The following is a 72,089-nucleotide window of genomic DNA, read 5'->3' on the forward strand; positions in this document are numbered from 1 at the left end:
AGCCCTCACCACCTTTAGCACCACCACCTTCACCAAAATCGTGGCAACTGCAGTCAGCAGACAACTCTCCTTCCTCCGGCGTTTCCTCCGACATTTCTGCTATCACCTCCGCCTCGGCAGCAGGGCCCCCAGCGGCTCCACGACGTCCGGGGAGAAGACAACGGATCCTACGTCCTCGTCGGAGCTCCAGGGCGGCAAGACTCCAAACCGGCAAGCCCAGCGCCTGCAGTGGCAAAAACACAGGTGAGCTCCGGCTCTGATTCAAGCCCTTCGACTGCGATGCAGAGCCAGCATCTACAGCGGCAGGAGACTCCGCCGAGGAACACGCCCCTTCCAAACACATGGGGTCTGATGGAGACGGGAAACGCCAATATCTCCGCAATGAGAATTTTTTTTCAAAATGTTCAAAAATGGATTAGGGAGTCAGAAGCACAACACAATACTAGGTGTCAGCTTCACAGGAGGCACATCGCGCAGTATTCACCCCGGAACCATCAAGAGATATCACGGACGGGAACCCAGGAACGGAGCACTGGCGCAGCTCACCCGGCTGCCGCCATGTTCCCCCCTCCCACCTATACTGATTTACAGAGTTTTCTAGCCTACATTTCTCAAAACCCCCAGAATGGATTTGAACCAACTCACAATAAAGCACCCTTTTTGAACCATGATCTAGCTTTCTGCCAAATTTGATGCAATGCCATTCAGCTGTTTTCGCTGTAGTGCTTTTCAAAATCCCCTATGAAAATTACATGGGAAAACTGTATTTTAAGACAGAGAGACAAATAGACATAAGGAGATAAAGAGAAACACATACAGGTAAAAAGTGAGACACTGCTTCCTGTGGCAGACAGAAAGACATTACCAAGTGACTGACACACAGATTTCTAGAGGCAGAGAGTGAATGAGAGAGAAATAGCTCATTGGTCAGGATCTCAACAAGTAGAAATCCTGAAGCCATCTGCCATCTCCTGCAGCGGGGCAGTAGAGGAGACAACTTTTAGTTCCAGATGGGGCAAAATGCCACCAAAAAGGACCATACCGTGCTGCTGCCTAGGAGCAGTGGAGTAATGGTCTCTCCTCCCTGACCCAAATTTGATTTAAAAAATACTTCCCTTCCATGCCTAACCAACCCAATTATCTCTCTTGACTTCCTTCCCTCTCCTGATCTGTGCTATCTTCTTTCAGTCAAAGCAGACAAACAGCACTGCATGGAGAGTCTCTCTGGGAGCCCTACCAGTGTGGACTGGAAGGCCTTTATGATGTAGCAACAATGGACAACAAGTTTTGTTACAACTGTTGCTACATTATAGCAGTGAGTATCAGACTTAGAATCAGGTGTAAACAACATAGGCTTCCTACCGAAGCCATGCATCACAAATAGATTTATAGATGGGTAACACTGAATAACATTAACTGAGGTCTGTGGAGACCTGGGCGAAGTGGTGGAACAACGTGGAAGTGAATGCTTCCCCTGTGTGGGATCACAACAGTGCTCAACCTTTTTGGTTTACACCTGTTATGACATCACAATAGTGAATAACTGGATTCCTACCTCGTCATTCGCATTAAAGGTTTCCAATAGAAGCCTTATACAACAATAGAAATGGGCTAGCTAGGGCTGGATCCTTTGAACTCTAGATCATTTGTGTTTGATGCAATTCAAGTTTGTGTACCTTTTAAAAGACTCACAATCTAGAGTGTTTGACCCACATAATATGCAGTGTAATTAAAAATAGCACATTGACACCTGTTATCCATAAGACCTTTTCTTGCCAACTGAGAGGTAAAGGGAGTTAATATTTATTCAATCACTTTATTTACCAGTGCAACTTGTTTGGCTACACAATAAGGACCAGGAATAAGTGACTATAGTTAAGAAGGTTTATTGCAAGTTATTAGTCAGGTTAAGATAAACACATCTTAATATCATGCTATAAAGGTACAAAATAACAACAGGGTAATCCAACCTCTCAAAGAAGTTCAGGTGTACCAGATTAAGGCAGACAAGGAGTTCAGTCACAGCAATACAAACAAGCATTGGCATAGCCAATATGTCTCACCTTTGGTACCGTATATGTATTTAGTTATGAAGTACAATTTCCTTGGTGCAACAACATCAACTGTTGCATGGCTAAACACTTATAAGGTCCCAAAGGCAAGACCTATTGGCTATGCCAATGCTTCTTAGAGTAAGCCTTGACTGCTCGCCCTCGATACCTCTGCGTAGTCAAGTGAACAGAAGGAGCAAATTTGTATCGATTGGAATGCAATTGGACATTGGGCTGAGCCACGCATGTGGTGAATGGAAATACTCACTACACAAACTGGCCACTAAACACACCCAGGACCCACGGAAAATGCCTCATAAACCCCAAGTCTAATCTATGTTACAAGGGAAAAAACTTACAATTCCTCACAGGAGTTTAGTTTTTAGTTTTAAATTATTTTTAAAAGCGCACGTACACCTGGCGGTTTCATGGCGCTACAGTATACCGAGTCCTTAAGAAACAGAGCGGGGAGTGACAAGAGGGAGCTTATTGAGGGAAAGCTTTAGAAAATAGAAAGGTTTTTAACCCCTTTCTGAAGAGAGAGTATTGGGGAGAGCATCTGAGATGGGGTGGGAGAGAGTTCCAGAGAGTGGGTGCCAGTGTGGAAAATTTAGAGCCCCCCCCCATTTTTTCCGGCGAAAGCGGGGAACTATCAAAAGATGGAAATTAATGGAGTCAGCAGCGCCCCCTCCCCCTACCCTATCTAAGCCACATCTTTGTCTCTTAAGATTCAAAAAATATCCTGGCAACACCTCCAGGTGCATCAATCCCACAGCTGTCCTAATAAGCATGTTTTGTGATACACGCTGATTACATCTGTCGCATGCATGTGACAAACTTTAAACATGAAGTCATTATATACTGCCATTGCACTGTAGTTGGATTAGCAGCATAAACGACTGCTTACGCAGTGCCTGTGTCATTGTTGAAAACCACTGACTTCAAATCTGTCTCTCACACTTCTTCATCCATCACACTGCTAAGCGCTGCATCCCATAACATGATACCCGCACCTTAGTGGTCATCAGGTACGACATAAACACGTCCCACATAGGACGCTAAAAAAACACCACGCTTCCAACAAAAAACACAATATGCTGTGGTGCGCCACCCATACAGGAAAGCGCTTCAGCACTCTACACGGGGTTAGTAAGCTCTATATAAATGTTGCAATACAATACAACAGTGACTGAAAATTCAGGATATTCAGATGAAGTTTTATTGCCAATCAAGCTGCAGATACCATCTCCCATAGCATACTAAAACATCGACTGTGGGAGGTGGCAATCAGAGGGAAAGCCCTCGACTGGTTCAAGAGCTATCTGGCAGACAGATCTACCACGGTTCAGTGGATACCATCTGTGCATGCAAGCTCCCAGTGACCGTTGGGGTCCCACAAGGTTCAATACTGAGCCCCATGTTGTTTAATCTCTATCTAACCCCATTAGCTGCCATCATTAGATCACACGGTTATGAAACCGCGCCTTACGCCGACGACACTCAGTTACTTGTTGTTAGACGGACCTGGAGGGTCGGCCGAGGACAAGGGGAGAGGTCTCCGGGGAGAGCCGTCTCCAGCGATCGTACAGACGAGTAACTTCCCCCCCACAGATGTACACCACACAAAGATAAGGTTTAACGTTCTTTATAAGCAATCTTGAAGTACGATAGAATGGTACAAGGAGGTCAGGACTCAGGGGTCCCCTCGATTCTAGTCTCTTGGATGGGAAAGGGGGTAGCGGGACAGTCTTGTTACCAATCTGGTAGATGCGATGATATGATGGATAGCTCACAATCCTCGAGCTCGGCGTTCTAGGTGGACGGGCCGCGGCAGCGCCGGCAGGTCCCGAGATGATCGTAGGTAGCGACGGTCCGCGGCAGCGCCAGCAGGTCCCGGTGAAGGTGGTAGTTACAACGGTCTGCGGCAGCGCCAGCAGGTCCCGACGAGGATGAAGGATGCAGAAGGTTGCGGCAGCGCCAGCAGGCAGGACGATAGTTCACAAGGCAGGGCTACGGCAGCGCCAGTAGTCCGTCAAGGATGAGTTCTTCACGGTGTTTCTCGACTCCAGGATACAACTGCCTTCCTACTCTGGAGCTGCCCCAGTTATAGGTCTGGCGCCCTTTGATGTCCGGACCCTCGCACTTGGAGGTCGGGAGGTCCGGGATGAGGGAGTCCAGACACCCAGCAGGGGGGTGGAGCCAGTACCCGGGGGAGCTGGGGGCGATCGGCACCTGGCGGGGGAGAGCCATCGACACTTCTTTCTCCCATTGACCTGCCAAGTGGTCCGCTCACCTCCTGGGAGGATGGTGGTGCCGGGATGGCGGGGCCTGGCCAGGCCCAGGGTTAGGGTCGAGTCGAGGCCACGCGGCCTCGTGGTGCAGGGTCCAAGATGGCGGCCGGGCCGGGCGATGGAGCTGGTAGTGGCTCGGCCCCATGATACAGAGATGTCCGGGGGCAGGAGTCCCGTAGGGGACGGGGTGCGGGTTGCTTCTGTGGGAACACCTGGAGGGCCGGGGCTCGGGCCCTGTCATGCGGGGAGGGAGCGAGCCCTTCATGTGGCCTGTCCAACACTTGTCACCTGTGAATCCGATCTTGTCGGCACCCGGCTTCGCTTTAGGAGTTGTATGACCCAAATAAATGAATGGATGAGTGCAAACAAGTTACAACTGAACAGCAACAAGTCCAAGATCATCCTGTTTGGAAGAGTCGAGGAGGTCTGGTCACATGACTGGTGGCCTGCGGAATTAGGATTATGCCCCCCTCCCAAATCATCTGTCAGAAACCTCGGCATTACCATAGACGCCCCCTTGTCCATGAGGCCCCACATAGATCAGGTTCTTGGGGTCTGCTACGGCATCATGCGCAGTCTCCGTAAGATTTTTAAGTGGCTCTCTAACGAGGCTAGGAAACCACTGGTGCAGGGCCTTATCGTTAGCCGTTTGGACTACGGAAATGCCCTGTTCACTGCCCTGAATGCTAATTTCCTCTCCAAGCTTCAGATCCTTCAGAACACGGCAGCTAGGCTTGTCCTTAATCCCCCCAGTAGATCCTCATCTATCTCGAACTTACGGACTCTTCACTGGCATCCAATCCGCCAGAGATGCCACATTAAAATTCTAGAGTGGTGAGTTACAACGGGGTAGACCCTGAGAACTCCTTGACCTAGGTCAATTAAAGTAGGTACATATATGAAGGGTCGGAGTCTAATATCAAAAAAATAGGAAAGGAATCTCAAAGTAGTACTTGTTTTCTCAGTAAAAATGCTTTCATTCTTATCAAAGGCATCAATGTAGCTCAACAAACAGAGAAAAGATTCAGTACATTCGGTGCATGTTTATTTAGCACATCTTGTATTTATAAACTGCATGAATTTCAACCCAGAGGGTAGGTGATATTGCAATTAATGCATTGGCAATATAAATTTAGAATCAACACATTTCTAAGTTCTTAAATACACTCAAAAACATGTCAACGCGCTCAAGGTGCATAGAGGAAAAGGGTTAATTAGAAGGGATGGGTAAGTGGGGGTGAAGGTGGGGACCGGGTAAAGGTGGTGTGACTGAGTAGAAATCACAGTGAAAGATGAGAAGCCTTTACAGCCTATATCGATCAGAAGGTTCCAAAAAACATTCTCAAACATAGGTTACGTAATCATCCATTATTTTGTCCTATGTTCGGAAACATGAGGAGTAATGCTAGTCGACGTTTCGACCCCTGAAAGGTGCGGGTGATTCAGAACCTCAGGATGGGGTCTTCATCAGGACGTTGGGTTAGAACAGGAGCGCCTATAAGTAATGTAAAGGCCATGAATGTATATTGTACTCCTATGTATTAATTAGAGCACTCGAAAGTAGACAAAAAAGTTACCTACTTCGCATGCGGCCCGTGTGGGCCTGCAGCCTGGGGACCTTCAAAGGTTCCTTAGTGATGCGTAAAATCTGTAATTAAGTGAAGGTGGTATCAGTAAAAATGCAGTTGATCCACCTGGGATGAAGCGGACTTACGCTACATCCACAATGAGAAAGGATAGTAGGGGAAGAAACTTACTGGTAGCTTGTCTCAACGTTGTTCAAACTTGTGGGGTTCCGTCGTTCACTGGACCGGCCGGTCCGTGGTGGAACACCTTGTGTCTCTGGAAATAGAGTATCAAACTAAGTTGTGGTGGTTAATCTGTAGTACCGCTAAAATGTCACAGGGTACACTAAGAGCGCATTATGTTAAAAGCGGGGGCCACCTGTCTACGTATGGATCTGCGTTAACATGCTCAAAGTTCTAGGGAAAGGGTGTCTGAGTAAGCGGTAGCGCACCCGAGGCACTCGGGAAAAACTTGCATGATTTCGAGCGTAAATCGGGACAAGAGTCCCACTGAAGAGAAGCGGGAGAGAATCTCCATCAATTAGGCAAAGTCTTTTATTCGCGCTACACTGAGGTAAAAGCCTGGGTAATGGCTCACCTGTCCGTAGCGCTAGTCTGTCTCCTGGCTCTCCTCTGGCGCCGGCACCTCGCGGTTCATTTCACTGCTGACAGCTCTTAGTGTACCCTGTGACATTTTAGCGGTACTACAGATTAACCACCACAACTTAGTTTGATACTCTATTTCCAGAGACACAAGGTGTTCCACCACGGACCGGCCGGTCCAGTGAACGACGGAACCCCACAAGTTTGAACAACGTTGAGACAAGCTACCAGTAAGTTTCTTCCCCTACTATCCTTTCTCATTGTGGATGTAGCGTAAGTCCGCTTCATCCCAGGTGGATCAACTGCATTTTTACTGATACCACCTTCACTTAATTACAGATTTTACGCATCACTAAGGAACCTTTGAAGGTCCCCAGGCTGCAGGCCCACACGGGCCGCATGCGAAGTAGGTAACTTTTTTGTCTACTTTCGAGTGCTCTAATTAATACATAGGAGTACAATATACATTCATGGCCTTTACATTACTTATAGGCGCTCCTGTTCTAACCCAACGTCCTGATGAAGACCCCATCCTGAGGTTCTGAATCACCCGCACCTTTCAGGGGTCGAAACGTCGACTAGCATTACTCCTCATGTTTCCGAACATAGGACAAAATAATGGATGATTACGTAACCTATGTTTGAGAATGTTTTTTGGAACCTTCTGATCGATATAGGCTGTAAAGGCTTCTCATCTTTCACTGTGATTTCTACTCAGTCACACCACCTTTACCCGGTCCCCACCTTCACCCCCACTTACCCATCCCTTCTAATTAACCCTTTTCCTCTATGCACCTTGAGCGCGTTGACATGTTTTTGAGTGTATTTAAGAACTTAGAAATGTGTTGATTCTAAATTTATATTGCCAATGCATTAATTGCAATATCACCTACCCTCTGGGTTGAAATTCATGCAGTTTATAAATACAAGATGTGCTAAATAAACATGCACCGAATGTACTGAATCTTTTCTCTGTTTGTTGAGCTACATTGATGCCTTTGATAAGAATGAAAGCATTTTTACTGAGAAAACAAGTACTACTTTGAGATTCCTTTCCTATTTTTTTGATATTAGACTCCGACCCTTCATATATGTACCTACATTAAAATTCTAAGCCTGGTCCATAAAACAATGCATGACGCCGGCCCTAACTACCTAAAAACAAGCTCCTTAGGTACGTTCCTGGTAGATCTCTAAGGTCCAGCTCTAAATTCCTTCTTGCTCAGCCCCCAGTTTCGGACTCGCGCAATGGGCCGTTCTTTTTCCTATCTTGCCCCAATGTTGTGGAACAAACTACCGGTCCATATCTCCTCCATAACCAATCACAAATGTTTCCGTAAAAAACAGAAAACCTGTTTTTTCCCCCCTCCCACCAACTAGCCGCAGTGCACCGTCCCTGTCCTCCATTCTTCAGCTGCTAGCGCCTTGAGACCTTGCGGTGAACTGTGCGCAATATAAGAGTGCATGACTATGACTATATAAAAAGAGAGTATATCAGAAATTAATGCCACAGAAGAAAGTGTCACCTTGAAGTTCTTGTCAACAAGAGAAAACTAAATTGAAGACAACAAACTGAACAAAAGTTGAACAGAATCCAAATACTGTAATTACTATGCATTCCCTGCTGCATCGGAGGCACTTTCATTTTCTCAAACAATTACATTTATCCAGGCTTATCGAATACTATATTGCCCAAAGCAAATACCGAATAAGCAGGCCTAGAATCCAGACAACTGAAAAACATCACAGGCTTTGAATGTATGGCGTGAGAACTTTGAGGGGAAACGAGTTCTTAAGAGCAAAAATAATGTCTTATTACTTACCGGTAATCTTCATTACCCCGATTAGGGTCCTCCCCGTCCCAGTCCTAACAACGTGAGGCAGTCCTGCCTCCACCCAGCCAATCACAACGCCAGTATTCAAAAGTTACATAAGCCCCTCCCACCTACCGCCATGCCTGTTATCAACAAGACTCCGACACAAACACAGCGGGAGGGCGGGAGGGTACAGGACTGGGACGGGGAGGACCCTAATCGGGGTAATGAAGATTACCGGTAAGTAATAAGACATTACCCCCTCATGGGTCCTCCCCGTCCCAGTCCTAACAACGTGAGGAACTCACAAGCAGAGAACCAATAAAAAACGCAGGACACCAGGGATCCATGCAGAGTACAAATCAGTAAAGATCAATGAACAGCAATGTCCAAGACGCCAACAGAAAAACAGCCAGCAGAGGCATGCAAAACAACAAGCCAAGAAGGTAGCACAAATACGAGACGGGACAGCGGGTGGCCGCCCAACAAAATCCCGGACAGAAAACTCCTGCCGCCCCAGCCCAGGAAGCAGGCACAGAACATGTCTAACGACCCAGCACCAGAGACGGAGGAGGCAGACCCAAAGGACCGAAAAGGCAGGCAGACCGCCAAACGCACCCACTGACCAAACTCAGAACCGGAAAACCATATCCCCCAAGCCACACCTCCACAGGAGACAAACAGGGCAGGAGAAAATGGAAAAACACCAGGGAACGAAGGTGGGAAAAAAACGGAGAGTCCAGCGAACCACCAAGGAAGGGGGAACAAGGGACCCCCCAGCAGCTAAAACAGGAAAAACACCTCCAGCTGCCAAAGGAAATGGGAAGAACCCCCAGGCAGAAAGACCGGAACAAGCCACAAACCAACCCAATCCGGCAGGAACTCCCAACAGGGAAAAGAAACGAGCAGAGCACCCAAAGCACCCAACCGACGAGCAGAGGTGATGGCCAGCAAAAAAGCCACAGTAGCTGACAACCAGAACAAGACAGCCACCAGCAAGAGCTCAAAAGGGGGCAACAGCAGACCCCCCCAAACAGCAGGCAAAAACCCAAGAAGGCACGAGTACAGGAGAGACCGGCCGACGAAGCCGAAAGCCTAGAAGAAACCGACTCCCCAAAGGGGCAAAAACCACCAAGGAGGCTCCAGGACCCCGACAAGCACGAACTGCCGCCCACTGAGAAGACAAAGCGGAAGGGGCAAGGCCCCGTAAAAAAAATAGTCCTGAGAAAATCCAACACAGAGGTAGGATCCCCCAGCACAGGAACGACCCAATGGGAAGAACACAAAGAGAAAAAAGAACCCCAAAGACGACCACAGCACCCAAGGGCCGAAGGCCGACGTGACAACGGGATGCCACGAGCCACCACAGAGGAACAGCCCGAAGACGCCAACCACAGCCGCACAAGAGCCAGGCCGTCAGAAGCAAGTGACATCAGGGCAAAAACCAGCTGTGGACCAAAAAGCGGAGCCGGAGTCAATGAAGTCCGGCCAAACCCGACCCCCGCCAGCAGCAGCAGGAGCAGAAATCAAAGACAGAGAGGTTAACGATACAGACACCTACACACACCCCCTTACATCCCCAGACTATGCAGGAGGAGAAATAGGAGGGAAGGCACACAGAAAGCCCTAAGGCCAAGGAAATGTGCAGGGGCCATGCAAATCCACACCAAATTGAACCAAACAAAGAAAATGCGCCGCTGAAGCGAGCACAGAGGGCACAAAACAGAGGACAGGAGGAAACGGCCCAAGCAGCGTCTACAAACGAAAACGCAGACAGTCCTGAACACAAACTCAAAGCCCACAGAGGAGACACGGCCCAGAGAGAGCTGCGGGAGCCCGAACCACCAGAGGCACAAGACACACCAATGAGCCATAGCGTCGTGGGAACAACACATGGAAGCCAGCAGGAACAGAGACATGCAACCGGTCCCCCCAAGAAGGCCCAAGCAGCAAATAGCCACGGGAAGGCCAGCTCGAATCAAAAAACTCGGCCGCCACCAAGGACCCCATTGTGGCACCCAACCCCAAGGACAGGCGTCCCAGGACAACAAGAGGAGAGAAGGGAGCTGAAAACGCACCCCAAACACCAGGTCGGGAGAGCAAAGCGACCAGGCCAAAGTAGGAACCAGAACAGGGGAGAGAGGAACCAGAGCCATGTAACCTGCACGGAAAAGGACCCAAAGAGCCAATCAGAAGAAACACCAAGGACAGGAGGAACAGGCAAACCCAAGTAACCACAGCCGTGGAGGCAGCCACCACCTCCTGGAACCGCAACCAACCCCAAAGGGCAGAAGGGCGACCCAGCAGGACCCACAAAAGAGCCAACAGGGAAGAGAACCGAGCCGGAGGGTGAAAACAACCCCCTGCAAAGTGACGAACAGGCCCCGAGAAACTGAAGGCCCCGAACAGGAACCAGAAGAAAAATGGCCAGAACCACAACGAACCCCAGAAACCGGAGCAAGGCCACATCGCCACCATCGCCAGAACAGTCACAAGGAGGGTGGAAGCATAAACCGGACAAAAGCCACATAGGGAACAGCCAACAGCCCCCCCCCAGGCGGTCACCCACCCAGGTATGGACCAGACCTGACCCTGCATAACATAGAACAACAGGTGCAAGCAGAGCAGAACCGCCAACCAGCAAAAAACCTGCACAGCAGGAGCCAGCACCGCGGAAAAAACCTGGGGAACAGGAGAGAGGCCGAAAGGCAACACCCGAAACCGAGAAAGGAACCCATCCACAGCAAACCGCAGGAACCGCGGACCAGCCAGACGGATGGAACGTGAAAAACAGACAATACCCAAATCCAGGGAAGCCCAAAAAAAATAAAAAATAAAAAACACCCACCAGGAAGAGGAGAATGACAGACCGCAAGGGGAACAACCGACCAGCGGCACCAAATGGTATAAAGCCCCGGGACACAGAACCGTGCAGAAAGGAACCAACGGGCGCCAGGACCAAGAACAAAGAGGAAGAGGAACCTTGGCCCGCTCCGCCACCGGAATCAGCACAACAGTGCCCAGAGACAAAAAGAGACCGACGCCCAAAGAAGAAGGTAAATGCAACACGGGTCAAAGGACAACCGAGCAACCGTGAAAAAAGCCCAAAAAGGGGGACAGCCCGGAAAGGAAGCCAGAAACCAAGAGCGAAGACCGACAGGACCCACCAGTCGGAAAGCAGACCGGACCAACAAGCCAGGAACAACAGATCCGAGCCCCCAAAACCGTAACAAAAACAGCAACGGAGACAGGGAACCCACCACCAGATGAACACCAGGAGTGGGACACAGACCCAAAGAAAAAGAGAAGCAACCGCAACCACCAGGTCACAGAGACCCCCCTCCCAGGGCACAACAATACCCAAAACCCTGGACGACCAACACCCAGGGGCAGCCGTAGGCGCAACAGAGGCCGGGAACCAAACGGAACACAGCCTCCCCCACCCCCGACCACGAAAGCGCCGAGAGGAAGACAGAGCACCACCACACAGACTGTCTGTAGAGGGAGCCAAAAAGCCAAGGAGCCACAGAAAAACAGACAGTGGACCAAGACGCCAGGACCAGGTCAGCCGAGAAGAAGACTCAACCCATCAAGCCAAGACAGGAAGGAAGGCCCGCAAACAGCCAAACTCCACACAACCCATGAGAAGGAACAGTGAAGCACAGGCCGAACAAGAGCCAGCACGCACCCCAAAAGAAGAAGCAACACATGGAAATGCAGGAAAGTGAGAGACAAAGTCCGCCAGGCGAAACCCCCATCCCAGAAAATGAGAAAACCCTGCGTAACTGCCGCAAGCCATGCAACAGACAGGATATCCAACAGGACAACATGGAAGGAAAAGGTCAACCACCACAGAGTAAACAAACTGTGCGGAAAACCCCACAGCATCCAGGGATCTAGGGCCACAACCCAGCATCACCCTAATAAAGACCTATCCTCAGGACAACGCAAAGTAGGCCCTGGCAGCGCATACCGGGCAGCCAATACCAACAACTGTGGAAAAGCACAGATTGAAACTATATCAACCCAGGTAATTGGACAGCATAGGCAGGAAGATCCCGTGAACACCAGTAGCCCTTCACAGTATTCAGCGCAGCCCCAGAATCTGCAAAAATTACATCCACCTGCAGAACCTGGAAACTATGCTGCATGGAAACAGCCCAGGCAGGCACAGGTGAAGACGACCCTTCACACATGGTGAGTGAACCCGAGCAATCGAACCAAACAGGAACTCACCACACAACAAAGGAAGTGCCCAGCAACCTCCAAGCAACACTGCCCCCAACCACCAAATCACACAACGTGAGACCGGTGAAAATTACAATGGGCAGCCCTGTAGTCTCCACCCACAGCCCCAGGTCAAAAGACCAAGACCGAGGGGGCCGGACGCTGCACCAGAACCACAGCGCCGGAACGACCCGGGGCCAGGACACCACAAAAACTCCCCGCCCCAGCCCAGCACATGAACGGGGAGAGTCCCTGACCCCAGAACAGGAGCGCAGCTGACCGGGGGACCGGAGCAGCCGCGCAGAGAGAAAAACCCACAGGAAACAATGCAGAAGTAAAAAACTGCAAATGAAATAATCCCGTGAAATTCACACAGTAAAATAACGCAAAAGCATAAAACTGCAAATGAAACACTCACGGCACCGTCCTGAAGAAAGCCAGAAACAGAAACAGGAACCGGGAGCACCAGCGTTCCGACAGCCGTCGGAGCAGAAAAAAAACAGGCATGGCGGTAGGTGGGAGGGGCTTATGTAACTTTTGAATACTGGCGTTGTGATTGGCTGGGTGGAGGCAGGACTGCCTCACGTTGTTAGGACTGGGACGGGGAGGACCCATGAGGGGGTAATGCACGAGGCTACGAGCCAGGAAGGAAAAATTTCAAGGCAAATGGTCAGAATTGGGGTGGTGTTACACTTCCTTTCTCATAGTATAAAGGCCATTAAAGACCAAATATACATTTAGATGTCGCTACAGCGTTTGCTCCCTGACCGATCATTTGCAAACAATTCTTTAAAATGTACACAAAGTTGCTTTGTGTTCATTAACGGAAGTATTACTCTAATCCATGGCTGTTTCATGCATCATTTAGACTCATATGGAGTGCTTGCATTGCAATGTATGAGATCCAATTTTAAACCCAAAAAGCATATTCGACCATCACCCTATTTTGTTACATTCAAGTTGTTGTTTCAAACCACCAATACAAACACCACTGACAGCAATATCATCACCAATACCACCATCAATACGAATACCACAACAAACACAAAAGTCAGCAGCACCACTGCAATCAACACTACAGTGAAAACCAAACACCACAAGCAAAACCACGAATATCAGCACCACCAATACCACCATGAAAATGTCACTCCCTACTACACCACCACCACCAATAAAACTCCCAATATCAACATGAACACCACCACCAATACACATGCAACCACCAACACAAATGCCAGCAGCACCACTGCTGTCACCTTTACCGTGAAAGCCATATACCACAAGCAACACCACGAATATTAGCACTGCAGATGTCACTGCATACCACACCACCACCAATAAAACCACCAATATCAGTATCAATAACACCACCACCAATAACAATGTAACCACCACCACCACCGATACCACTACTCCCCACTCGAGCAGTGGCAGTCAGTAGGTCTGGATGTCATGTTAAACAGCAACTTCACTTTAAGTGCAGGATGTACAAATGACGAAAGGACTTAACATTTTTATTCCGATTTTTTAGCTGTTACTTTTCCTCCTATAACTATTGCTCATTGTAACACAGAAATGAGGGACACGTCATTGTCACTCGTATGGTTATTATCTGCATGATCACACACACAGAAACAAAATAAGGGGGATAGGCCTGTTTCCAATAAGTGAACAGCTATATTTTAAAAACCACAGTAAAAACGTTTCTTTCTGCCCCATCTACACAAAATATTCTGAACTCACACAAAAGACTTGCCCTTTCCCGTCCCTGAAATTAGAAGGGAAAATTCCTTCTTTATGGGGATGGCTGTTCTTATAGGCAGCTAGAATACAGAATACTCTTAGTAACTTTTACTGCTCCCCCTACACACAGAGAAAGATGCTTCCTGCTGTGTAAACTACCTAGCTTGCAGCAAAGTTACCGATTTTTATGCACTGACAATAGACTAGAAGCATGCAGAATTAGCAGTGAATTCCACAGCAGAGTATCATATATTCAGACTGCGATGTGAAAATCGTGTGGCTCAAGCCCCTTGTAGTGGTAAAAGTAGGAGATGTAATAGTGATCTAAAAAAGTGGGCAGACAAGGAGGCTGAGGGGGTCTATAGATATGGGCAGACAATATACCCGGTATTGTTAAAAAAAAATGATACACGGAGGCACCTATATAAAAGTAGTCCAAAGTGAGGTCAGGAATGATGGCGGATTATTACAGCATCGTGTCATGCTAGAAGATAACCTCATTATCACCTTGGCTGCTAAGGCAATTCCCATCCTGCGCTGGAAATTGCTGTTTCCCTCTATTCATGACGAGCTCAGCTCCTCATGAGCAGGGAAGGGGTTAAAGAGCACAAAATGTTCTCTGCCTGTGTCAAGGGAAAAACGTCACTGAAGAATCTGTCAGATTGGATTTACAATGCAGGGCACTCTTTGTACAAGAATCTGGGGCTCTAGCAGTCAAGTTCAGAAGTTGTATTCATTTGTTTGGTACTCTGGCAAACAGGCTGTTTCGGCAAACAATGAGAGGCATTTAATTATGTGTGCATTCTCACAAAGTTGGCTCAACGCAAGGTTGCTATGCATATAACATACTGAAGGCATGCTTCAATATTACATGGAACAAGACCCTCTAAAAAAGCTACAATAAACAGGACGAAAAGCATGAGATAAAAGGGTCAGTGTTGGAACAGGACAGCCAAACGATGTATTGGGGAAGTGACCGGGTGATAAATAAGTTCTGGAAGGCTCGAAGGAGCAGCAAAGAAAGGAGATGCAGTTGAGTTGTCGCTTACAAAGTAGGAGGTAGGAGTGGTCAAGTAAGAAACACAGTGAAGGTAAAGCAGTTAAAGGAACATAGGGGCATATTATCAACGATTAGCGATATTTATCGCTAACTAGGCTTAGCAACGATTTTTTTTATCGCTAAGCATCGCCGGAAATTATCGCTGAGATAACGTGCTATTAGCAACGTTTATCTCTAAAGCGATACATTTTCCGGCGATAGCGTGAATATCGCTGAGAATACAGCGATATTCACGCATTAGCGACGAAATGCTCTTAGCCATGTCATCCACCTCCCATTGGATAACATGGCTAAGAACTGGTCAGGCAGGCATCAGTTTTTGGCGATAGCGGGAATATTTCCAACGCTACGCCTGCCTTGCTAATAGGCGATAGCGACGTTAGCGACTGCTTTCAGTCGCTAACAGGTGGGGTATGCCCACTTTGCATGTCATTAGCGATAAATATCGCTGACATGCAAAGCCGCACCCAAACCGCTCGCTATTGCCTAAAATCTGTCGCTAACTGCTGTTAGCGACAGCTTGCTAATAAAGCGATAGAATTATCGACGCTTAGCGGCCGAAAACGGCCGCTAAAGCTGCGATAATTGCCCTTTGCCCTGCTTGGTAATATGACCCATAGATTGCTAACTCAATAGTACCAGGGATAAGAGGTAGATGTTAAAACAGTGAGGTGGGAGAGATTGCAGGCATCAGGTAAAGAGAAGTTGTTTGGTAAAAGATTGCAAAATTCTAGCACCTAAATGCAGAGGAGAATATAACAAAATTGGTGCAAGAAATGTAAAACAACAAGGCCCTCTTCAGAGTCACAAAGCCTCCGTTGTGCTTTTTGACACAGGGATACATAGTTTATCACCCAATCAGGACAATTGGGAAAACAGGTGTCTGATCGTAAAATGGATATGTCTGTGTATGTTGTTTGTTGCCAACCAGAAAGTTGTCTTGTTTACCAGTATTACCAAATGTTTTATTTTCGCAGATCAATTATGTATCGCAAAAACGCGAGTTCAACACTATACAAAGACTACTGAATGGCAAAAGTAAATTTCAAATCTGGGACGCCATTTTATGGTAAATTTACAAAACGTCGACCGTGTCAAAGAAAAGGCAACCTACCACGTGTTAAATCTATTTCCCCTCTCAGTTTGCGATGTGGAAATAAGAAACGTACATCACATAACCCTAAATGCTCTTTACTGGACTGGAAAAAAAAAACAGACATGTTTATAGTGCTGTGGTAACCTGCCTGGACATGATTCTTTTGCACCACCAGCCCATTTGTTCAGCCTGGGTTTACGTTGCACAGAGTTAATCCCTTGAAACATCGGGTGAATGTTTTTTTTTATTTAAGTCGGAACATCACTCTGAATGTCAGTAAGGGAAATGGAGGAGTATGGCGCTTGCACTTTGCATTTCCATCATACAAAGGACTGGCACAAACAAGTATCAATAAAGGTATGCTCATAATACCCAGCTGAAGCCACGTTTGCTTCCACACAAAATGACCGAGTCCCCGGAACCATATAAGTCTTCCAGCATACTAACTCCCCCATCCGATTTTACTTACTATAGAGGAAAAAGAGGGGAGCAGAATTTTAAAGAGGTTGCAGAGAAAGACCGAGCTGAGCACCAGCAGCCAGGCGCAGCTCTCTGCCATGTTGTCGGCTGCCATCACAGCAAACACTCTCAGTGGCTGTCAGTAAACCCCACCCCTCCAGACGACGGCATCCAGAACTCCATTCCAACTACACGCCAGGTTCCGCGAAAAACACCACAACGAACATAAAGCTCTGCTCTCACCAGCTGCGACATTAATTTTATTGTTATTAACTACAAGTACGCCAGATGCGCTAACAAGCTGGTGAGGGAGCCAGCTAAGGCTCAGTACTGCCGTGAGGCGTGCAGACAACAATACTGGTCACATAACAATGCAGGGCCCAACAAGGGAACAGAGGCTTTATTTACCACTGATTCCAAAAACTAACAAGAGAAAAACAAGCGTGCGCCGCCTTCGATGGCAGCAGGGGGGAGGGGAGAGAGGAGGGGGCTGGCGTGATTCCTTCTACGGATGGCTAAAGGTCTCTTTCCTCTGCAGCACATACATGCTGCGGAGCCGAGACCTAATAATTAATATCAGAATATAATGCTATGAGAAGAGTTTCTGATTCTCTCTTTTACACATGAGTAAATTCTAAAATCATCTACGTTAAGTCCAAACTACAGAGGATGGTTTAAAACCCTAAAAGATCTAAAAAAATCAGTGAAATGCATGAAAATAGAAAAAGCGGGGACTTGCAGTAAAGTGTTGGCATTTCAGAAGCTCAGTAAAGAGCCTTCTTGGGTCAGGTAAATAAGTATTAGCCTAATCCATACTCAGTAAAGAATCAAAGGTAATAATCATTGAGCTCTAAACCTCTCAAAGTCAAAATTAAAGTGACATAACCTCAGACAGTGTGAACACCAGTTGTTTTCACCAGAATTTCCAGAGTAACACCCCTCTGTTCTCAATATAAAGGGCTCCATTGTACTTTCCATTCTCAAGTTGTAAGCTGAAACAGTAATGATTTCTCCGAAGCCAGACATGAGAACGGTATTGTCCTTTGTTGCCTGAGATTTTTTGCAACAGTGCTCAATAAACACTTTCAGTTAACCCTCTGGCTTTCCTTGTTCCTTATCAAGGTCTTCTTCTCAGGCTCTCTGTCACTAGTACAGTGTTGTCTCTATTCTCAAACTAACAAACCATGTGAATTACACCTGCAAGGAAAAGACATGCAAGCAGAAAAGGTCAAACATAATTTAATGTAGAAGAAAATACGGGCCTTCTAAAGGCAAGTTAGTGCAATAAACCAATAGTGCACATTTAATATGCATGCGCACATTCAAGTTACAAATAAATGGAAAATGTCAGTGTATTGGATTCATGATACAAGTGCATATAGATTAAATCTTCGGTACGTAGGTATAAGTATGACTAAGAACTACATATACATGTAAATAAGAAGTTTAGAGCACACATTACATAAATCCTTTTTCATGTTTAGAGTAAATTCATTTGAATAGTGAAAGGATGTTTTATTCACTCACCTAAACAGTAAACATAATTTAATGATTTATGGCACACAATATATATATGAGTCTCTAATTCTACAGTGAATGCACTTCAATAGCGAAGTCAAGTTCAACACTTTACACTAATATTGTTAGAACACACAAAGTACATGTGCTAAGTGCACATATATATTGTATATTTGTGACGTCTAAGGGTGAAGCCAAAATTGGTTTTGCGCAAGACGCTACCTAACCACGTATCGCAATATTTTGAAGCCAAAATGATGCTGCTCCATACCAAAGAGCATCTTGGTAATAATAGCAGATGTTTATTGTATCCATGGATGAATTGACCATTCTGCCACTTCAGCGCTTCCCACTATGTAACAAGTTGGGTCTGTTCTCAGAGCAGGGTGGGCTGCTCTGATCAAACCATACCCCCTTGGTCACATTCTAGCTGTGCCTCCTGCAGAGCATGCTGGTTTGAAAATGTTGCCAGGATTGATTTTGGTTTCCAGTACGGCCATGATTGTTTTCCAACTCAGTTCTATGGTGTCAAACACAGATCTCTGCAAAGAATACATTAGTCCTTTTGCAAGCTGTCCATTCTTCAGCTTGTATGTGCACTTATTAATCGCTCCTAGAACTGCACCCCTCGCAACTGTCCCTTTTCTATTTTATATGTTTTCTGTACATACCATGCTTATCTTATAGATTCTATCCTTTTAGACTTTTTGACGAATAACATCTGGAATGCCAATAGGATGGGTCAGTGATGTTACTTCTTGCCACGGAGAAATGCATTGATGATCAGACAACACCTCACAACACCTCACAAGATGAAATCCCAGAAAGTGGGTGTCATCCTTCCTTTCTTAGGAGGCTAGTTGGCAGGGCATGCCCAGACGTGGGTCCCTTGTGTGAAACAACCTTTACAACACAGTCATTACATCACACTACATTTACAAAGCAGCCATTACAACAAAACATCCTTTACATCGCATGACATCGCATGACATTACAACACAGCCATTACATCGCATGTCACTACAACGCATGTCATTACAACCTATGTCACTACAACGCATGCCATTACTACGCAATATAAAGTAAGTAATGGGGAATAGTCATTTTTACCCCTCCCCTATCCAACACTTACCATACTGTTGCACTCACTGAAGTGGGAATAGTATTTTTTCCCCTACACTGTCCAACACTTACCCTCCTGTTGCACTCACTGGAGTGGGAATAGTAATTATTACCCCTACACTATCCAACCCTTACCCTACTGTTGCCCTAAAAGTAATATGCGTTGTAATCGCATACATAGTAATGGAATGCGTTGTAATGGAATGTGTTGTAAATGTAGTTTCTAAAAATCCGTTGTGATGGCATGCAATGTAAAATAATGCGTTGTAATGGATGTTGCGATGTAAAAACTGTGTTGTAAAGGCATGCTTTGTAAATGTGTGCGTTGTATCGTCATACATCTGTCCCTTGCTCACTTTGCCAGTGTATTCAAGTTAGTCTGGCTGATGAGGGGTGACAAAACTGTTCATAGGATGCTTGTTTCCGGTCCAGCTAACACTTGGCCTGGCAGTTCAGGCTGGACTTTTCCCATGAGGAACATGGTCAAGATTGATTTGCATATGCCTGGGTCTGAACTGTGGTGGCAAAGTGAGCTAAAGAACAATGATGGATTCACCCAGATCTAATAGTGACTGGGGTGAGTGTCTGCAAAGTTTCAGTGCTCTGTCCATCACCTCTTTGTGTTTTCACTGTACATACCATGCCTATATTTTAGATTCCATCCTTTTAGACTTCATGACCAATAACCTCTGGAATGTCAAAGGATGGGTCAGTGATGTGGGTGACTTCTTGCCACAGAGATATGCCTTGATTATCAGACGACACATCACAAGTTTAATTCCAAGAAAGTAGGTTTCTTCCTTCCATTCTTTAGATGTCAGTTATTTAAGAAAAAATATTAGGAAAATATTGCTATCTCTTATTTCTAACACATACCTTCACGATTTCCCCAAATGCAATATAATATAGCAATATAGTTATAACTTTCGTTAGCCCTCTTTCACAGTTATACATCTTATTCACAGACAGCTCTCTATAACAAGGGAGAGGGTCTTTACAGCTGGTGTAGCCTAAGGCAAAAGGGCTGCAATGCTATTAGAGCCTTCTTTTCACTGAGGGTAGTTTACAATAAAATAAACAGGGACAAACATTAAAGAAACCTATGAGCGCTGTAAGTGCAGGGGATGCTTCTGGTTAGACAAACAATTCCCTTTTGCCACGGTGCTCACTTAACCCCTTCTGAGACAGCTGGGTGACACCAGACTGTCAAGGCTCCTTCCTTAGATTATGCACAAAGGAAAGCTCTATAAGTTAGAAAAAGAAGGGAAAAAAGTAGAAAAAAAACCCACAGCACCTTGGAGAAACACTGAGAAATGTTAGGACATACTGCTCCCTTCAACAGGCCCGTAACAGTAGCACCAGTCCCCAAAGAGAGCATCCCGATTGGGGGGCAAGCTCCCAATATTCCATATAGGGTGGTATCATGAACTACTTTTTTAAAGCATACTATATTTCCACCATTCACTTCCTTTAATATTTGAATCAAATGGTTACTCAGAACAATGTGCTTAAATAAAATCCTTCTATTCTAGCCCATTAGTACCTTGAATTTAAATACACTGTATAAAAGCGTGTCATAAACTCAGCAGATAGACTCTGCATTGATGTTTATGATGTAATTGTAGCCACTCAAATAATATGCCTGTTTAAAGAACCCCAATGAGCTAATTAAAATGTGCCAATCTGTCTACGGTTTTCCCATTTTGTGTGGAGCCAAGGCTACTCCCCTATTTTAGTGCCCAGCAGTGTTCGAAGTGCATTAATAAGTATGGAAATAGAGATGCTGCGTGCAAAGGAGGCAGGTGAGTGAGCGTGGGGGCGGAGTCAAAGGCGTGTCTAAAAAGAACAAAATAACCTATAACTTGTTTCCGTCTTTCATGTTCAGGAAACTATATATATATATAATAAGCCACAACTTAAAAAAAATGCAAATTAAGTTAATCAGTAGGAAATGCACAATTGTACATCATGGAACTTCCATTAGTTAATGCCCTACAGAGGTCTGTGTGTATAACCAGAGAGCAACAGAAATGGATACTTGTTTGTGCAGTAGAGAATAGGGACGTGTGTATGTTCAGAGCAACGAGGTCCCAGTCTGTGACAGAAAGCACTGTGAATATGTAAGACATTATTTTAAACTTGGATTATACAAAGTATGAGGAAGGTTGCTACACAATTTGCAAAAAGGTTTAAGATAAAGTGCTTCCAAAATCTAGATTTTAGTGGTAAGTAGACATAATATCGAGTTTTTTATTTCGACTAGACATAATATCGAGTTTTTAATTTCGACTAAACATAATATCGACTAGACATAATATAGACTACAAAAATATTGACTAGAAAAATGTAATATCGACTAGAATAGCAATAATATCGGTTCAAAAATATAGAATGGACATACTATCGACTAGACAGAATATAGACAACAAAAAAATCGATTTTAAGGTAAGTTAATATTAATGTTTCATTTTTGCGTAATATAATTCAGTAGCGGGTTGTGGGTTTATAGGGGAATAGGGTGGGAAGTAATTTAAATATAATTAATTAAATATGTTATTTGAATATTTGGTATTTATTTAAAATTAATTGTTAATTATTTATTAATTGGTAATTAATTAAAATATAATTTGTAATAAATTTTAATTGATTAATTGATAAATATTTTATTTGTAGTCTTTTATTTTCTGTAGCGGGTTGTGGGTTTATAGGGGAATAGGGTGGGAAGTAATTTAATTATAATTAATAAAATATGGTATTTAATTAATTGATATTTATTTAGAAATAATTGTTAATTAATTATTAATTGGTAATTAATTACCATTTAATTGGTAATTAATTATAATTGATTAATTGATAAATATTTTATTTTTAGTAATTTATTTTCTGTAGCGGGTTGGGGTTTATAAAGGATTAGGGTGGGAAGTAATTTAATAATAATTAATTAAATATGTTATTAAGAATCCGGGTGCTATCAGGAAGGTGATCGCACCCCCGGCAAGAAAAAAAAATGGATCTAAAGGGGAAACCAGTTAGCGGTGATGAGAACGCTACATTGAATGTGCGATCCAAAGTGTCAGAAAAACTTGGGACTACGAAAGTAAGAAATAGAGGAACCCCCCTTAGGCAGCCCACCTTACCGGAGTCCTTTACCTCCCGTCCAGTCATAGTAGAATCGGCAGAATCGGCAGCGGGAGCCCCAGGTGATGCGGAAACCGGTATCAGAGGCGATCAGCGGAGCGTCTTCGAGGACGCAGCGGCAGCAGCAGGAACGGCAGTGGGAGACGTGCTGGACGCCGAAGCAGCTGTTACTAGGCAACCACCCTCGGTGAGTCCGGAGCAGAATGCTGACACGAGCGCTGGAGGGACTGCAGGGCAGAGGGCTGATCCGAGCGCTAGAGAGGAAGGAGAGATGAAGACTCTGCAGCAGACGGTGCCCCCAGCGGGGATTACTGAGGGCGATGTCACTGCCGGTAAGGGGGAGCCAAGGGGGCAAGGAAATGCAGATATGTTGGTGGCAATTATGCAGGTCGAAGCTGAGATATTAGCTAATACCCCTAAATCCACATGGGGAAGTTCTGTAAGCCTAGTGGCAGCAAGTACAGCAGGCGGACACCCTAGGGAAAAGGAGGATTTATGCTCGCTGGAGGGGGAACATTTCTTTTCACTGAACGAGGATTCGGACTCCATACAGCAGGAAGAGGAAATATCAGATGAGGAGGAGGTGGAAAAAGAGGAATATGAAGATGATGAGGATTCATGGTCAGCCTCTACCTCCTCGGGAACAGATATAGGCAAATACTCTACACAAAAGAGGAAACAGACAAGACTGTGTAGACATGGAGGGTCGCCCATAAGAGGAGCTGAGAAGAGACTAGTCTGGGATTACTCAGCAACATCGCAGACGTATCAGGAAGAGCAAGAAGCAGGCCCAAGGCAAGAAGATGCATTTGGAATGGTGTTCAACATGCTGAAGCAAATACAAACTGAAGCAAGATCGACAAGCCGGAAAACAAGGCAAGACTTCAAGAAGATACAAACGACACTTCGGAAAACAAACAAACTTTATGAAGACTTGGCTGGGAGAGTTGCTGAGGTAGAGGAAAGGACTGGCAAGATGGAGGATGACTTTGGTAGCTTTCGGGAATTTAAAACACAACAGGAAAAGAAGGCAGACGATTTTCTCTGGAAGATGGAGGATTTTGAAAATCGTCAAAGACGCAACAATGTTCGCATTTTGGGTGTGGCAGAAGGGCTTGAAGGGCAGGATCCTAGGGGGTTCGTGATCAACCTACTCAAGGGCGCATTCTCCGAGTCCCAGTGGCAGTGGGAGATGGAGATCCAGAAGGCACATAGGTTCCCCTTTGCCCAGCGTAAGACATATGGAGCAGAAGGAGGCTCTAAAGCAACACTCCCCAGAGCAATATTAGTATATGTGGGAAACTTCTTGCTCCGAGAAGAAATTATTCAGAAAGCTAGACCTGACAACAAAAGAATTGTGGAGGGAGTTACTTTCTTCGCTAGGCCAGACTTCTGCCATGTGACAGTTGAGAGGAGGTGGAGGCTCAGGCAACTGATCTCGCAGTTTCAGGCCTTAGGGTCAGAGGCATACCTACTGTTCCCGGCTAGACTGAAAGTCATTACAAAAGGAAGAGCTAGGATGTTTCTGTCGGAAGTTAAAGCCCAGGAGTTCATCCAGGAGTTGGGGGGGGGAAGAAATAGGATGTAATTCTCTAAGTTTGCTGTAGGTTTAATACTATGGGCCAATGAATAAGGTTTGAGTGGTAAAAAGGGGGGGATACTGGAGAGGGTGGGAGAGGGGTGCGACTAACGCAACCCAGAAGCGGCCACATATAGGTCATTGCTGACCTACTTGTCTGTAAGAGGGGGGTCAGGGAGGGGAGGAGAGGGGAGGGGGTGGGGGTCAAAAATCAGTGTCAGTTTGTAGGTTGGTTAAGTTTCTTATCGCACATTTTTTACATATATTCTGTTGTCTATTTCACGAGTAGAAAAGATAGAAGAAAGTTTGGTGATTGGGAGAGCACAACCAAGAAAAGTGCTAACATAAGTGGGATACGAAGGAGAGTTCTTTATGATAATTCTCAATGTCTTGTAAGTTAGTTTCAATAAACGTATGTGGCTTAAATGATCCAAGGAAGAGGGCAAATGTAGCTGCCTATATTAGAACTTTACAAGTGGATTTAGTATGCCTACAGGAAACGCACATAGAAGAAAAACAGATATATTTAATGAATCAGTTGTGGTTCGATGTGCTAGCAGCTAGTAGGCAAGGATCTAGGACAAGAGGGGTGGCAATTCTGGGGAGAAGAAGGGATGTGGTAGTTCAAAGGAAGAAGGAAGACCAATGGGGGAGATGGGCTATGGTGGAATAATGCTTTAAAGGACTCAGGTTAACGTTGGTAACTATGTATGGATCCACTGAGGATGATCCTGAGATATGGCAATTTATGGGTGCAGAATTAGCTCAGTGGCCTGAACCAGTGATAAGTTGTGGAGATTTTAATATGCATGACCCTACAAGTTCATTCTTGGATATAGGAGGGGGGTATATTGGAAGAAAGAGAAAGGTATACAGGGCTATTGCTAGTATGGTCAAGCATAATTCATTGGTAGATCCCTGGGTGATACAACACCCATTGGTAGACAGTAGCACCTTTTTTTCGGCACCACACCAGGTTTTGGTCAGGCTGGATTATTTTCTAATCTCAAGGACTTTGATTTCTGGGACATTGATTGAAAAACAACCAAGGATCATTTCTGATCATAGTCCGTTAATATTGACAGTGAGGATTCCACAAACACAGAGTAAGAGGTCAACATGGACCTTTGAGCGGAGCCTTCTTCAAGATATTGAATATCAGAAACATATGGAAGGTTGGATCAAGTTTTTTGGGGAAATTAATCATGGTACTGCTTCTGTAGGACAAACTTGGGATTGTTTTAAGGCAGGGGTAAGAGGAGAAACATTGAGTTACGTCTTGATAAGGCGTAAGAAGGAGAGGATGAAGGTTGAAGCTATCCGGCAAAAGCTGATTATTGAGGAAGGGAAACTAGTGACTGCAGTAGAATCTAAATCCAGTTTGGAGCATTTATTATTAAAACTGGTAGCATTAAAGGCAGAAGCTGTAGAAAGCTTTTCTAGAAAGACGGCAGAGAAGTATCTGGCTAAAAAGGAGGAGGCTTACGAGTGTAGTGAGAAAGTGGGCCATATCCTTGCGGTTAAAATTAGACAGCAGAGAGCGGCTGCAGAGATAAAAGAGATATTGGATCCACAGGGGAATACTGTCACAGACCCGGATAGGATAAGAGATGTTTTTAGAGTATTTTATGAAAAGTTGTATGCACGGGAAGATACAGGGGGACCTCTAGAAATTAGTAACTATCTTAAGGATATAATCCCCCCATCCCTCTCAAATGAGGAAGGAGAAATATTAGAATCTACCTTGCGTTTGGAGGAATTTATTGATGCACTGGGTAGTTTACCATCAGGAAAGGCCTCTGGGCCAGATCAAATTCCGGTTGAGTTCTACAAAGTATTTCGTAAATGTCTGTTGATATACATGTTTGAAGTTATGTTATATGTACAACAGGGGGGACAACCACCGGAATCATGGGGAGGGGCCGATATAATTGTTATTGCTAAAAAAGGGAAGTCCCCATCTCTCCCTGGCTCTTATAGGCCAATTACGCTGATGAACTCAGATGTTAAGATCTACTCCAAGATGTTGGCAAAGAGGTTAGCAGGGTGTATTGATCATTTGGTGAGCCCATCACTACATGGCTTTATACCTGGGAAGGGTACTACCCAGCATATTAGGACAGCATTAACTATGATTGATGCAGCAGAGGTCACAGGCGACCCTATTTCAGCACTCTTTTTAGATGCCGAAAAGGCTTTTGATAGGGTCGCCTGGGAATACTTATGGGAGGTTATGAAGTGGTGTGGAATAGGGCCTGGGTATATACTGGCCATTCAAGCCCTATATAGAGATCCGGCTGCAAGGATTAGAGTCAACGGAGGGCATTCAGATCTAGTTTATATACAAAGAGAGACTCGACAGGGTTGTCCGTCTTCCCCGCTGCTTTTTGCCCTATATATTGAGCCACTACTTCGCAAACTGGAGGGAAATCCGGTGATACAGCCTATGTCATTGAATGGTTGTATTGTAAAAACTCTCGCTTATGCCGATGACGTGGCTATATTGACCCCGAGTCCGGATATAGATATGGTAGGAGTGGAAACAGAGGCACATGCCTTTGGGCTGGTTTCAGGATACAGCCTAAACAAAACAAAAACTCAGATAATTTTGAATAGTTTTGCAACTAGTGTGGACAACAGGGTGGTTAACAGTGCAACCTATTTAGGGATTTAAATCTCTACAAATTTGGAGGAGGTAATTGAGCTCAATATGTGTCCACTGCTGGCGAAGGTTAAAAGTGACCTAGAAAGAATAAATAACCTGCACTTATCACTGGTTGGATGCACTAATGTGTTGAAAATGATGGTCTTGCCTAAATTTTTGTATTTATTTAGATCAATTCCTTTAATTTTTGAGAATAAATGGTTTAACATGCTGGAGGGTATAGTAAATAGATTTATATGGGCCCATGGGAAAACCCGCAGGGCTTATAAATGTATCACTCTACCAAGGGATAGAGGGGGCTGGGGTGCACCAGATTTTAGATTATATTATCTTGCTGCTGCACTCCAGTATATGCAGGGGCTAATAGGAGGAGGCGGTGGGTTATCAAAAACTACTACTATGTCAACTGAAGTCTATGCAGCTGTATTAGGCCAAGATGCAGAAAATTGCTTCCTGTACCATACGGATTTATTTATTTATTTATTTATTTTTAACATTTGTTAAGCGCGAACAATTGCCCGCAGGCGTTTCGGCGCTGTACTTTGTATGCTCTCCTGTGCGGTCTTACGTGGTTAGAGGTTGAATAACCATGTCTTTAGTTTCTTTCTGAAGGACATGAGATTTGGGCTGGATCTTATGGATTGCGGGAGTGTGTTCCACAGTTTTGGAGCAGCAACTAGGAAACGTCTGTCTCCCCAGTTAACCAACTTAGTTCGTGGTATAACGAAATAGTTCAGTTTGGCTGAATGGAGTGTCCGAGAAGGAGTATATGGGACAAGATGGTCTATCAGGAACTGAGGTGCTTGGTGATGTAACGATTTATAGACAATGCACAGTGTCTTAAATTTTATTCTGTTCCTGATAGGGAGCCAGTGAAAACTTCTCAGCGTCTCAGTTATAGGCATGAATTTGGGAATATCTGAGAGCAGTCTGGCTGCTGCATTTTGGACTGTCTGCATTTTCTTGATTACCCTGACTTGGGCATTGGCAAATAGGCCATTGCAGTAGTCTAATGCTGACAGGACAAGGGCGCTGACCAGAGTCTTGCCTACATTTTTGGGAAGAAAGGGAAGGATTTTCCTAACCAAGCGTAGTTTGTAAAACGCTGTGGTGGCCGTCTGGGTTATCTGGGTTATCTTAGAAGACAGACATATAAGACCCTTAGGGCTGCGCTTAAAATCTGGAGTTCTTTTCTAAAAAAGACAGGTATGGGAAGATTCAATAGGTATACTAAAATATATCAAAATAAATCCTTCCCTGTAGAGATTTTCGCTGATTCAGTAATGGCGGGCTGGGAAGATAAAGGGATACACCAAATTGGGGATTTAAGAAATTCAGTGGCGATTGTTCAATTTGAGGAATTGGTAAATAGATATAAAATAAATAGAAGCAACTTTTTTAAATACCTTCAGGTTACGAGTTTTTTGAGAAATAAACAAGGGGGTCCGGTGGGATTTGAAGCTAATGATTTGATGGAGGGGATAACCACGGGGGAGGAACATTCCATTAGGTCGATATATGCCTTTTTGTCAAAAAGCAGACCGGATGACTTGGATAAGCACAGGGATAAATGGGTGGAAAAAGTAGGGATTACTTCTGAATCCTTTAATGAATCCCTGGAACTAGGTCTTTCCATTCTATGTTCTGCTCCCTTGCAATCCCAACATTATAAAACCTTATTCTCACTATACCATACTCCAGCCAGGATTGCGAAATGGGGGGGTACTGAGGGTACTACCTGCCCCAGATGTAATTCGGTTGATGCAGATATTGTGCACATGTTTGCTACATGTCCTCAGCTATATACGCTAATCAAGGATATTGAGTATTTTTTGGATAACTCATTAAGGATAAAGATAACCCTTACAGCGAGCTTAATTATGCTGGGAGTTGGTACGGAAAATACCTCAATGGATCCAAATGATGCAATGTTTTTGTTCATGGTGTCTGCTGTTTTTAGACTAATGTTAGCCAGAGTATGGTTAGATAAGAGTCCCCCATCCATGCAAATATGGTTATCAAATCTAATTTCTATACACAATCTAGAAAAACATATCTATGCAAGAAAGGGTAGGATGGGGAGGGCTCGGGGTATTAAAATCTGGGGGCCCCTGGAGAGGTGGAGAGCAGGGATAGGTTGATATGGTTTTGTGCTGACTTTCTGATTCTATGGAAATGTTATTATACTTTATATTGTTGTAATGGTTCCTTTCTTTTTATTTTTCTTTCATATTGTGAGATGAACAAATGTAAGATGGAAATATGTTTATTTTTTCAAAATGTGTGCTCGGATTGTGAAGTATAAAATAAAAATATATTAAAAAAATATATATATATATGTTATTTATTTATTGGCATTTATTTAGAATTAATAGTTAATTAATTATTAATTGGTAATTAATTACACTATAATTGGTAAATACTTTTAAATTATTAATTAATAAATATATTAATTTAATTAATTTAATTCTGTAGTGGGTTGTGTGTTTATAGAGGAATAGTTTTGGAAGTAATTTAATTGTAAGTAATTACATTGTTTAAATAAATATATTGAGTTTAATTTGTAAAATATTAATACAATTTAAATTAATTGATTGTTAATAGGTAAATTATTATTATTAGCAGGTAATTTATATTATTAAATAAATATTATTTCTCAATTTAATAGATTATTTAATTACACAATTCTAAAATAATTGAATTATTTTGTAATAGATTTTACTATTTATGGTATTTATATTTATATAAGAAGTATTTACTTTCCCTACTGTTGCACTCACTGGAGTTGGAATAGTAATTTTAACCCCTACGCTATCCAACGCTTTCCCTACTGTTACACTCTCTGGAGTGGGAATAGTATATTTTACCCCTACGCTATCCAATGCTTACCCTACTGTTACACTCACTGGAGTTGGAATAGTAATTTAAACCCCTACGCTTTCCAACGTTTTCCCTACTGTTACACTCTCTGGAGTTGGAATAGAACATTTTACCCCTACGCTATCCAACGCTTACTTTACTGTTACACTCACTGCAGTTGGAATCGATATTTTGACATTCTATATTTTTTACACTCGATATTTTGGATTTGATATTTTTGTACTTACCTGTTTGAAGATAGGAAGTCGATATTCTGTCAGTCGATATTTTATCCTCGATATTTTGGCATCTCGATATTTTGTCAGTCGATGTTCTGTCAGTGATACGATTTTAGTACTACCCAGACTGCACATAGTGCATTGTTTTTACAACTGTCCATTAAAAGCACACACTACATATATCAGCTGGTAACTTCCTTGCAATACCACACAAAAAAAAGTAATCTGTGTTATTGGGAAGCTTCAAGTGATTCCATGAATTAAAGCCAATACCAGCTTCAGCTTCAAAGCACCCTTTAAAATAGCGGATTGATTAGTTGTTCACATTTAATTTTTTCAGGCAGTCAAGCACCCTGGGTCCATATGTATCAAGCACAAATGCGTTTGCAAATGCCGAAATTCTGCGAATTTCGGCGTTTGTGATCACATTTTTTCTAAATGGTATGTATGAAGCAAATCTGCGTGCAAAAGAGGAATCACAAATTTTGCGATTCCTTAAATGCAATGTAAGAAGCACCAAAAAAGTGCAATTTCGCCTTAAGAAATTGCAATTTACTACCAACTTCAAGTTGGTGGTATTTTGCGATTTCTTTGAAAAATGCACTTTTTTGCATTTTTCAAAGTGCCATGTGACGCACATACATGCCCTTAGGGCATGTATGTGTGCCACATGTGAACCCATGCTTATTTCAGGGGTGCAACAGGGTGTCCTTTTGACACCCTTGCACCCTTGAAATTGCATTCTCAATTTGCGATTCGCTAATTGCTAAACGTAAATTGAGAATGTCTTCCCATTCATTCCTATGGGCCTCTAGGCCCATAGGAAGGAATGAGGAGGTATTCCTTAATTTCGAATCGAAATTTGAGATTCGCAATTAAGGAATATGTAGGATTCGCAAAATTTATTGCAAATCCTACATACATAGAATTTTGCGATTCTCAAATAGTGATTTGCCAAAAATCGCTATTTGAGAATCGCAAAATGACTTTTTCATACATATGGCCCCTGGTGAGGTCAGAATGCTTGTTCAGCTGGCTGTACCTCCCTCGGGTTCGCAGCACAGGAGAATGGAGCATTTCAACTCTCGGAATGGTTCTCTCTTACAAAAAGTAGGGGGAACTGTCTTTCGTAAATCAGAAAAATATGGGTAGTCGTGCCCCTCAGATCCCGCCCACTTCGAAGACTGTTGCACAGGCTTACTCGCTCCACTCATGTGCTCTGCGCGCAGTAGGAAAGGATATAACAGTTTACAGGGACTGATTTTGATCCACATTCGAACAGAAAGAAATAGGTTAGCTAGGATTAACGTAGAATAAAAGTTATTTCTAATGTGACAACTGCAAAAGCGGGAGACAAAAGTAAAGTGGATGGAAACCGTGCTCAGCAGAGCATGAAATTGTATTATTTTAGAAAAAGAGAACGCACACTCTGCTCTGGTCCTCGAGTGTAATCGTCATATCACTATGTTTTGGAACAAATATAAGGAAGAGAATATTATCAATATGTCTTCGGCTAGCAGGTTCATTTGTTTATTTTTGTATCTCAAGTCGGGCAGAGTCATTTTAGAGCTGGTACATCACAACTTCCATGTCCCTGAAACTGTTAGGAATTTTGTTTTGCTTTTAGCTACTTTGAAAAGGAAACGTTGCCTCTTTCCCACCGAGTAAACGCGACCTAAGCAAATAACCAATAGAGATGGTTTTACTATAAATAATGAAATTATTCTTTATACGCTCACTAAAAAAAACTCGTCTATGCACTTCTATGAGGAAAGCTTGAAAGTTGTGTCGGGGGTGGAAAATCCCTGATGCGCATTCTCAAAGGAATAGTGTTGACTTCAAAAACAGTACTCCGATGTTGACCAGTAGGTATTGCGCTAGTCAACGCACTCTAGCATGACGGTAGACAACTCACTGTATCTGATATTCACAGAACACGTTATTAAATCTGTTTCACATTAAGATATAGCACTGTAAAATGGCTCATGGTCAGACTGACCCTGGTTTAATACGCCTAAACATTCTACTGAGATTGTACCTATCTCACTGTGGCATTTAAACCTTTCTGCCCAACTCTCACTTTTTAGAGTATTTATAAAGAATGTCTTAAAGTAGGCCTTCTGTTACACCTATGTTATTTATGTAATAGCAAGCTTACCACTGCTCCCGTAGATGAGTTTAAAAAAACATATCTTTGAGTGGGTATGCTGTGTTCACTTTTTAGGTCGAGTCAGCGAGCATGCCTGCTCTAGCAAGCTGCTGTAGTGGAGTATAGAAGCGAAGCCGTGACCAGCCTATATTTGTTATTGGCTTCTGTCTTTGTCCTTCATAAATGCAGGCTTCTCATTCAGAAATTGATTTGTTGGTCCCTGCTTAGTACTGTTTTTTTAGGTCTCAGCCTGACGTTATCAGCGTATGCGCTTCTCTAGTCATACGACACTTCTTGGAATCGATACGATTCCAGAAGCCTCGTCCCAGCTCTGCCTTCAGCTTTAATTTGTGCGTGTCATTTGACGTCACAAATTATGAATAAAGCAGTGCAATAATTGCACTGAAGGCATGCCAATCATTCCTTGTTGCCACCCTGTCTCCTTTTAGGCAAGTCCACTGAGATTGGATCGTTTTACGGGCGGATTTACACTCTTTCCTTTAATGGACTCAAAGCACTTTTTTTTCTAATTTGCAGCGCCGTTCACACGCTTGTACCGGCCGATGACAGCCTCTCCTGCTTCAGCCCCCCCACCCTCGCAAAATGTGGAATTCTGTTGCATCATCAACTCAACTTATCTCTCTGGTGTTTAGCTTTTTAACTCCTTCAGCGCGGCGCTAATTTTCGCGCTGTGCTGAAGGTTCTAAGAAACAGGCGTGGCCGTGACGGAACGGTTCCGTCATAAGCAAAGCCCAACCGGAGCGCGTGACGGAACCGTTCCGTCACAAGCATCGAATGGGTTAAAGCAATCTATTCATGCATTCATCTGCGCATTATGATAAGCTGGCAAGTATATTTCGTGTGAGGTAGGGTTGGACTACAGAGATATGTTTGAATTGTCAGGGCCTTTAGAGCCAGAGAACCAGGTCAGCAGAGCTTATTTAGAGCCAGAGAACCAGGGCAGCAGAGCTGCTCTAGAACCAGAGAACCAGGTCAGCAGAGCTGCTGTAGAGCCATTGAACCAGGTCAGCAGAGATGCTTTAGAGCCATAGAACCAGGTCATCAGAGATGCTTTAGAGCTAGTGATACCAGGTCAACAGAGCCGCTTTAGAGCCAGAGAACCAGGTCAGCAGATCTGCTGTGGAGCCTAAGAGCCTTGGTCGGCAGAGTTGCTCTAGAGCCAGAGAACCAGGTCAGCAGAGCTGCTGTAGAGCCATTGAACCAGGTCAGCAGAGATGCTTTAGAGCCATAGAACCAGGTCAGCAGAGATGCTTTAGAGCTAGTGATACCAGGTCGACAGAGCTGCTTTAGAGCCAGAGAACCAGGTCAGCAGAGCTGCTTTAAAGGGAGAGAACCAGGTCAGCAGAGCTGCTTTAAAGGGAGAGTACCAGGTCAGCAGAGCTGCTTTAGAGGGAGAGAACCAGGTAAGCAGAGCTGCTTTCGAGCCATAGGACCGGGTCAGCAGAGCCGCTTTAGAGCCAGAGAACCAGGTCAGAAGAGCTGCTTAAGAGACAGAGAACCAGGTCAGCAGAGCTGATCTAGAGCCAGAGAACCAGGTCAGCAGAGCTGCTCTAGAGCCTAAGAACTAGGTCAGCAGCGCTGCTCTAGAGCCAGAGAAACCAGGTCCGCAGAGCTGCTTTAGAGGGAAAGAACCAGGTCAACCGAGTTGCTTTAGAGCCAGAGAAACCAGGTCAGCAGAGCTGCTTTAGAGGGAGAGACGCAGGTCAGCAGAGCTGCTTTAGAGGGAGAGAACAAGGTCAGCAGAGCTGCTTCAGGGCCTAAGAACTAGGTCAGCAGAGATGCTCTAAAGCTAGCGAAACCAGGTCAGCAGAGCTGCTTTAGCGGGGGGAACCAGGTCAGCAGAGCTGCTTTATAGCCAGAGAACCAGGCCAGCAGAGCTGCTCTAGCTGACACTGACCTACACTGACTGACTGACACTGACTGACAATGATTGACTGAAACTGATTGACTGACACTGACTGACTGACACTGACTGACTGACACTGATTGACTGACACTTACTGACTGACACTGACTGATACTGACACTGATTGACCGACACTGACTGACTGACTGACTCTGACACTGATTGATTGACACTGACTGACTTACTGACAATGACTGACACTGATTGACTGACACTGACTGACTGACTGACACTGACTAACACTGACTGACACTGATTGACTGACACTGACTGACTGACGGACACTGACACTAACTGACACTGACACTGACAGACACTGACACTGACTGACACTAACTGATACTGACTGACTGACACTGACACTGGCTGACACTGACTGACACTGACTGACACTGACTGACACTGACTGACACTGACTGACACTGACTGAAACTGACTGACACTGACTGTCTGACAGTGAGTGACTGACACTGACTGACTGACACTGACTGACTGACTGACACTGACTGACACTGATTGACTGACACTGACTGACTGGCTGACACTGACACTAACTGACACTGACACTGACAGACACTGACACTGCATGACACTAACTGATACTGACTGATACTGACTGACTGACACCGACACTGGCTGACACTGACTTACACTGACTGACACTGATTGACACTGACTGACACTGACTGAAACTGACTGACACTGACTGTCTGACACTGAGTGACTGACACTGACTAACAGCCACTGACTGACTGACTTTCATTGACTGACACTGACTGACTGATACTGACTGACGCTGACACTGTCTGACTGACACTGACTGACTGACTGACACTGATTGACACTGACTAACACTGACGGACTGACACTGACTGACTGACACTGACTGACTGACACTGACTGACACTGACACTGACTGACTGACCCTGACTGACTGACTGACAGACACTGACTGACTGGCTGACACTGACTGACTGACACTGATTGACTGACCCTGACTGACTGACACTGACTGCTGACACTGACTCACTGACACTGACTAAGACTGACAGACATGACTGACACTAACACTAACTGACATGGCTGACACTGACGGACTCTGACTGACTGACACTGACTAACCCTGACTGACTGACACTGACTTACTGACACTGACTGACACTGACTGACACTGACTGACTGACACTAACTGACACTGACACTGACTGACTGACACTGCCTGACACTGCCTGACTGACACTTACTAACACTGACTGACTGACACTGACTGACTGACACTGACTGAAACTGACTGACTGACACTGACTGAAACTGACTGACAATGACATGACTAACACTGACTGACTGACACTGACTGACTGACACTGACTGACACTGACTGACTGACACTGACTGACACTTACTAACATTAGATCTGCCTTTCATTAAGTTAAAGCCATTTGCTTTGCTATACAATACCATCATCAAAGCAAATGGCTTTAACTTAATCAAAGGCGAGACCTAATGCATTTTAATGCTTGCTCTGTATTTGTAACCTCCAATGGTTACTGGCCCTTTTCTTCTGTTGTCACAGAATACATGTTTATTAGTCTGTAAGCATTATTTTCTTCTTTCTTACTGCAGGCAGGATGAGGTGCACAGCCGGGACAATGATGGCCACATTTTAAAAATATTGTATGCTTTTAGGAACCAGTGTTGCACAGGTGGCATGCTGCGTTGCTTATGAAAAACGTACAATATTGAAAAAATGGAGACGATAACGAGAGCTATACGGAGGAAGAGGTAGAGGAGGGTGGCTTGAGCGAGGTAGAATGGGACGGGGGTGCCGCAAAGTCTAGGTCTCATAACCTGGAATGTGAATGGGCTAGGCAATGAACTAAAGCGAGAATATATAAAGGAAATAGTAAATAATGTGGACATTGCCTGCCTACAAGAGACCTGGACATGCGACGAAACCCCAATATTTGAGGTATATCTACAATTAAGTCGCCCGGCCACGAAAAAAAGCTTTGGCCGCCCTTCAGGGGGACTGATGACTCTGGTTTCAACAAAAGTTCTGAGAGAAGTCACACCGATGAAAATGAAATGTAAATGGGTCCAAGCATGCAGAATAGAACTATTGACAGTGGAAATGAAGTACAAAATGTTGACTGTGATAAATGTATACATGCAGTGGGATAATAGAGCAGAGTATGAAATTGAGTTGAGATATTTTAAGGAGGATGTTGATACTATACTAGAAAAATATGCATTGGACATACTGATAATAATAGGGGATTTTAACCATAAATTAGATCCAAAGAAGGTTGACTTCTGGAATAGAGAACTGTTAGAGGTGTATGAATGAAACCCTGCAACCTTCCCAGTAGGAGAGATTTCAAAACAGGAATCAGAATTAGTACATGTCCTAGGAGGTAGGGTTTCCAATGTGTGAATGGTAGATTGAAGACAGATTGCCCAGCAGGGAAGACCTTTAAATTAGGCTCACAGAACTGCCCAATAGACTACATGTTTCTACAAGCCTGGAACTTCCCCCTAGTTCGAGAATTTAGGATAGAACAAAAAGAGGTTAGTGATCATAAACTACTACACCTAACATTATCTGGGGAAGCAAAATGCTTAGAGACAAATTGATCCCCCAGGAGGTCGAGTACCCCAAACGGGTGTCTACACGACTGACGGAGGAATATCAGGAAAAACTGAAGGCCATGCAAATTAAGGTTGAGCCCGGAAACTTAGAGAACAAAAAGTTGGAATGGTTCATAGAAAAGTTAGATGAAGTGGTCGAGTGCCTAAGAATAGAATTAAAATGGGACAAACATTCTAGCGTAAGGCCGCCCAGCCGAGTAAAATGGTTTTCAGCTGAGTGCCAATCTAAAAAAAGGGAAATACGTGCAGCACAAAGAAGGCAAAAAAAGAGCTTCACACATGAGAGACAGATACATATAAACAAGTTGAAAAGAGAATTTAAAAAAATGGCAGACAATGCGAAAAGGACATATAAAGAGAAATGTTGGTTATTCCTGTTAGAAGCAATTGAAGAAAAAAACCTTAGACAATTTTGGAAATTGGTAAGGGCAGCAATTGGCCCAATAGATGGTGAACTAAAATGTGTAGTTAGCGAGGCAGTATGGGAGGAGTATATAAGGGAATTGTACGGGCTAAGAGCTCCTAGAGATCACGTAGATAATGAAAAATGGCAAGAAATTTCAGAAGATCTCAAAGCTAAGTTTAAAGAAAAACAGGTAGAGCATACAATAAGAGAACTGAACCTAACCCGTGCGGCAGGACCCGACAACCTTCCTGCAATAATATTAAAATCGGAAGTAAATTGGTGGGAAAGATTTTTTACACAGATGTTTCAAATAATTCTTACTGAAGGCATAATGCCACCTAACTGGAAGGGCGCAATAATTAGGCCAACCCATAAGAAAGGGAGTATGGAGGCACCACTAAATTACAGATTGATTAACCTCCTTGACATAGTAGAGAAAGTTTTCTTAAAAATTGTATTGAATCAACCTAACGCATGGGTAAAGGAGTTCCAAATTGTACCCATTGAACAGGGAGGATTTAGGGAGGGGCACTCCACGATTGATTACGGATTTGCACTATGGGCTATGGCTAAGAAGGCGACGGAACAAAATGGCAAGTTATGCTGTTGTTTTGTCGACTTCCGAGCAGCCTTTGATTCAGTCGATCGGGCCTGCTTATGGGAAACCCTAACGAAGGTAAATATCCCCAATGACCTATTGACCATAATAAAGGAATTACATAGAGGAAACTGGGCGCAAGTTATTAAGGACACCGAGGGGTCACTGACGAAAAAAATACCCATTGACAATGGTCTAAGACAGGGTTGCGTTCTGGCCCCAAAGCTATTCTCTATATTCCTGTCAGATCTCCCGGCCTATTTAGAGGCAGAGGGTAGTGCAAGTCCGAGAATGGATGGAAACAAGGTACCCTGTTTACTCTGTGCAGACGATCTGGTAATAGTGGACCAGACCGAGAGAGGCCTCCAAAGAAAGCTTAATGCTTTCAGTGCATACTGTGCCAGAACATTCCTAACAGTTAACTTAGATAAAACAAAAATACTATGCTTTGGGAAAAAGACAAGCAGGTTTAACTGGTACCTAGGGGAGCTTAAACTAGAGACGGTAAATGAATACCGATACCTAGGTATATGGTTTGATAAGACACTGTACTGGTGCACCCATTTGGAATAACAAAAATCAAAAGCACACGCTTCAATATGTGGACTAAAAATGTTTAATAGGGACTACGGAGAAATGTCACATCGACCTATGCTAAAAGCTTTTGAGGCAATGATCTCCCCCAAGTCCTATATGGAGCAGAAATCCTTTATTTGAGCGGTAAGGGAGCTTGGGACTTGGTGGAGGGGAAATGTCTAAAAAACCTTTTATCTCTCCCACAATCGTCTATGGTTCAAGCCATAAGAACTGAAATAGGCACAAAGTCTTGGGATATACAAACACAAACAGCACTAATTAGACTTTGGAATCGATTTGAAGATTCAGATGGGCAAAAAGTTGCACAATGGTGCAGGAGAGAAATCCAAAAGAGTGACTTAAAATGGGCAAAAGCATGTAGGGAAAGACTGATGCAAATTTGTAAAAGGATAAAGGTGGAGGTGTCCCAGGAAACGCTCCAAGTATCATGTACTAAGAGTGAGCTGAAATTAAATGGGAAGGAAGCATCCAGAACCACTGATATGGGATACTTAGCGAAGAAGAAATCAGTAACACACATGATGAATGCCTGGTCAAATGAAAATGTGTTTCCCTATCTAGACATCCTTCCCAACCGTGGCTACAGGCAGGAGATATTAAGGCTGCGGATTGGTATCCAACCATGGTTAATGAATAAAGACCTGAAAGCAAAAATGCTAGATCAGGCAGGGTGTTGTAGGTGTAGTTTAGGATGCAAAGGAGACCTGGTACATATCCTACTTGATTGTCTGTCATTTTTAGAACAGCGGAAAATGTGGCTGCGACCTGTGTTTGTAAAACACGATATAAGAACAAGGGCGCAGACGACAAATTTACTATTTGAAATTCCAACTATTATTATTATTATTATTAGGGAGATTTGTAAAGCGCCTGGTGTACACCTACAGGCATGTCCCCGCGCTATAAAAAGTAGGGTAAGCAGTCAAGCAGCCAGCACAACCGTCTACCGTCTGAATAAGTGAGTTTTAAGTTTTGTTCTAAACAAAAGTTCAGATGACTCCAAGCGTAACTCTGACGGAAGGTCATGTCATGTTTTTAGTAACGAGCGCAGAAAAACTTTCAATATTGAAAAATCAGAGGTTGGCAGCACTGCCTTTTTTTCATTGATCTGGCTCACAAAACTCTATATTTTCAATATTGTATGTTTTTCTGCCATTAAACCATTTACCATTACTCCATCACCTTTCTGTAAAATACCAGTATCTCCCCAATTAGTTAGTTCCCCAAATACATGATTTTCATTTGCACAACTGCTGGTAATCGTTCATGTTACCATTGCTAAAGCCAGCGCTATGATATTGGCTGGCATTTATCTAATAAAGAACCTCCATCTTCAAATTCTCCATTGAAATCATGCTTCTAAAAAAGAACATGGCCATTTAGTGGTTACATTTCTGGTGAATGTGTTATCCAATGAGCAAGAGGTAAATAATGTTATTACCAATAAGAAACTGGGGTAAATGTTTTGAGTCTCCACAGCTAATGAACAAGGAGATTGCCGATGACCAATTAAAGGTGCCTTTACTTTTTCTACTGTAAGTATGGAAAGCGCGTCTTTCCTTTATAAACACAGCATGCACTTTCCTATATGTGTGTTTGGAGCTCTAGCACATAGCAGGCACCAAGTAATGGAGAGAGAGATCCAGCAAGCAGCCGAGACCTCCTCCTTAGGATGAGAGGGCTCACTGCCCACAATCTTAGTCACCCTTCTGGACTTTGTTTCACCTCTGCCACTCTCACGCCTATTAGCCATGGTCATGAGGATGCTCCTGCACCATTAATTTTAGCCCACACCCACAAAAGAGCCTGCCATAGACGTGCCTTGTTTTGGCAACAGCGCCTCATCCTTCATATGCTGTCCACTGTCCAGCACAGAAAGGTCAATTAATGTTCCCAATCCACATGTATACCCATTTAATAATCCACTGTTTCCTTGTAACATTCAATATTGCCTGATCCTTTTAATATTTGCTTATTTCACTCTTCCGTCCTAGACTGTCAGTATGTACTCGCACCCTCTTGCCCCTCTTGATCAATAATGTGCCGGGCTCAATGCTCCATGCAATAGTTATTTATGTTGGTGTCTGTGTGTGCAGGGTAGCTGTCACTTTTTTTGAATTCTCATGCTGTCTATTCTATCTTTATTCTCAAGGTTGATAAGAGAGTTCCATTAAATTATATAGTAGCATCTATGGCAACACGTTAGCAGTGGAGCTTTGAAAAATTCTTTTTCTGGTGCCTTTCCACCAAGGCATGGTTTGTGTATGGTTGGGTCGCCTCTTTTTGATATAACAAAAACCCTTAATAACACGACAGAATCCACGTCAAGTAACAGCGAGCACCTTGCTTGGAGCAGCACCTCTGTGCATGCTTGGTTTCAGGAATGTTAGATGACAAACAAGAGTTTGGTAGCACCCTTATCTGAAGCATAAATTGCTTTCTTGCATTCTTCTCCCCCATCTAGGTAGTCCATGTGTGATGATGCACTGCTTTGAAGGGTTTCAATTTCTAGTTGCATCCCGCTGTGTTCCACCGAAGATACTTAGCATTGCCACCCTAAGCCCTTGGAGGATGTCCGGAAGACAATAGACTTATAATACCATCCATGTTGACAGGGTTGTGCCCACCTATAGGCAACCTGGCAATGCCAGAATGAGTGGTCTGAAAGGTCAGTGCGTGGGCTTTTTGTTGCCAGTTTGCAGTCTAGTGTTATGGTCTGTCGATTTCCATGATATTACCACAAACTTTATCTGGAGCATCCACAAATGCATGCACTCTTCCATACCTTGCAAAACACCCATACAGGGTTTATTTGGTAGGTAAAAACTACCCTGTTATGGAAAAATGGGCCATTTCCTTTAGCAATGTGATTCACTAATGCTCCTCTTTTATTTTGGTGCCAGAGCCTATTTTTTGTCCCAATCTGATCCTACATGCTTGCTGACACTCTTATGTAGGTAAAGTATGTTGAAAGTTTATTGATTAGGTTGATCTATCTTAAGGATGATCTAGGGATCAGTGGTGAGTTCACCGAACAGGTAACACTCCTCCTACAAAAGATAGAGCTGTCCTATTGGTGGCTTCAGCACAGTACAGTTTTGTTTTTAAAAGCTCATTAACGTAAGCTCACAATCATCTCTCTGTCTCTCTCTCATACACATCTCTCTTGCTGTCTCGCGCACCCTTCCCGCCTCTCTCGTATGGTTCACTTCAGGTCTTCGAGCATAGTTTTTTCCTTTGCCAATTCAAAATTTCCATCCCTCAAGCCCACCATCTCCTTCTCTTCTTAGGGTGTCTTCTGCGTTGAAAGGCGGACCCTCTTTATTCGCTTGTGGCCTGCTCGCCCCTTCTTTCTCACATACTCTTTCTGCTTCTCTGTCTGCCGTTAATTCACCAGTTTGTGCCCAAATTACCTATCCCTCTCTATATTCCTTTCTATGTGTTCTGTGCAGCTTTCATCCCATCTATTCGCCATGCCAATTAATTCCACTAAACAAATACACTACACAACACACAATTCCATAATGAACAATTTCAAATCAACCCACATAAATCCAATCCACATCAAACACATCCACAAAAAAAAACACATGTGTAAAAGACATTGTCATTTGCAGTGCCAATTACTCAAACTCTCGTAAATGCGAGACCTATTGCATTACATTGTTTGTATAGAAAACAGGCGGCAACAACAAAAATATTTCTACTCTCAATGTGTACTCAGTGCAGCAGTATGTAACATGGGTGTCTGAGGGGAAAATTCACAAGAAGGGTTTGACGAAGCCGTCGCGACTAATAGAGCGTGCAGGTGACCTGACTCAGTTAACCATACTCACCTGGGCCCATAAAACAACACAACTTTTCATGAGTTAAATCAGGAAACCTGTGCACTTACTCTAATCAGTGATTTATAAATTTCATTTAGGACCTATACCATTGACTTACCAATCCTTGTCATCGGTACCTAAAGTCCTAAGGGATCAAAAGTAGTTAGAATAATAGGTAAAATAATAACATTTGCACTCATATAATAACCACAAACTCAGGAAAGGTTTAAACTATTTATCTAAATTTCTTTAAAATCTTACTCCAAATATTAAACATCAGAAATGTTTCAATCAGGAAAATAATGATTAGAATGAAAATATGCAGAGATTTTATAAAGCAAACTTTACACATTTGACATTAGGGTGGGAAGAGAGAAGGAAACAATACAATGACATACCCACATTGAATATTTACCTAATATGGCATGAAGAACTAACCCTGGCCACGGGTCAGTTTAAAGGACAGAACCCCGAAAGTGCAGGCACCATAAAGGCAAGCAGGTGCAGATCAGAATCAGGACAGGTAAAGCCAAAGTGGATCAGGACAAGACCACCACAGGCTAAGACCGGCACCCGCAATTAAAGTTGCAATGCCTGTGTTACTCCCTCTCTGCAGCTAACAGCCAGAACCCGGTAAGAGTTATCGATCTCTCTGACAAAGTGCTTCCTCAGCACTTCAGCTCTTAAACCCCGATCTGGGTTTCAAACCTTCTGACAGAGGGCTCTGCCAGCACCTCTTCTGCCGATCACCTATTGAGTGCGTTGGGTCAGTGACGGGTCAGCTATTCGGACAAGTCGCACAAATTAACTAACTAAGTCTACCCTAGTTATACTACTTTCCAGGTCAGTGTACCACCCCCCAATGTTGCAATTGTAAGGATCCCCATTTTTGATTGGGCAAAAGGATAAGGAGAGGTTATCACACCATACCAAAATGAAACTTTTAGAATGAATATTAATGCTTTCGTTCCCACACATCAATTTATTTTCCCATGTATGTTTATTCCACCGAGCAATGAATGTTCCAATATTTGTTACATTTTAGTCGATTTGAGAATTCTGCTTCCTCCATAGAGTTAAGGAGGTGAAGCTCCCAGGCGCATCTTGGTCAAGACTGTCCCTGGCACTCATTCAAGGCCATGACTCGATGGTTTTCAGATTCTGGTGCGCAGGCTCAAGGGTTTCAATATGGAGTGCAGTGGGTTTCAAAATGGAGTATCTGGTACATTTCAGGCTCAGAAGCGTGATTACATGAAAGAATAGAAGAGAAACAGTTTTAGAACAAGACTATATGAATACACTCTATACCACTCTCTACTCTATTCCCATTACTTTATATTTAACTATTGCATTAGAGTTAAGCAAAACGAACAGCTTAGCAAAAGAAGCAGTGCAAGCTGTAACACTGAGCAGCCATCTTTGTTCTAGTGCACAGAAGAAAAAGATTCCCTCCAAAAGCAGAAAGTACATCATGCCACGTGGGTGTGACAGACGCATGCGCAATAAGAAAACCCGCGTAGCAGCAGCCATATTATTGCAAGCGGATTATCGTTAGTAAAAGCACATATGCAAGCTTCACTTAGATGTCATGTAATGCAATATTAATAGGACAAACATGTTGATTAGTACATTAACGTTATGTCGAGAAAACTGAATACAAGCAAGTCGCATTACGTGCCTATCCTATCCTTGCTCCATCACGATCATTAATGATATTGCTGGTCCACAGATTTGCCTTCTCTACTTCCAGTCTGCCCGGTAACAAGCCGAGGATTTCCTGGAATTAGGCCATGGCAGGAACTCTGGCTTAAGTCACAGCCGTCATCCCATAAACACATTTCCAGGCATTTTATTTGTCATGTTTCTAATTTTTTGTACAACTGGGTTAGACAAGAACTACATAATGTTCACCAAGCATGGCACGAGACAATAGCAGCTATATAGTAAATTATAATCTGGAAGCACACTAGCTTTGCCTTCAAATGTATTTGGAAAAATCACTTGAAAAACAAACGTTTCAAGAATACATAACTTGAAAGACACATTCAAAATACACACTTTGAAAGACCAATCCAAGAATTTCCGATTCATTTATTAACTCAGCTACTGTTTAACAGGTGTGGCAAGATTTTAGGTACAATGATTTGTCAGAAAACCTATGTACTGTTTCCACTAAACACTACCACATTGTTGCCCACACGGGGAAGCACTTTGGGCGCTGAGTTGTTCCCATGTGGCCAATCTACAAGTCCTTGTTGTAATAAGTTGGCAGCCTACCAGCCCGATGTATACTGGAAATGTTGCACCCATGTGCTCATGTCAGAGGGTGGAGCGCAGACTAATAAAGAAGTGGGGTTGTGACCTAAGGAGGTTAGTTGGCCACCTAACTCTCGTGCTGTGTGGCGCTGAGTTATTTGCATGTGCGCAGCCCCGCTAATGCGTGTAAGGCCTGCAACCTGACACTGGCTACGAGCACGGAGCTGGTCTCACGCTCCTGTGCATCACCAAGCATCCTGTCTCACACGGAGCCCCCCTGGCAGCCCTACGCGCCCCATGGCAGTTTTCCCAGTCCCAGCAGCAGGCGGTGCGGAAGGCCAACACAGCTGCTGCCCAGGATGTACATCCGGAGACGACTAGTAAGGCGCAGCCCCGATGCTGTCCTTTTTAAGCCCAGGTGCAACCAGAATCAGGTGCCAGACCGCCCGCGAAGTGGCAGGAGGGAGAGAAGCTCCAGGTGAAATGCCACCAGCATGAGGCAGAGGAAAGAGAGAAAAAAAAAGAACAATACAATATCAATAAAAGTGAAGGGCCCACAGGATAAAAGGCTCAGCTACATGGAGCCTTTACCCTGCAAAGCAGCAGCGGAAGGCTGACGAAGGACACAGCCAGACAACCCACTAAGAGGCATAACACAGACCCTGCTGACAGCACGCCCCCACAGCGCCAGGACACGACCCCAAAGACACAATGGGGGACAATCCCGATGGGAACCTGGCCCCGGTCAGGATCACCACCCAGCTCGCACCCACAGGTGTATTACCTCCCTTCAGTGAGGCAGCTGACTCCACCACGGCATCCCCACAGTGGAAAACATGGCTGGGACTTTTGGATAATTACTTTATTGCCACCAAACATCTCCCTAACACAGGTGGCCCAACTGACTACAAAGCAGCAGTGGCAGTGCTCGACACGCATTTTGACCCTCAACTGAACCCAGACTATGAGAGGTTCAAGCTGGGACAAGCCAGGCAATGAGAAGGCAAATCTATTGATGCCTTCCACACAAGATTGAGGGAGCTAGCAAGCATGCATCTCTTTGATGACAGGGCGGCAGAAGAGATCCGAGCCCAGCTCATCCAAGGAGTACGCAGCAAGGTGCTATACGGGCTCATATTAAGCGAGCCAAAGATACCCCTAAATGATATGTATCCCGAAGACAGTACCGCAAATCAGTTTTTCCAGAGTAGTTTTCTTTTTGTAGGTCTTAGTAATTCTATTCTCGGACAGTACCATGCTTGTTTTAGGGCGTCCTTCATGGTCTTGTTAGGGTAACCCCTTGTTAGAAGTTTAGTTCTCAGTGTTTGTGCCTCCCTCATATTGTCCTCTGGAAAAACTGATTTGCGTCACTACACTTGGAATACTTACCAACAAAATAAAAAAAACAATCAAAAGAACCTGGCATAATATTCAGAATATAGACTCTACTATGGAAGCACCCATGTTTGCATTTAAACGCAGAAGAAATATCAAAGATCAACTTGTCCATTCCTCAACCTAGGGCAAGACGAGTCCGAGACCCGGGACATTAGAATCAGCTTGGGGGTTACCCGAAATCAAGGGACAGCATAGATGTGGCAACTGTGTAGAATGTGCCCTCACTTTTGAAACTAAAACCTTTGAGCACGGAAACATCATGCACTTTCTGAGTTTCTTCTCCAATTGCAATACAAGGAATGTAATATATTACTTATGGTGCCCCTGCCAATTACCCTAAATAGGACAAACTAGACAACCTATCAGACACGGATAAGACAACACAGAAGCAGAATAAGGTGCTCCATTCCCAATGACCCTCTGGTAGCCCACTACATTGAAAAAACCACACTGCAGACGATCTGAGATGGCAAGTAGTAGAAAGAGCATTTCTACCTGAAAGAGGTGTTGACCTTCCCCATATACTTCAAAAAATAGAATGCCAGTGGATAGAGCGAACAAAGTCAGTAGATCAGGGACTCAACACAAGTGAAGAATGGTGTGGGTTTGTAACCACTCCGGCAAACTGTAGTCCCACTACACTGACCTCAACCGCTAAATATCACTAAACGGACAATATGAGCTCATACCGATGTCTGGATATATCATGTGGTCCTAAGCACACATTGCATTAGGGTAATGTGGGATAACCTTCAACTTCATTGTCCCTACACCAGATGTGCAATATACCGTGTTTATCACAGTAACAATGTTCTACATGATTCTTCCCATGTAGTTGTGTAACTTATATAAATTAATATTGTATGATGAATTGGGAACAGTTTGTGCTACAACACGAATCCAATGCCTCACAGTTCTTGCAGCTGAAATTAATAACGTCGCTCCAGTCAAAAGCAAAAGGATAAGGCCCACTCCCTCAGCACCTTGGTTCAACAAATCCCTTTATGAGGAAAGGAAGCAGCTAAGATTCCTGGAGAAGCAATGGAGGCAAGTGCCCTCCACAGACAATTTAGCCATGCTTCGCACAGCAAGATCCAAGTACCACAAGCATATCTTCCTTGAGAAAGCGGCGCACTTCAAAACCCTCCTTGACTCCGCCAAAAATAGACCCAAAAAACTATTCGATCTCATCAAGACTCCGAGCTGCTCTCCCCCATCCTCCGAGGTGGAGGATTCTACTAAGAGAGCAGCGGATTTCGCTATTTTCTTCGATGAAATATTGAAATCACTTGTGGATCAGGTCGCTCATCCTACACCTCCAAAGGAGCGCAAATCCTTAGCCATTTGGCAGAGCTTTGACCCCATATTTGAGGATGCCCTTCTCAAGTGCATACGCGAAACAAAGCCCTCCAACCATTCTCTTGACCCTATCCCCAGTGCCATTGACTTTGACTTCTATACCCATTCCCTTTCCTATTGGACCACTCTGATCAATTCTCCCTCTGGCAAGGCTCCCTTCCTGTCTCCTTCAAAACTGGGCAGGTCACCCCCTCTCCTTAAAAAGCCCACTGCTGATGCGAAGGACCTCAACAACTTCCGCCCCATCACTAACCTTCCCTTTCTTGCGAAGATCACAGAAAGATGTGTAGCAAAACAACTCTCTCGTCATATCAAGGACAATGATCTTCTTGACAATTGTCAGTCAGGCTTCATCCAAAACTGCAGCACTGAAACAGCCCTACTGCAAGTGGTTGATGACGCGCTGAGGATACTCGATTTGGGGGGGTCCTGTCTTCTAATCCTCCTTGACCTTTCTGCAGCCTTTGACACTGTCAATCACAGCACCCTCCTCAATATCCTTCAACAGAGAATGGGCATGGAGGGCACTGTGCTTAAATGGTTTGCATCCTTCCTCTCTGACAGATCCCAAATGATCAAAATAGCGAACAGTCTTTCTTCTCCTGTGGCGGTAGGTCAGGGTGTTCCTCAAGGCTCTATACTTGCGCCCACATTGTTCAATCTCTACTTAGAACCACTGGGAAACCTCCTAAACAAATCCGGGATTCACTATCATCTCTATGCAGACGACACTCAACTCTACCTCAAGGTTGCCTCCGCTCATGATCTCTCCATCCTAAGCTCTACTCTGGACTCCATCCAAAACTGGATGTCAACTCATCAACTGAATTCCTCATCTTCTCCTCCTCACTCTCTCCTCCCCCGGTTCAATCATGGATGGATCAGATGAATCTACTAAACAATAAACCCATCATTGTCGACAGCGCAAAATCCCTTGGTGCCATTCTAGAAAAAAACTCAATCTAACTCCTCACATCAATTCTATTGCAAAATCTGCTCGTTACCAACTGCGCCTTCTTTGGGGAATCTGACGCTTCTTCCCGGAGCAGGACCTTATAACCCTGGTGCAATCGCTGGTCCTCTCCAGACTAGACTACTGCAATTCTCTTCTTACTGGCCTCCCCAAATCCCACCTGTCCCCACTTAAGTCTGTTTTCCATTCAGCAGCTCGCTTCATTTATGGGGCCAAAAGAAGCGATCACATCACACCGATGTTATCCACCCTCTGCTGGCTTCCCTTCAAGGCTAGAGCTATCTACAAGACCGCTTGTATCACCCACAAAGCCTTGCACTCCTCCTCTCCTCGCTACCTGGCGAATAAACTGAAACTCTCTGGAGGCTCTAGACCTTCACGCAATGCGGAGAATCTACTGCTTGAACCTCCCACTTTCAAGAAGGAGAGAACAATGGCCCAATCCTTTTCAGGCAACGCAGTGAGAATCTGGAACTCATTTCCGCCTCAGCTCCGGATCACCGCCTCCTCCCAGGCCTTCAAAAGGGACCTCAAAGTTCTCCTCCTCCAGAGACACCTCCAAAAGTAATTCACGTCCTCTTGTTATTTGGAGGAAGACTTCCCACTACTGATAAATTCTACTTCCCATGACCATGGAAGTGCCTTCCCAGTGTATTCCTGGGGTTGGAGTGTCTGCCTTTTTGTAGTATTTTCCATGTACTTGTGTTTGGTGCCCTTTTGTAACATGCACACACCACTTTGCCCTTGTAACACATGGTTTGCTACCTCTCACATGTTTTTACCATTGACACATGCACAAGTGCCACCTTTGCCTACGTAACGCTTGTTCTTGTGCCTGAGTTATTATATACTTATTGCAGTATTATACCTCAAATTATACTTTGTCTTCTCTTGTAACAGCACACTTGTCACTTTTTCCTCTTGTGCACTTTTTACTACCTCATGTATTTTTGGTTGCTCACAATTTTTACTACCTCATGTATAATGTTTGCTCACAATAGTCACTATTACCTTTACTACCTCATGTATTTTTGGTTGCTCACAAATTTTACTACCTCATGTATTTTTTTGCTCACAATTGTCACTATTACCTTATTTAACGTAACGTATGCTTTTGTAATCTGTTCTTTTGTAAAGTTTCTCATTATGTTTCATTTCTGTTCCTTTTGTGAAGCGCTCTGACACCTTCGGGTAAAGTCTGCGCTATATAAAAATGCATAAATAAATAAATAAATAAAATTAATGTTTACTCATTATGCTATACTGTTGTCATGATATTGCTGACATTTTTTTTCTGTTTTAACTAGAATGACAATAAGAATGTGTTGATTGCATGCCGTCACTCTGCAAGCAGCTGGAACTATTCCACCCGCCTTGATAATTCCATCGATAGACATAGAAAACAGATCTAGGTTGAAGCAAAAATAAAATGCAAATATCCCATGCCATAACACAATTCCACCTATGAATGTGCCTTCATTAAGCTATATTGCGGTTAGATATTGTTGAATTTAGTTTTATACTGGAACAAGAATGAAATTAGGAACAATTTATTTACATGCCTTCATTTCGTAGGCAGCTGGATTCATTCTGTCAGCCCTGGCTATTCCATCAAGCAACGAATTGCGTCCAATCGACATAGAAAACATCCTCGTCATAGCACTACACGCCGGTATTTTAAACACAGCTTTTATTTAATGCTCCCTTTTTTACACAACCATGAGTCCTTCTAGCTGTGTGATACACTACCCTCTGAAGTGTACCACGTGACATCTCGCCCTCGAGAAATATTCCTAAAGCATAGGATTATCCTCTGCAAAGTCTACCCGCATGCGCCTCCAATGGCCAGCAGAGCGCGCAGGTGGACTATAAATCAAGACCGGAGAGGAGGGATCGGTCTTGCCACTATTGAAGCAGAAACAGATGAGAGCAGTTCTTTGTCTTATCGCCGGCGAGCATTATCCACTGCAGATTGCCTCTGCATTCCACATTGGATCACTTTACAATATTAATTACCGGTAAGAGTTGTGAATGTGTGCGCGGGCCCCCTTCTTGATAGAAGTTAGAATCTGCCACAATTACTGACGAACACTTCATGTATTTGTAGGATCTACAACAGAAACAGATTGCCATTTACCGCAGTAACTCAAAGCCAAGTTATCCTTGGCCTCGGCCAACCACACGGTAAGAGAGCCTTCAAGTACTTAACACTTTATTTACCACAATATCATCTTACACCGATCCTAACAGGGTCTTATGATACCATTTCAGACACTGCCTTCAGGATATAGAAATGTAACCTTCACAAATCAAATACTATTCTTTGCCAGTACCCTCCCCTCCGCAGAGTAAGTGACACATGCCCTTCTGTTGATACTTGGCACTCTCCTGTGATATACATTCCCAATGTAAATAATACTCCTACTTTTTGTCCACACAGTGCCCGGCTAGAATCTATTTGAGTATCCTTTTCCACCCTTCACTCCTACAGGTGCTCACCACACTACCTGTCGGTCATCCACAGGCATGACACCGTTTTGAGTTCGGATATTCAGGTAGAGTCTGTCCTTTGCTTACATTGCTTCACACTCACACATTGATTATTATCTTTCAGATGTCCCTATATTGATAGGTCCTGATGAGTCCCCACATTGTTAGCTGGGTAGAATTGCCATCGACAACTTAAAGTGAACACATTTCCAGTCCCTACTATTATACTAGGAGGCTGCTAACATTTATTGTGTTTCCATTGAGTGGTTGTTTCTGTAACAACATTGAAACCTTGGGGCATATTATCAAGCAATAGCGATAATTATCGCTATTGCTTGGTTAGCGGGAAAAAAATATCGCCGAGCACCGAGGATTTTTACCGCTGAGATACCTTGATATTATCAAGGTTTATCTCAAAAGCGGTAAAAATCCTGCGAAATGCATGAATATCGCTGAAAAATCAGCGATATTCATGCATTATCGTGACAATGCTCTTAGCCATGTTATCCACCTTCCATTGGATAACATGGCTAAGAACTGCTTTTAGCAGGCGTTAGCTTTTGGAGATATTCGCGCTTAGCGCGAATATTTCCAAAAGTTGTTAATAGGAGTTAGAGATGTTAGCGACTGTTTTCAGTCGCTAACATCTTGGCACGCCCACTTTGCATGTCATTAGCGATAATTATCGCTGACATGCAAAGTGGGCCCCTAAATGCCCGCTATCACCTACCAGCTGTCGCTAACTGGTGTTAGCGACAGCTTGGTAATAGGGCGATGAATTTATCGCTGCATTAGCGGGAAAAAGTCCCGCTAATGCGGCGATAATGCCCTTGGTAATATGCCCCCTTGTTTTCATGTCACAAAAAGTAACAAGCGATACTCATAGGTTTCACTTTTTTTCAATTGGGCCACTACGCACTGAAAATCTTTCTGGGTTTCTACATTAATACCTTGCTTCTCTACACACTCTGTGTTACATGTCATTTTGTTCTCTGACATCTAAGTACCCCCACTTTACTGTGATTGCGCTGAGATATATATATTGTAATATGAATCATTAAGTATCCACAGGAACCATTGTTTTTTTGTTTAAGTGCATAGACATGCGCCTCCCCAACAAGGCCATCCAGCACGAACACCACATCACACCAACAATGGACGACATTGTTGCTGACGTCAACGGGTCACATTGGTTTTCAAAATTATACCTGAACACAGGTTATCATCAGTGGTTCCTAGCCAAAGAGAGTAGCTACATCACCAGGTTCAGTACCCACCTCGGGCTGAGAAGATTTAAACGCCTCAATTTCGAAATATCATCGGCTGACAAGGTGTTCCAGGACTCAGTGAGGGAGATCCTTACCGGTCCACCTGGTGTATTGAATGTGAGTGATGATATTTTCATCTACTCCAAAACAGCGGATGAGCACTACCACCATCTAAGAGCTACAATAAAGCGGCTTCAAGACCATGGCACCACCCTGCACAAGGAGAAGTGCCTCTTTTTCCAGAAGCAGATAGAATTCTTTGGCTACCTGTTCAATCAGGAGGGTATCCAAGTGGATCTCCAGAAGTCCCAAGCGATCAAGGATGCACCAGCCCCAGTGCCTGTGTCAGAAGTATGAAACTTCCGCGGGATGGCCACGTGCTGTGGCTGATTCATCCCCGACCTGGCCTCCATCGCGGAGCCGCTCTAAAACCTCACCCGAGCAGACGCCATGAGGAAAACGGGGACTCTGGAAGAGACAGCATTCCAGAGAATCAAGGCCACCCTCCTTGACCACACCACACTGGTATACTTCGACCCCAACAAACAGACGGCGATACTAGTCAGCGCCAGCCCCGTAGGCCTTGTGCGGTACTAACCCAGGAACAAGAGCCAGGAAGATAGGTGGCCCTGGTGTACGCCAGCAAGGTGCTCTCACCCACTGAGAAGTGCTATGTGTAAATTGAGAGGAAAGCTCCGGCCATCCACTGGGCGTGCCGTCACTTCCATTTATGCGTCTGCGGCCATCCATTTAGGGTCATCACAGACCACCAACAGTTGGTGTTGCTATTCAAGGGGTCAGCACCACACCCACCCCGAGGATTGAGCGATGGGCCATTGGACTCCAACAATACGAAATGGAAGTAGCCTACAGACCAGGCGCCCAAAATCCCGCCGACTTCCTCTCGAGACACCCGGCCCCACAAGATGAGCAAGGAGAAGAATCAGACGTCAAAGTGCTAGAAGCCTACCTGAGCATGATCTCAACCATCACATGCCTAAAAGTTCTGACTCCAGAGGACATTGCAGAAGCAGCAGAAGGAGATCCTGAATTCACTAAAGTACACGCAGCTGTCCAAGAAGGACACTGGCACCAGTTCTTGCAATCTGCCAACGGTTTGGCGGGCCTGAAAAAGAATGCCTCATGAAGATGTGGAGGATCAGGATTGAGCCAAGTGTAACCCAAGGTGGAATTCTGCTTAAAGGATCCCAAATCGTTGTACTGGTGACCCTACAACATCAAGCAACAAAACTGGCTCAGGGGGACACTAAGGTATTGAGAAGATGAAGGCCCGGATGCAAGAAAAGGTGTGTTTTCCAGGTCTCGAGGTCCAGGTGGAAGAAGCTGTGAGAAGGTGCCCAGTCTGCCAGTTGACTAGCGCCTCAGAAAGACCGGCACCCGTTCAGATAGAAGAGCTGGGGAAGGCCCCATGGGAGAAAGTGAGCATCGATTTTGGGAGGTTTCCCTATGGTCGGATGACTGTAGTCATAATCAACAGCTACTCGAAATATACCCTCCTAGAAGTCGTCGGCTCAACCGCATTCTCCTGGGTTGCGCCGGTGCTCAAGAAAATATTTCAAATATTTGGGTGTCCAGAGGAGACCAAGAGCAAAAATGGGCCCCTGTTCCAAGGGAACAATTTCTGTGAGTTCCTGCAACACCAAAGCATAAGACATTGCTGCATCTCCCCGCAATGGCCAGAAACCAACGGGAAATTTGAGAGGTTCATGAGGACCCTCAATAAGGCTGTACGGATTGCCGTGGCAGAAATTGCAGACCCTAAGTATTCCTCTGAGAGTATAGAAGCACCCCCCACAGCGCCTCCCACCAAACACCGTGGTCACTGATGTTCAATGGGGTCCGCCGTAATACTCTCCCTGTCTACCCAGTGTGGACCCCACCATCATATAGTGAGGAAGACGCCCTCGAGCGGAGGGAAATGCAAAACCTTGCCACTAGCCGTATCAGGATGGCAATGCCCCAGAAGGTGTAAAAGGGGACACTGTGACAATAAAAGATAGGAGACCAGGAGGAAAGTTCCGGAACAGGTACCAACCAGGTCACTGGACAGTAGTCGGTGTCAAGGATACCATGGTAACTGTAGAAAAAGGAGAGAAAGTGACTCAAAACATCTCGTTCAAAAAGGTGCCCGAACCTCCCTCCAGTGTGGGGGCCAACCGTGTCCGAGAAGCAGCGGAGGAGAGCCAGAGGAATCCCACATAAAGACAGTACCGCAAACGTCTCCTGCGATACCCAGTGAGACATGCAGGGAGATGAAAGCAACAACGCCAGGTGCCCGGGAGGTGACAACAACAACATCTGGGCCACTTGGATCCTCATCCACTGCCCGGGGCTGTCAACCCCGATATGGACTGAGAGAGAATTCCACACCATGCTCCCGCCTGAAGGACTTTGCATGCCAAGTAAGGAGACAGCAGGCTCCCGGCAAAAGAAAAAGGGACTAAATTGGGATGGGATGTAATAAGTTGGCCGTCTCAGCCTACCACCCCGGCAGACGCCAAAAATGTCTCATCTATGCGCTCACGCCGGCAGGTGGAGCGCAGCCTAATAAAAAAGGGGCATGAGCGCACAAGGTTAGTCACCACCTAACTCTCATACTGTGTGGCGCTGAGGTATTTGCATGTGTGCAGCCCCGCTAACATGTGCAAAGCCAGCAGCCTGACACCACCACACTTGTAAGCACTACATCATATTCTGAAGTATACTTTTTTGGTAGAACTCACCCATCCCCTACCCATCGCTCTCCTCCCCCTATCCTTCTGCAAACTGGTACTAACATTCCAGCTGATGTCTACATAATGCACTAAAATATCTAATGTTGTCAGTTAGCCACATTTGAAACGAATCGCAACCTTGGTTGACATGAGAAGGTATTTGGTTGAAAGTTGGAAACACAAATATTTTTTTTGCTGGAGATATATGCAAGATGAGCCCAAAATGTAATCTCTAATCGTAGAGGGAATAGGCAAGCACACCGAGTCGAGAAACGACTTTCGCAACTGACTGTCGGCTACTGACAAATGGGATCCGACTTCTACAAAACCCTCTCAGCTGGTATTTAAATTAGCAGACATTAGAACGAGAAACTCAAATGCAAGTCGAATCTTGAGATACGCACTTCTTTAAAGAGTTCTTTCTTATTATATCTGTAAAAAATCTGTGTGAGGTATATTTGGTGTTTTGGTCAATAAATATACCAGTGCGGGTACAAAGTGACACAAAGAGCACCGGTTACCAAAGATTTTACAACGAATATAAAGAGGAAGTTGACTAACGCTTTATGAAAACATAATTCAAAATGCAAAACAACACTGTATCCAACACGGCTGCCGCAAATCAAGGGATAAAGTCCAGTTTAAAAAAACACTGATGATTATGTTGCACTCAGCACCTAGGTAGTTAGGCATTTCATAGCGCTGCAGCGTCAGTTACGGATTTTATTCCCCCCAAAAGGATGAAAGTCTGAATACACATCAGAATTTTCACCAACAACTTTCAGTATGCACCAAACACTTCTGCGTGGTGCATTAGCCCACTGAACCACTTTGGGCTTGAGCTTTGTCGCCCCACATACTACTTACCCCTGACTAAGAGGTACGATCTCGTTCACTGTGGAATCGTCCCGCGACGGATGCCTCTCATTGCTCTAAATCAATATTAAAACAAATGTCCCCTCAATCAGTACAGTGCGCGGAGCCATGGGTCACGTGGGGCCCCCTCGCGCACCTCAGCCTGGGAGTAGATGACGTCCACAGAGCAATCTAGGAGCAGCAGTGACGTCTCTTGTCCTGAGTAACCTGACTGCTTTCTGCGAGGCAGATGCGGGCTTCTATAAAAGAGCCCCTGCCATGGCTGAGCAGAGCTGTGCAGGGAGGAGGGCTGGCACCTCTGGAGAGGCGAGACTTCGGTACAGGGACCTGCAACAGGAGAAGGCACTTCCTGGAATAATTCAACCCATGCATTGACCCTTAACACGATCTAGTGCTCAAATGAGGTCAACTTTGTAAATATGTATTTTACTCCTGTTTTAACATAACGCTGACAACTTTTAATTTTTTATAATATAAATATGCAACTTGTTAGCGTTGTTGATGCATGTACGTAACTTGTTAGCGTGTTCAGTCTTTCTTGTATACTTTTGTAACTGTATATATATATATATATATATATGTAACTTATTAGCATGTTTAGTCTATCTTTTGTACCTTATGTAACTTACCTGGTTCTTTTGTGAAGCACTCTGACACCTTTGGGTAAAGTTCATGCTATATAAAACTGCATTAAATAAATAAATAAATAAATAAGGCCTGTGCGCAATCTCTGCAGCCCAGATTCTCAGGCCCGCAGCTGAGGGCAGGTTCAGCACTGCAGAGCTCGGAGAGTGACCTGCTTGAGCGCGTAGGGTAGAGGCAGCAGCCTTCCCAGCCCCTCCAAGGTGGTTCAGTGCTCCAGCCGCAGGGAACCAGATGACCCCACGCTGACATCGTGAGTAGCTATTAACATTTTGCTGTGCACATAAACTACTATGAACAAACAAGAACTGTTTGCAAACTTTTATTGAAAAAACTAGAAACTTTGTAAGGATATTCTTTCATAGGGTAATGGGAAAGTTCAATCGTGACTGTTGAACAATTAAATATGTTCACTAGTAAGAAAGGCACGGTTCTCTTTTAAATCATCAAAATGCCTTCTTAGCATGCTGGATGAGGAACATGATACAGAGCAGCTACTCAATTGGTTTCCTAATACAGCGAATGCCAGCTCAAAAAATATATCTGCTACAAACACACACAATACTGTTCACTCTACTACAAAACAAAGTCTCACTATCACCAAAGGCAATTCTCTAAACTGTCTACTAATAAATGCTCGATCCCTCTCTAAAGTCAAAGATCACATCTACAACCTTCTCACTGATGCAAAACCAAACATGCTATTCATAACTGAATCATGGTTGAGAGATAATATGGCTCCAGTCCTGCATGAAGCCATTCTTATAGGCTATCAAACAAACACTCAAAATCATATAGGCAAAAAAGGAGGTGGTCTAGCTGTTGTGTTCACACAAACATTACATATCACTAAAGTTGATGACATCTCCATAAAGATTTTTGAGGCTCTTCTAACAAGATGCAATACTACACCGTCTTCATCCTGTAACTTCCTGCTCCTTTACAGACCTCCATCAAGCAATGCGAAATTCTCAGACGCACGCCTAGACACAGTTTCAAACCTGATAACAATACACTCCAACTTAAGCATTCTGGGTGACCTCAACATTTGGTTTGACAAACCCAATATGATCCATCCAAAAACAATATTCACTGGCCTAGACGCGCTGAACCTGTAACAGATTGTCCACAAACCCACACACATTACTGGACATATCCTAGATGTCATTTTTGCTAATACTGAACTATTTACCTTTCAAACTATAACTCCTGTCACATGGTCAGACCACCACTTGCTTGCTTTCCAACATAAAACAACACTAAGGGACTCACCTAAAACTAACCTACATCCATCCACCTATTGGCCATGGAACAAACTCAATTTGGAACACTTAGAAACACTACTAACATCAAGAACAAATCTGGAAACAATAACTTTGGTTCAAAATCTATATGAGTGGATAAAGGAAGCTTTTGACATCCTGATACAACTCAAAACCACACAACAGCACACAAGAAAAAAAGCGCCTTGGAGAAACTTAGAAATGAATACTCTAACCCAGCCTCCCAGTTTCTTCCAACACATCTCATATGATGAAATTATGGACCTTGTCAAAGCAAGCAGGCCTGCCGACAGCCCTTCTGACCCCTGTCCACCACAAACTTTCAAGACAATTCTTTTAACAACCTCTGCTGCCATTCCAGTAAGAAGAATCATCAACGATTCCTTAACTACCGGATTATTTCCAGAAGAACTAAAAAAATCATAAATATGTCCTTTACTGAAGAAAACAAAACTTGGACTCGCTGAACCCTGACAACAATAGACCTATTACAAATGGACCTTTCCTGGGAAAACTGATAAACTGATAGAAAGAGCAGTGTTCGTCCAGATGTAACAATTCATTGAAGATAATAACATACTCTCAGACTTACACACAGGATTCTGTCCGGGAAGAGGCACAGAATCTGCCCTCCTTGCCGTCTGGGATGACCTGAAGAATTCAGTTGACCTCAGCGGGGTTGCTCCGTTACTCCTCTTGGACCTCTTGGCTGCCTTTTACACGGTTGACCATGACATTCTGAAACAGAGACTCTAATACAAGGTCCAAGCTACTATCGCCCTTGTTCTGTCCAAACTCAATTACGCCAATAGCCTCTACCACGGATCACCATTAACGACCATGAAAAGACTACAACAGATTGAGAACTCGACTGCCAGACTACTCTTGCAAATCAAACTGCGAGACCACATCTCACCTGCCTTGAAAGCCCTGCATTGGTTACCGGTTGCCAGAAGATCAATGTTCAAGCTACTTTGTAACACCCACAAAGCAATACATGGAATGGGACCACTCTTCAGGAATAAAGTCACCAAACACATTCAACAAATGAACATATGCTCTAAAGCGGCATCTCGCCTCAAAATCCCAAGATACAAGAAAAAAACCATGGCTGGCACATCCTTCTCAGTTCAAGCAGCCAAACTATGGAACTCTTTAACCCCAACATAAGATCCACCGACAACCACCTTATCTTCAGAAAACTACTCAAGAATTGGCTCTTTCCCACATATGCACCATAAGCAAACAGAAATGTATTGCATATTCCTCTGTATATAAACATTTATTTTCACTATAGATATGTACCGATCTTTGTGTATTGCTCTGAATAAACATGTAGAAAAATGATGTTGTAAATTAATAAATAAAAATCATCTTTGGTCTACAAGTACTTACTTACATTGTGCATCTTGATTCCTTCCATGTACTTGGATCTATGTGTCTGTTACCTTTCTCCTGAAAAAGCATATCCAATGCACTAGCCTATTTCCCATCCTGAACCTCTATCAATATCTTTAATCTATATATACTCACCTCCTCTATGCATGTACTTATGGACCTATATAATTATCACTTTCTTCTAATTTAGCTTTTCAAATGCACTACCCTATTTCACAGCCTATACTTCTCTCAATATATCCTCTTACTCAACAGTCTCTCATCTCAAACTTCTTTCTACTACTATTTCCAAAGCACTACCCTATCTCTCACCCTATACATATATCAATATATCCTCTACATCCACTTTTCCATTTATCCCAAACCCCATACCACTACTATGACCCCCAAAATAACCCTTTCTAGACTCTCTCCTACTCTACCCTTCCTTGCATCATCTGACACCTCTTTTTACTATAGCAATCCCCCAAAACAAACCTTTATAAACCCTTCCCTCTGACTTTTCCCCTCCAAAACCCCTTTTTACATATCCTCCTCCTACTGCCATGACCTCAAAAGAAAATCTCACTCTTCTGTTCCTCCACTATCCTTTTCAATCAAAATAACAGATTAACACGTTCACTTCTCAATTTCCATATTCCACTATACTAATTCACCACTAATCCTTTATGGGTGCCAGAGTAGCGTGCTACTCGCCAATGAAGCACCTCAAAATCCCATCAAGGGGTATCAATCGCTATATAATTACAAACCTCTTTCCCTCTTCTATCCCGCAACCTACCTTTCTCTATCCAAATAACTGAATAGCATATCAACCACTCAAATTACTTCATATTTCACTATGCCAATTTTTTCAACATTAATCCTTTATGGGTTTCAGAGTAGCATCCTAATCGCCAGAAAAGCACTTCAACACCCATCAGGAGTAACAGGTGCTACATGAATGCAAACCTTTCTTCCCTTTTATCCCTCCGGTACCCTTCTCACTCCAAATAACTGACTAATATCCACCACTCAAATTACTTTCATATTTCACCATACTAATTCAGCAACATCCTTTATGGGTTTCCAGAGTAGCGTGCTTAAAGATTCTACTATCTTTCCGAATCCAAATACCTGACTAACCTATCACTGACTAACCTATTCACCACTTAAAATGTACTTGAATGTTTCACTATACTAATTCAACACTATTCCTCTCTGAGTGCAGGAGTAGCGTGCTACTCGCCGAAAAAGCACTTTGACGCCTCATCAGGGGTAGTAAGCACTATATAAATGCAATTACAATACAATACAATATCTAACTCAATTTGGAGTCTTATGGTTCACATGAAATGGCTTGCAGCTCCGTGCACTGTACCAGACACTTTAAGATACTAACTACCCATGCTGTTACACTAAATGTCACTTTTCGACACGTTTGCACTAAGTTTTGTGCACTGCAACGTTTTCATTATATTCCAACAATAAGAATAAAGGTTGACAGTTTGAGCTTTGGGCAGAGTGCTTAATTTTGTGTGCGTAGAGAACTAAGCTCACCTGTTAGATACAGCCTTTCCTGCAGGTTTATCCCCAGAATGCTTACTTTTGGGCCTCCTGTTTGTGAACCTGTTTTGGTTGGTTTTATGATTTTGGGTACTTTACCACTGCTGATCAATAAGTGCATATTCTATCTGTGTAAATTGTTATTATGGATAGGTGTTTCCATGATTCACTTGCTTGACTTACTGCTAAGTCCCTAGTACAGTGCACAGTGTGTGCCCAGGGCCTGTAAGTCAAATCATGCTAGTGGGCCTGCAGAACTGATTGTGCCACCTACACAAGCAGCCTTTCCAAAGGGTCTCAGACCTGCCACTCCAGTTTCTGTGTGCAGTTTCTACCGAGATGTCGGGGTGCCAAATGCACCATCTTGCCAGGCCCCAACTCTCCTTTTTCTTACATGTAACTCACCCCTAAGGTAGGTCCAAGGTACCCAATAGTGAATTACAGTGTATTTAGTTTTTCACGATGGAAGGGCTATCTAACCCATAGGATAGAATGGGGATTTACTTATAACATCTAATAACTATAAATTCCCATAGGAACAAGACAGAAATAGGGAGTTTAGTATGTCTGGACTCGGAATGTAAAAATACATCTTTAAGTTAAGATGAAGTTTATGTTCTGGGTATGGAAATACCACTTTTAGAAAGTGGGTATTTTCTTGCTCAACTATCCTCTGTGCCTCTGCTGGTTTGTGAAATGGCTGTCTGGTTTTGAAGTGACAGAGGCTGTGGATGTGAATTCTCTTCAGACATCCATGGGGAGGGGGTTTGAGGTGCGACCTGCCTTTCCTGGGTGAGTCAGACCGTGGCTGCATTTAGAGTAGTGCAAGGAGATTTCTCTGCACCTGAATAGACCTGGACTGCTCTGTACAATGCTGTCTCCACCTCTTAGTAGGATGCTGCATCAGCCAGTGAGGACAGAACTGGTTTGACTGGGCTCAGTGCAGCTCTGCCACAAGAGAACAAAGAAAAATGTTGTATAAATATTGGGACCCAAAATTTTAGATTACTCGCAGAACCAGAGGACCCTGCCAAGAAGAAGAGTGGAAGGACTGTGTGAGGAGTGCTGCCTTTTCTGAGTGAGGGATGGGTGAGCCTGCAGTTTCTGCATCTGTCTGTGGTGGAGGAAAAGGACTGACTCTTTTTGCCCTACTGTGGTTTCCTGCTTGTGAAGAATCTCCAAGGGCTTGAAGTAGACCTTGCCTCCTGTTCTGAAGTCTCCGGAACACAAAGACTTTACCAACATCTCCCTGAACTCCATTGCTGGGGGTTCTGACCTGCCAAGAGGTGACTGTATTGAGCTTCTGGAGGTTGTCCTGCTGCTTGAAGCTGAGAAAACCTGAAACAACTGAAGAATCGTGAGACATCCGTACCTGCTTCTGACACAACGCTTCTGAAGAACTTCCACCCATCGCCACCGTGCTGCTGAAGAAACCAATGCAGCGCTCCCATGCGGCTGAAGAAATCTCTGCAATTGAGTCTGGGGCACCGCTGTCCAAGATCACCGCAGCAACTCCGACGCAGGCCCTACTGTGCACACTTATAGAACCAATGCATCATAGGGCCATGCCATGAGAAATCGATGCCGTGCGTAAGGGCTGCAGCTGCATAGAGGACTGTAACATCCCCGAACGCCACAGATTGCACCGGATTACCAAGTCTGCAATGACGCCAAGGCCTCCATAAGAAACCAATGCATCACCTCCCCACTCAGGAAGAAACTGACACAGCACCTCCTTTTCGGTTAGGAACCGATACATCCCCTCCCCTGCGCAGCAGTAAGGAACCAGTGCATCACCTACCCCGAAGCAAGGAACCAAGGCATCACCTTCCCTGCACCTAAGGAACCCACATATCACCTGCGGCTTTTTTGCTAATTGATTTGACTCATCGCCGTTTTCCTGTTCCCTGGTGCCGCTGCCTGGGTTGCCTGCAAGGGAAATCCATTCCCCAAAGTCCATCATTCTCCAAGGAGGAGTCGCCAGCGGGCTCATAAGCGCTACAGTTCTCCCGCAATGTGGGACGACTTTTCTCTGTGCCCTGCTGCCACTGCCTGGGCTGCCTGCAAGGGAACTCCATTCCACCAAGTCCATCATATTCCCAGGAGGGAGGATGAGCTGTACTCACGCTCATAAGCGCTACAGTACTCCCACGACATGGGATGCCGTTTTCCTGTGCCCTACTGCCACTGCCTGGGTTGCCTGCAAGGTGACTCCATTCCCGAAAGTCCATCACACTTTCAGGAGGGAGGAGATGCCGCACTCGCGCTCATAAGCACTACAGTTCTCCCATGACGCGGGACGCACCTGGGCAAAGCCTGGGCCAAGGGCAGGCCCGACCTTGCCTGTCACCGCCAGGAAGAGGCAGGGCAGAGCCACCCTCCTTTTATCTGGTACACGGACCAAGGATATTGTGGCAGGCAAGTTCACTCCTGACAAGTTATTGCCAAAACACAGAGGATTCAGGCGGATTTTAGATTGGTCCTGGATCTACACTGGAGGTAGGGCCACAAACACTTATTTATAGATGACCATTGTAGTCCTTTTGATAAATCATATCTTTGTGTATGGTACAGTAAATCCAGATGTCATTTTGGCAGTAATTCTAAAATATGCCCGTGAGCTGATTGGCAGCGAGAAACACGTACAACACTGCCTCTTGAAACTTGGGATGCCCGTTTCAGCCAGAATTGCCTTGCACCTTGCACTTTGCCACCAATGCCGTCAGGAGTCATGTTGCTGCTATTTTCCAGTACTGCAGGGGAGGCCAGGTAGACACTACAACCCTTAGTAGCCCCAGCAACGTGCACGCCTGTCTGCCCCACATTATTGTAATTTTTTTGGCAAGAGGACATTTAGTTGTGTTAATATTGATTAGGTATAAGGGTATAAGTCGTCAGCTATATTTTCTGTATTGTTTAGAGGGGCTTTATATTATGAGTAAATGTAAATCCTTCGGTGGGCAGGGGATAGCAGGGACATTAGATACCTTTCTTATTAGGGCTGAGTCAGCTTTGATATTTGAAATGCAGCTTACTGAGTGCAGGCTTTCATTGGAGTCCCAACTCCTCCATACTTGCTCTGTAAAACCTACCCCTGTAGCAAATAGTATCCATGTTCCCAATTTATCTGTGATGAACTCTCCGCAGCCCTTGGCAATTGATTTGGATAATAATGATGCCCCGAGGTCACACAGGATACCAGTAAACCCACTGTGACAACCAGAGGACATAAAGCTAAATCCAACAAAGGCAGTAGTCCTGCTCCCTTATCCAGGAGAAGGAAGAGGCAGGGTTGGAATAAGCAAAGTCAGACCTCAAACAGCAAGGGGGATAAATCCAAAATAGTGGAGAGAGATATTACACAGAAGAATAACACAATTGTGATGGATATCGGGCATTCAATCCCAGCTCACGGGCAGGAGGCTTTCTGGGAAAAGTTAGAATCTACTGTTTTAGCCCTTTTGAATCCATTAAAGCATTTACTCACTCAAATAAAAGGGAGGCTACCCAATTTTTAAAAATCTGTACATTTGGTGCCTTCTACTCTGTATGCTCTGTGGGAATGTAGATTGCAAACTGCACATTCAAGCATAAGTAGGGTTCCATTACCTAATCAACCTGATGATAACTGTGTCAGTGGTAGTGCACCGCAGTATCATGCACCACCAAATTTGGAAAGATTTACCAACTCGCCTAGGGCTGGGCTGTCAGGTGAAAGGGCATCTTTACCCTCCCTAACCCAAATAGAGCAACTTTACCATAGACATGTCACATGTGTAGGGAAAGAGTAGTTGATGAATGTCCCAAAGCGGGTCTCTCTAGATAGCGAAGCCCATATCATGAGCAATAAGGGTAAAAGTTCAAACAATCAAGGACACCAAAACATGGCTAGGGGAAATATGTTAGGCATGAGGAACTTGCATCTTCCACCGTAAGCCACCCCTTATACAATTGTTTTAGCTATTGTTCCTTCCTTACCATTGGGCGAAGTTGAGCATTGGTCAACTTTAAGAAACAAGTCCTTGCACTTTTTAAGTGCGAAGACAGGCATAACTGACAAATTGTTTATGGAGTTTATGATGGCCAGGCGTATTGGCTGGGTTGGGAACTCTAATAAGTCATTGCAAGGAGATTGAATAGTATTAACTTTTAGGTCACGCGGCTTTGTTCAAATTATACTACAAAGGGCAGGAACTTGGCCTGTCAGCTCTAAGGGGATAAACATTCTACCTCTGGATTTCTTTTACCAACCACATAAGCTCAGACAATATTCGTCAGAGGGAGACAATTTCCTTAGGGAAGGACTGCAAAGGTATGCAGTAAGGACCAGCAATCAAGCTATTGATTGAATGGTCTTATCGGCTCCGCATTTAAATCAGGCTGATGGGCTGGTCGAGAGTAGCCGACGGGGAGTTTCACAACAGGAGTGTAGTTCATAACTAACAGACTCAGAGATAGGAGTAAGCACGCATCACTGGGAAGGGGAGGCACAAGCGATGGGAAACGCAACGGGGTGCACAGCCTCTTTGTCTGCGCCCTGTAAGCATCTCACCCAATTATCAATGTCAACTTGCATAGACAATCTTAATAAATCTAGCCCCACGTATAAATATGGCAGACTTCCTTGCAATGGTATTTCCTGGAATATTGCAGGATTGCGCATAAAGATAGATAACCCAGTATTGTCTGAACTTATCCGGAGTTGTGACATATTATGTTTGCAGGAAACCTGGTCCATAGAACCAATTCATATCAATGACTTAAAAATCCTCTATACCCAAGCAGTTAAGGGCTTAGGGGGTAGACCAAAGGGTGGTCTCTACACATATATTTCCAATAAGTTGCCAATAAATAAAATAGACTTGCACTTGGGGAACAGATATTACCAGATGGTTAAACCTTCCCTAAATGCCAATCATTGTGTGGTCGTAGCCAATTTTTATAACAATATCGCTCCAAACGAACTTTCCCAGGTATTAGAATACTTAGCTGGTGATCTGAATTCAATCAGTAATGTTAGTCCAAAAGATGTCATGACAATCCTGGAAGGAGATTTCAACTGTGCAATGTGCCCCTCTGGGGATAACAGGATATGCAGCTTTTAGAATGAAGAAAGCCTGTGTAACACCAATTTTTGTCATTTAATGGTGTGGGAGTTGTTTGAGGAGATGCTTGCCCGAACTGAATTGAGATTTGCGAATGAATTATTGTTAACACCTGTCCCAATGCCTCATACTTTTAACTGAAGGGGTTTAGTCTCTACAATAGATTATATTTTAATCTCGTCTAATAAGGCTTCTAGATTGCTATCTTTTAAAGTTGGAGATAACTCCCTTAGTGATCATTTCCCTGTTTGCCTTATGGTCAACATTCCATTTTGCTGCCCAAACAGTATTAATAATGCTACAAAGGATATAGGTGAAATTAAACTCAACAAAACGAACAGGTATTCCTTAAAATGGTTGAAACTGAATCCTGTGTCAGTGACCAAATGACTAGTGACAAACTGTAAATCTGCCACAGATACCTGTCTGTGTGAATGAGACTCCCACTACAGTATTTTAGTGTCTTTCAATGAAATATCTGACGAGGTTAGGAAATTATTGACTGCCCAACAGTGTGCAGCTACATCCAAAGTGAAAACAATCCCTACCTCAGTCGAATCCTTTTTTGGAAAAGGTATATCGACGACATTCTGTTGATATGGGAAGGTGATGCTACCAGCCTAAAAGATTTTCGTTCGCGGATCAATTCCTTGGATAATTGCCTAAAATTCACCTACACGGCCAACAATGAAAGTCTTGACTTCCTTAACATCAATCTGTATGCAGAAAACAATACCCTGCAAACCCGCACCTTCTTCAAACCCACAGCCAAGAACAGCCTACTCTCCTTCAAAAGTTTTCACCCACGTCCCCTCCGTGAAAACCTCCCATACAGTCAATTTCTCAGACTAAGGAGGAATTGTAGCAAAACCTCAGATTATAAAAAACAAGCGAATGACCTTTGTGAGAAATTGAAAGTATGAGACTACCCACAATCGGTCATCAACAAATGTAAAAAGAGAGCACGCAACTAAACCCTACTAGAAACGATACCGAAACGACCACAAGAGGATGTCATCATCTGCGTAACGACATACAGCCCAGTGACGAACAAAATCAAAAAAATCATCCACAAAAATTGGAGGATCTTGACATCCAATACACTAACCTGGCAAAAACCAAGGTTTGCGAACAAAAGGAGTCGCAACCTTAAAGATCTTTTGGTCCACACAAGACCTCCACCGAAGAAACTGAAAGTGAGAACGGGCCGATGGGATAACCCTCCCATAACAGGACACTTCCCCTGCGGCACATGTTCGGTATGTCACCTTACCCAACCAACCAAGGAGATACAACTACTGCCCAATTTGAAATGGACAATAAGGAGACATACTAATTGCCAAACTAGTCATGTGATCTATATGATCACATGCCCGTGCCAAATGAGATACATTGGCATGACGTAGAGGAAAGCAAAGCAAAGACTTTGCGAGCACAGGAGCAATATCCACTGCAAAAGAAGTACTACAAAATGTCCACCCACTATCTCGAAGCAGGACATACTGTCACTGATCTACAGTGGGTTATCTTGGAAACTCTCGACACAAGAGACAGTAACGCGGCCAAAATCCTGTTCGAAAAAGAACAACGTTGGGTACACAGATTAAAAACTGACACTGAAGGGCTGAACGATAACATCCCCTGGCTCAGCCTCAATAAATAATCTGAGGTCCCACATAATCAAAACATTGAGTGCTGCTCTCCTGATTTCCTAACTTTCTGAAAAGATGAGTTCTGTATATCAAGCATGCTTTTTGAATACAAAGGCGTAAACAATTGACCAGTAACTGCGAACTTTATATCCATTAACTATTGCCAACCCACGATGAATTAATCATAAGTCACAACATTGTGAATCAGAAGTCTTTCTTCAACACACAGGCATAGTATTTCTACCCTTTCCAAATGATAGCCTTATCTGGAACTGGGAACTTCACACCAGCATATCCGGGTGAGGAGAGGCAGAGATAGCACAAGCTACGCAGGAGAAGTCACGCCACAGGGATTGTGAGGTAGTCCACCGTTAGCTAGTGGTAATTTCCAACCCCTTTCTAAATATCTGTATTTTAATCCTTTCTCATCTCCCGACAGATAGGCACCTTCTCCCATGCCCCCGACCCGAAGAAGTGAGCATACGCATTTTACCAGGTACGTGGACTTAACAACTACCACCTTGTGCCATTTATTCTCCCCACGACCGCAACATCCGGGTCGTTGTGAGCCCAGCTGTGCCCAAACAACCCTGCTACCCCAAATAAATAAGCGCATTTGTAATCTTAGCTTTCCACAACCACTTAATGCGCCACGTATATAGCTCACTGTCATCTATCACATGAAGCCTTTAATATTAATAACAATTCTCCGCCGGCATGCTACCAACTTCACCAGGCATGAGAATGAAAGAGTCGACACCATCTTGGAGTGTGAACCTTTGCTAAAGTATTGCCATTTTAAAGCTGTTTAGAATCTATACAGTTTTTAACTTGTTCAATGTTTGTACGCACGTGTTGTGTCTCCCTCTGACCCTTTAACCCCGTCTTTTCTGTATGTAAATATTTTTCATTTCAGGTACAATTCTTCCATTTTACTTTTCACTTTCCCCATTTTTTTGCACTGGTACTGAAGAAAGCCCACCGACCTATACAGGCAACTAGGCTGAAACATGTTGACCGTTTTAAAACACATCATGCAGTGCGCTTGAATTCCTTGTTATTCCAAAGCGGCACAATATTCAATTACCCACCCTCACTTGGGCTACCCGAATCCAGACCCAATAAAGTCCTACTTCTGGCTGTCCGGGTATTTTAACTCACTTCCCGAGCACTTGTCTATCCACGATCACTACTGTTTTTAACCAAGGGTAAATCCTCCAGGCGGAGGTTGCATAAACACTGACCTAAGGATTATGCACACATGTGTATAAAAGCGGGGAGACAACATATACCGCTACGACCATCTGAAATACATGTGTATGAGGGTCTTTTAATTTGTGAGACACTACGTACCAACCTGCATACCCTGGTTATGCAGGACAAGTGATCCTTTCCCCATGATTTACTGCCCACGAGTGTAACAAACTTAAAGATCGGGGCTGGTTTAATGCAAGGTGTACACATGCGTACTCTAACTTGAAGCTTGAGTTACACAGGCAACCGAGAATCATGAATATTGTCAGGTTGGCAAGAATGGAGTATAGGCAGGCTATTAAAGAGAGAAAGAGTGCCTTGAGAGACAAAGCCTGGGAATCCCTTCACTTAGCAGCACTATTAAAAGATAGCACAGCATTCTGGAGAGCAGTGAAGGCCCCGTTTTTCACAGCTGGTGATGGTCCTTCAATAGAAATTGCTATCTCCGAAGAAGCCTAAACTAACAGCCTGATTCATCAAGCTGAATAGCGCTCGCAAAGGGCCAGATTCTGAGAATCTGGCCCTTTGCGAGTGCGATTTTTGCATTTGGGATTCATCATCCCTAATACAAAAATCGGTAATAGCGATATCGCAAATTTGCGATGAATTACATTTAAGGAATCTCTATTTGAGATTCCTTAAATGCAATTCCTCATCCATTTTCAAATTGCGAAATCGCAATTTTGGGCCGCTATTTACCGCGAGGTCAAACCTCGTGGTAAATAGCGAAAACTCACAAAAATGCTTTTAAAAGCATGTTGCACACACACATGTCCTTTGGACATGCGTGTGCGCAGCCCCTGTTTATATTAGCATTTAAGGGGTGCTACAGGGTGTCCTCTGGACACCCCTGGCACCCTTTAAATCGCTATCTTATTTGCGATTAGCTAATTGCTAATCGCAAATAAGGAATACTCCCCATTCATTCCTATGGGCCTTTTGGCCCATAGGAATGAATGGGGAGTTATTCCTTATTTGCGATTAGCAATTTGCTAATCGCAAATAAGGAATAAGTAGGAATCGCATTTTTTTTGGCTACTCCTACATGAATCCCGTTTTGCAAGCCTGTAATAGCGATTCCTTATGAATCGCTATTAGAGACTCGCAAAACGGGTCTTTCATGAATCAGGCTGTATGTACTTTTCAAAGGTGTATAATGCCCAGGTAACTCCAACCTGCTAGACATTGACAGTGTAAAGAGAAATTATGAAAATGCAGACTTGAAATTCACTTTAGAGGAAGTGATTAGAGCTCTTGCATTAAGCCAGGCTGGTAGGGCCCCTGGGCTAGACGTTGTCCATGTGGACCTGTTTAAGTCTAACATCACTCACTGGGGGCCGATTATCACCCAGATCATCAACGCTAGTTGCTAACCCCAAATGCCTAAGACCTGTGTGGAGTCAATTATTGTCCCTATTTTTTAAAAAGGGGACCACTAAAATCTTGGTTGCTACAGGCCAATTTCTTTACTCAATTCAATGGTAAAAGTGGTCAGGCATGTGATCTTGGAGCGTTTGTAAGACTGGGCAGAAGATACCCAGGTCTTATCAGGTTTCCGTGAGGGGCTGGGCACATTGGAGCAAAGTTTAAATGTGGCCATTTTAGCAGGGAAATACACTAGGGCAAAAAAGGGCAGACTGTTCCTGGTTTTTGTGGACCTCACCTCTGCATTTGACTCAGTCATGCATATCAGACTATGGGAGGTCCTCGAGGCTTTGAGGGTTGACCCATATATTGTGGTCTTTTTTACGCACCTTTATAGTGGTGCTTCAGCTAGTGTGCATCTTGGTATGGAGGTGAGCGCACAGCTGCATTTCCTGTTAGAAGGGGTCAGGCAAGGCTGGTTACTGGCTCCCTTGTTTTTTAACCTTTATATTAACGGATTGGGTGAAGCATTACTCAGGAGCGGACAAGATTTCCCACAAGTGGGAGTTCGATCCATACCTGCTCTCCTTTATGTGGATGGCACACTTTTAATGGCAAGAATGCATATTGGCATTCAGAGGGTTCTTGATAATTTCTCTGCCTTCATGAAGGACCTTGGCCTTAGCATTAATATATCAAAAGCCTTTGTAATGAGAAGCGGTCAAAGGAAACAGAGGCCAAAATATATATTTGTGGATGCCCAGAAGCTAGTTTCAACCAAGAGCTTTTCATATCTTGGTATATTATTCAACCACAATAATAGATGGGCCCAAATAATATCTGCTAAAAAAACTGGCCTTTATTCGGTCAACTACTGCCCATATATCTTTTTCAAAGAAATTAGGCAAGAAACCCCCGGGGAGCTTCTACAAATCTATAAAGCCAAATGCATTACTTCTGTGATGTATGAGGTCCGGATGTGGGGTTTTGTGAATACTTTGTAGTTGCAACAAGTTGAAAACTCCTTTTTAAGGTATATTTTATCATTTTCACCCAGTACATCTTCCTATGTTTGTTATGAATAGCTGGGTCTCTCCTTCATTTCTGACCTTACTAAAATGGAACCAATACTATTGTGGTATAGTATCTGGGTAAAGGAGCAGACCCAGCTAAATAGGGATATTCTGCAGGACTGTCCTAAAATTGATGGGACTTCACAAATTCCCTAGGTCAGGTTTGTTTGTGACTTTATGAAAGATCTAGGTCACTTAGAATATTTTACAGACCCAAGGTCCATGCAGCCAATCTCAAGAAAGGCACTAAAAAATGAGGGTCTTCGGTTACTGGACACAGTAAGAACAACGGGGGAACTTTCTAAGCCTAGAGTTAACCAAAATCAGTTAATACTAACTACTTTAGGAATGGAACCATAATTGAAGTTTGTACCTGGTGTTTTTGATAGAATGTTATTGACCAGTGTAAGATGGTGGTTCTGACACTATGGGCCGCCCAGATGTTTTGCTTTTTGAGCACCTAATTGTTGAGCTTTTACTGTGGGGAGCCTCATACGTTGGGACTCACCCACAGTGAACTCATACTGAAAGAGACTGCAAGGGGATTTTACTGGTGTCCTCCTGGCTTTACCAGGCTCCTTCACAGCAGCTCGAGTAAGGGACACCGGGCTGATACATGCAGACACACGTGTACATGCATGTGCACACGTGTAGGGGCTGTACAGGGGAAATTCCTAGCGTGCGCAACCAAGGAGCACGTGCATATAGACTGGTGTGGCAGGACTTATGCAGAATGGGCTGGTGACATGGAATATGTTTTATACAGTAGGAAGAAAAATGCCAGGGAAGGTCAGTGTGCTTTACAGTGTGTATTCCATTAATCTCTTATGGGGATAAGGGGGCACATGTGCTAGTTTTACTTTCCTAAGGCCTAGTAATTCCAGGCACTAAAGTCCATTGTAATGAAAGTGAGATGAAGTATTCTGCAGAGTCCAAAGTCATATTTATTCTGCTTTTGGGTCATCCAGAAATGTCACATTTCTCTGCATCAGCCATAACCATGGCCTGGCTGAGGTCTGATCTCAGCAGGATATATTGATAACCTTTTTTCCACAAGATAAGGCTTCCTCTCCGTGAAGAGAAGATGGGTGGGGCTACAGGCTCATCCATCAGTACCTATCACTAGGTGCTAGGCACCAGGCTGCACCAAGGAGGGAAGGCAGCGAGGGGGGAAGGGGCTTTTTCAGAGACCATGTGGCAAGTGACCCTGGACGACGCATTTTGAACAAACCCAG

Source organism: Lissotriton vulgaris, chromosome 6, assembly GCF_964263255.1.
Source record: "Lissotriton vulgaris chromosome 6, aLisVul1.2, whole genome shotgun sequence".
NCBI classification, from domain to species: Eukaryota; Metazoa; Chordata; class Amphibia; order Caudata; family Salamandridae; genus Lissotriton; species Lissotriton vulgaris.